Below are 72,089 nucleotides of genomic sequence, written 5' to 3'. Positions count from 1 at the left end.
CACCCTTCGTTACCCTTCGGATAGTGTCTTGACCGCACGAACAAAACGCCGCTATTTGGGTATAACTATGGATTATTTGGAACCAAACCAACATTTGTTGTTGAAGTAGAAGTCCTGGGAGTGCATTCTGACAAAGAACAGCAAAGGTAATCCAATTTTTCTTATAGTAAATCTGAGTTTGGTGAGGGCCAAACTTGGTGGGTGTCAAAATAGCTAGCCTGTGATGGCCGGGCTATCTACTCAGAATATTGCAAAATGTGCTTTCACCGAAAAGCTATTTTAAAATCGGACACCGCGATTGCATAAAGGAGTTCTGTATCTAATGCTTTTTGTGAACGTTTATCGTGAGTAATTTAGTAAATTCACCGGAAGTGTTCGTTGGGAATGCTAGTTCTGAATGTCACATGCTAATGTAAAAAGCTGTTTTTTGATATAGATATGAACTTGATTGAACAAAACATGCATGTATTCTATAACATAATGTCCTAGGAGTGTCATCTGATGAAGATCATCAAAGGTTAGTGCTGCATTTAGCTGTGGTTTTGGTTTTTGTGACATTATATGCTAGCTTGAAAAATGGGTGTCTGATTATTTCTGGCTGGGTACTCTCCTGACATAATCTAATGTTTTGCTTTCGTTGTAAAGCCTTTTTGAAATCGGACAGTGTGGTTAGATAAAGGAGAGTCTTGTCTTTTAAAATGGTGTAAAATAGTCATATGTTTGAAAAATGGAAGTTTTCGGATTTTCGAGGAGTTTGTATTTCGCGCCACGCCCTATCATTGGATATTGGAGCGGTGTTCCGCTAGCGGAACATCTAGATGTAAGAGGTTAATCTAACCACACTGTCCGATTTCAAAAAGGCTTTACAGCAAAAGCAAAACATTAGATTGTCAGGAGAGTACCCTGCCAAAAATAATCACACAGCCATTTTCAAAGCAAGCATATATGTCACAAAAACCAAAACCACAGCTAAATGCAGCACTAACCTTTGATCTTCATCAGATGACACTTCTAGGACATTATGTTATACAATACATGCATGTTTTGTTCAATCAAGTTCACATATCAAAAACCAGCTTTTTACATTAGCATGTGACGTTCAGAACTAGCATTCCCACCGAACACTTCCGGTGAATTTACTAAATTACTCACGATAAACGTTCACAAAAAACATAATTATTTTAAGAATTATAGATACAGAATTCCTTTATGCAATCGTGGTGTCAGATTTTAAAATAGCTTTTCGGCGAAAGCACATTTTGCAATATTCTGAGTAGATAGCCCGGCCATCACGGCTAGCTAATTTGACACCCACCAAGTTTGGCCCTCACCAAACTCAGATTTACTATAAGAAAAATTGGACTACCTTTGCTGTTCTTCGTCAGAATGCACTCCCAGGACTTCTACTTCAACAACATGTTGTTTTGGTTCTAAATAATCCATAGTTATATTGAAATGGCTCCGTTTTGTTCGTGCGTTGAGGTCAGTATCCGAAGGGTGACGCGGGGGCGCATTTTGTGACAAAAAATGTCAAAATATTCCATTACCGTACTTCGAAGCATGTCAAACGCTGTTTAAAATCAATTTTTATGCGATTTTTCTCGTAAAATAGCGATAATATTCCAACCGGGCGACGTTGTATTCGTTCAAAGAGAGAAAGAAAAAAATGGAGTCCTCTCGTGCACGCGCGCTCCAGTGTCAGTGTTCCCTGCCAGACCACTCACAAAACTCCTGCTATTTTTTTCACCCAGAGACTGCAGAGCTCTCATTCCACTTTCTGGCGCCTTCTGAGAGCCAATGAAAGCCTTAAATGTCACGTTACAGCAGAGATGCTGTATTTTTGATAGAGATGCCCTAAAGGACAACAAATTGTCAGACAGGGCACTTCCTGCATGGAATCTTCTCAGGTTTTGGCCTGCCATATGAGTTCTGTTATACTCACAGAAACCATTCAAACAGTTTTAGAAACTTTAGTGTTTTCTATCCAAATCTACTAATTATATGCATATTCTCGTTTCTGGGCAAGAGTAGTAACCAGATTAAATCGGGTACGTTTTTTTTATCCGGCCGTGCAAATACTAGCCCCAACCGGTTAATGTGAGTCTGGAAGGAGAGTTTACAGTCTAGCCAGACACCTAGGTATTTGTAGTTGGCCACATATTCTAGGTCAGAACCATCCAGAGTAGTGATGCTAGTCGGGCGGGTGCGGGCAGCGATCGGTTGAAGAGCATGCATTTCGTTTTCCTAGCATTTAATAGCAGTTGGAGGCCACGGAAGGAGCGTTGTATGGCATTGAAGTTTGTTTGTTACCACAGTGTCCAAAGAAGGGCCAGAGGTATACAGAATGGTGTCGTCTGCGTAGAGGTGGATCAAAGAATCACCAGCAGCAAGAGCGACATCGTTGATATATATACAGAGGAAAGAGTCGGCCTGAGAATTGAACCCTGTGTTATCCCCATAGACTGCCAGAGGTCCGGACAACAGGCCCTCCGATTTGACACACTGAACTCTATCAGAGAAGTAGTTGGTAAACCAGGCGAGGCAGTCATTTGAGAAACCAAGGCTGTTGAGTGTGGTGATTGACAGAGTCGAAAGCCTTGGCCAGGTCGATGAAGATGGCTGCACAGTACTGTCTCTTATCGATGGCAGTTATGATATTGTTTAGGACCTTGAGCGTGGCTGAGGTGTACCTGTGACCAGCTCGGAAACCAGATTGCATAGTGGAGAAGGTACGGTGGGATTCGAAATGGTCGGTGATCTGTTTGTTCGCTTGGCTTTCGAAGACTTTAGAAAGGCAGGGCAGGATGGATATAGGTCTGTAACAGTTTGGGTCTAGGGTCTCTCCCCCTTTTTGAAGAGTGGGATGACTGGCCGCTTTCGAAATTTTTTGGAATTTGAATGGCACACAATCCATTTCTCAAGGCTTAAAAATCCTTCTTTAACCTATCTCCCCTTCATCTACACTGATTTTGAAGTGACATGAATAAGGGATCTTAGCTTTCACCTGCTCAGTCTAGGTCATGGAAAGAGCAAGTGTTCCGTCTACTCTGAGTATATAGCATGAGCTCAAACCAGTCCCACTGTAGCAGAGCTCAAAACGCTGGTAGGCCGTAACGATACGTGACGACAAAATAGATTCTGAACTCATTTCACTGTATAAGAACACACCTAAATCTGTAAATGAATCAATCCAAATGCCTAGTTGAATAAGAAGAAATAAATACAATCCTCCAAGATACAGTGCCAAATACAAAACCTCCGGGTATTACTTAACATTACTAACCTAGAACAGAACTCCTAATAGTTTGTCAGTTAGGCCTAGTTGTCAGGTGTAGGCAAATTAGGAACTGTAACACTAAAACACGAGTCACCATTTTTACCCACCTCTCATCACATCTGAATAGGGTTAGTGTCTTTTTTTCCCCCTCCCCAGGGCTTTATCTAGGTCACCACACCCACCACTCGCCCTGGCCTAGTGTGTTCTGCATGTTTACTCCACAGTTGTAGCTGCACTAGGGTCAGTTCTTATCACTGTAGGGGAGTGGTGGTGGTGCCAGTGTTATTGTACCAGTTGTGGAAATAAAGAAAACCGTACAATAGAATCATAAATGCATACTCTAGATCCATATGAATTGTTATAGGATGATCTCTAAGGTGTCAGTCAGTTTCCTCCATGAACATCTCCTTTGCTGCCTCACCAACTCACCATGCCTGCCCTGTCCAGTCTTGGCTGGCTGGACGGTCCAGGTCCTCAACCTGGTGCACTCTCTCAAACACAGAACGCTGAGCGGGATTACTGAGGACAGTTGGTTGAAGAAGCTTGGTGTGTGTGTGTTTTCCTGTCCCCCCTGTCAGTCCAAACCTCCCTGGACACCTCCCCCTCCCCTGCTAAAGCCCACTGTGACTCTCTCATTGCAGGCTGACAAACGGGCACACCACAATGCACTGGAGCGCAAGCGTAGGGATCACATCAAAGACAGCTTTCACAGCCTGCGAGATTCCGTGCCCGCCTTGCAAGGGGAAAAGGTTGGTAGAGAGGTAAACCTGACTCTCTTAGGGAGAGGGGATCCTTTTGGGGAGGGGAGTGTTTTGCTGTGGGCATCCAGAGCCATGTGTTTCAAATTTTTAATTTTTTTTGAATTTAGAATACTGTTCTAAATTCTAGACAGTTACATATCATTGTTTAAATATTCTGCACTCAGTGTTAATGGGGTTCTAACATGGCTGCTATAGAATGTTGTAGTGTTAATGGGGTTCTAACATGGCTGCTATAGAATGTTGTAGTGTCATGTTAATGGGGTTCTAACATGGCTGCTATAGAATGTTGTAGTGTCATGTTAATGAGGTTCTAACATGGCTGTTATAGAATGTTGTAGTGTCATTTTAACAGGGTTCTAACATGGCTGTTATAGAATGTTGTAGTGTCATTTTAATGGGGTTCTAACATGGCTGCTATAGAATGTTGTAGTGTCATTTTAATGGGGTTCTAACATGACTGTTACAGAATGTTGTAGTGTCATGTAAATGCATCATAATTCTCATTCTGGACATTCTATTCCTCATGTAATGCATTGTCTTACATCAGGTGGCGTCACTCCTACGCGACGCTCGTCCCTCAACAGGGACCAGTGCAGGCGGAATCGTCGCGCTATCTGACGTAAGACTGCCATGTAATGTTGATGGGGTGCTTACATGGCTGCTATAGAATGTTGTAGTGTCATGTTAATGCTTCATAATGCAGAAGCCTTACACTCTAAATACATGGCTCTGGGTGTGTTCTGTTATTGACATTCTGAGTTGGGAGGGGGATAGGGGTATTCTTCAATGCGATATGCATAAACCAAGTGAATGTAATTGCATTGCAATGTGTTGACATGACATGTATGTTTATGATGTAATGTTGCTGTAATTCATATTTCAAAGGTAATGCCACGGATAATGTAGCTACTTCAATGTATTCAATACATGGGTAGTTATGACATGGAAGAGAGAGTGGGAGGAGGGAGGGAAAACGAGAGGGAGGGAATGGAGAGTGGAGGAGAAGAGTGTGCAATCCAGACATGATGTGTTCTAACCAGAAACACTGGGACACAGGCTAGTGTCAGGAAGTTGTGTGCAAACTTTTTGCTTTTTTCCTGTTTTGACATCTCTGACATTGAGGGCTGTTTTTCTTTTCAAACCAACTAGACCCTCCCCCCTCCCAACGCTGGTGTATCATAACACTATGGTTGCTTGGTAACCAACATTGCTTTCGGACAGGAAGGAGAATAGAAGTGATGGAACTGTTCGCTATTGCAGATGGCTGTTAGTCAATGTAAAAGGTAGACTCAGCCAAATAACATTGTCGTGATCGTACAAAATTGGGTCGCTTCCTGTTTACAGATGCAAGTAGTGCCTCAAGGAAGGGCGCATATTTTGAGTGCCAATCCTTTCAGCCTGGACTTATTTTTTTCTTTTTTCAGTGTGTGTGTGTGTGTGTGTGTGTGTGTGTGTGTGTGTGTGTTGATGCAGAGACTGAAGAAAAAGCAAGACATTTCACTGGCACCTTTTTTTTGGTTCATATATTAAACAATTAATCACATTTTTATTTGTCTCGTTGTTATTCGTACCGAGTTGATGTAATTGAGGTAGAAACACTATATATACATGTGGACACACCTTCAAATTACTGTATTCGGCTGTTTCAGTTCGTCAAATTTCTGCCCTGCTAGAGCTGCCCAGGTCAACTAAGTGCTGTTATTGTGAAGTGGAAACTTCTAGGAGCAGCCACGAAGTGGTAGGCCACCCAAGCTCAGAGTAGGACTGGCATAGTGAGTCGAAAAATAGTCTCTGTTGCAACACTCACTACCGAGTTCCAAACTGCCTCTGGAACACAAACTGTTCGGAAATGGCCGAGCAGCCGCATACAAGCCTAAGATCACCATGCGCAATGCCAAGTGTCGGCTGGAATGGTGTAATACTTGCTGCAATTGGACTCTGGAGCAGTGGAACTGGAGTGATGAATCACACTTCACCATCTGGCAGTCCGTCGGGCGACTCTGGTTTTGGCGGATGCCAGGAGAGCGCTACCTACCCCAATGCATAGTGCCAACTGTAAAGTTTGGTGGAGGAGGAATAATGGTCCGGGGCTGTTTTTCATGGTTCGGGCTAGGCCCCTTAGTTCCAGTGAAGGGAAATGTTAACGCTACAGCATACAATGACATTTTAGACAATTCTGTGCTTCCAAGTTTGGTGAAGGCCATTTTATGTTTCAGCATGACAGTGCCCCCGTGCAGAAAGCGAGATCCATACAGAAATGGTTTGTCGAGATCGTTGTGGAAGAACTTGACTGGCCTGCACAGAACCCCGACCTCGCCTCCATCGAACACCTTTGGGATGAATTGGAACGCCGACTGTGAGCCAGGCCTAATCGCCCAACATCAGTGTAGGACCTCACTAATGCTCTTGTGGCTGAATGGAAGCAAGTCCCCTCAGCAATGTTCCAACATCTAATGGAAAGCTTTCCCAGAAGAGTGGAGGCTGTTAAAGCAGCAAAGGGAGGGACCAACTCCATATAATAGCCCATGATTTTGTAATGAGACAAGCAGGTGTCCACATACTTTTGGTCATGTAGTCTGTCGATATAAGTAGGGTGTAAGTGACTAGGCAACAGGATAAACCGTAACAGCGGTGTATATGATAGGTTCTTACTGATGTGCACACTGAGGAACTTGAAGCTCCCGACCTGCTCCACTACAGCCCTGTTGATGTGGATGGGGGCGTGCTCAGCTCTGTTTTCTGTAGTTCACGATCAGTTCCTTTGTCTTGCTGACGTTGAAGAGGTTGTTGTCCTGGCACCACGCTGCCGGGTCTCTGACCTCCTGCCTGTAGGCTTTCGTCGTCGGTGATCAGGCCTACCACTGTTGTCGTCTGCAAACTTAATGATGGCGTTTGAGTCGTGCATGGCCACTTAGTTGTGAGTGAACCGGGTGTACAGGAGGGGTTTAAGCACGCACCCCTGAGTTGCGCGTCAGCCTGGTGGTTGTGCTGTTGCCTAACCTCTCCACCTGGAGGCGGCCCATCAGGAAGTCCAGAATCAAGTTGCAGAGGGATGTTTTTAATCCCAGGGTCCTTAGCTTAGGGATGAGCTTGGATGGCACTATGGTGTTGAACGCTGAGCTGTTGTCAATGAACAGCATTCTCACATAGGTATTCATTTTGTCCAGGTGGATGAGGATAATATGGACTGAAATAGAGATTGTGGATCTGTTGGGGCGGTATTCAAGTTGGAGTGGGTCCAGGGTGTCTGGGATGATGGTGTTGATGTGAGCCTTTCAAAGAATTTCATGGTTACTGATGTGAGTGCTATGGGGTGATAGTAATTTAGACAGGTTGCCTTTGCGTTCTTGGGGACAGGGACTATGGTGGTCTGCTTGAAACATGTAGGTATTACAGACTGGGTCAGGTAGAGGTTAAAAATGTCCGTGAAGACACCAGCTGGTAAGCGCATGTCTGCGCTGCGACCATGCGTCCTGGAAATCCACCCGGCTGCCTTGTGAATGTTAATCTGTTTAAAGGTCTTACTCACATCGGCTACGGTGAGCGTGATCACACAGTTGTCCGGAACAACTGGTGCTCTCATGCATGGTTCAGTGTTGCTAGCCTCGAAGCGAGCATAGAAGGTATTTAGCTCTTCTGGTAGGCTTGCGTCACTGGACAGCTCGCAGCTGGGTTTCCCTTTGTAATCCAGGATAGTTTGCAAGTCCTGTCACATCCGACGAGCGTCGGAGCCGGTGGAGTAGGATTTAGTCTTAGTCCTGTATTGATGCTTTGCCTGTTTGATGATTTGTCGGAGGGCATAGTGGGATTTCTTAGAAGCATCCGGATTAGTGTCCCGCTCCTTGAAAGCGACAGCTTTAGCGCAGTGTGGATAGGATAGTCTTGAACGGAGCTCATCCAGTTTATTTTCCAGTTATTGCACCTCGCCAATAGAACGGAGGGTAGAAGTAATTTATCCAATCTGACGTAGTCTCGTCAGGGATACAGTGCGCCGTAACTCTAGTGAGTGTCGGGGATTTGTGCCTGGTCAGTGATTAATCAGTATTTCTTTCACCTCCAACTCATTGAAGTAGAAGTCCTGGTCTAAATCGAGGTTAGTGATGGCTGCTCTGATGTCCAGAAGCTCTTTCCAGTCACAAACGATGGTGGAAAAGAATGTACAAAAAAAGTTATGATCAGTTAAAAGAAATACACAAAATGGCACAATTGGTCAGGAGCTGTAAAATGGACTCTATTCCCTCCAGCGCCATTCTGCCTTAGTTCATATAGTCAATGATCTGAGCAGACCAGACCCAGCTACTATCTGGTTCATATAGAGTCAATGACCTGAGCAGGCCAGACCCAGCTACTATCACATCGGTGCCTTTGTGCTAGAGGGGTCAGTGTAGGGAGTTATTACGGTAGTTGTGCTAGAGGGGTCAGTGTAGGGAGTTATTACGGTAGCTGTGCTAGAGGGGTCAGTGTAGAGTTTGTTACGGTAGCTCTGTTAGCAAATGTGATTTTAATAAGGACACTGACATCTTTCCTTGTGTCACATTTAAGTTTTCCATTTGTTGCCAACAGCAATCTATCAAACAGGCATCCCGAGCTCAGATCCTAGACAAAGCCACGGACTACATCCAGTACATGAGAAGGAAGAACCACACACACCAGCAGGACATCGACGACCTGAAGAGGCAGAACGCTCTGCTGGAGCAGCAAGGTGAGTATGATGGAGAATCTACCGTACCTACGGACCATCTGTCTGTAGTATGATGGAGAATCTACCGTACCTACGGACCATCTGTCTGTAGTATGATGGAGAATCTACCGTACCTACGGACCATCTGTCTGTAGTATGATGGAGAATCTACCGTACCTACGGACCATCTGTCTGTAGTATGATGGAGAATCTACCGTACCTACGGACCATCTGTCTCTAGCGTGTGCCTCTTCATCTTCTCAACCATTTTCTTTATTCCCCCTCTCTCTCCCTTGCTCCCTCTCCTCCATCCTCTTTCCTTTTTCTTCCCTTGGTCTATTTCTTTCCTTTCTCTGTCCTCTCCTTCTCCCCATTCTCTTTTCCCTGTAGTGCGTGCCCTGGAGAAGGTGAAGGGTTCGACGCAGCTTCAGGCCAGCTACAGTTCATCAGACAGCAGCCTGTACACCAACCCTAAAGGCAGTGCTGTGTCTGCCTTCGACGGCGGCTCTGACTCCAGCTCCGAGTCCGAGCCAGAGGAACCCCCCGCCCCCAGGAAGAAGCTCCGCGTGGACGCCAGCTAGGACGCTGGACTAGCCCACAGTGCCACGCCTGGTGTGGAGGGGTACTGAAAGCATGGGTACTGGTCCAGTAGTCAGTACTGCTCCTGTAATTCCCACTACATTGGCCTCCCTCCTTTCTTTCTCTGGATGTGCTCTCACTGGATAGTGAAGACTCCAATCCTTCCCTCATGATCTGTCTATCCTGAAGTCCCTTCATCACGCCATCCGCTGGAGAGGGAGGGAAGACAGCTGAGAGGAAGAACACTGATTTAGAACATAACGTGCAAGAAAAAAAATACATTTTCCCTTTCTCGCTCTCTCCCCTTTCCTCTCTTTGACTTCTCAGCATCAGTATCTCTCTCAGCAACGTCAACTATCCAAAACCCAAAATTAGGAATTTTCGCCACGTAGAGGACTCAATGATTTTTGTACCCTCTACTACGTACTCTCTCCTCCCAGTGGAAAACTAAGGAGAGAAGAGGCGTACTCCTCCGCACGCGAATATACTTTTTTCTTTTTTTTGTCTTGATAAGAACCGGTTTTAGAATTTACACGCGTCAAGAAGTCGTCTATCTGTCGGAGAAGCTTACCTTTTTTAAAAAAAAAAAAATTTCCACAGAAAAGAATGTGAAGACACTTTGAAGCTAAATATTGATGTATAAGTGAAACAAAAACCCACCTCAGGCCCACAGAATTAGTTTTCCATTTTGACACATGTTGGTTAAATTGAAACATATAATCCCCTTTGTAGAAAATCATTGATGTTTTGGAAGAAAGGACTAAATTCATTCCATCTTTTAGCTTGAACTAGTGAATGAGTTTAGGTGGCTGAGTCAGTAATCTCCATGTTTTAAATAAATAAAAACGTTATTGATTGTATGTTCTCAAATGTTATGCATTTTGTATTCTCACAAATTTGTCACTTGTAGTTGTCCTTCAAGGTATGAAATAGATAATGAATGTCAAAATGTAGTTCCCATTTTTTTTTTTCAGTATGAGGAGAAAATGACGTCCCTGTCAACATGTTGTGAATTACACCTTATTACCAAGTTAAAAAAAATAAAAGAGGAGAAAAAAAGCCTTTTGCGTGTCTAGGAAATGTGTGTATGTATCTTTTCAATTATCTCCCCCCCACCCATTTTAGGGTATGATTAGTGTCAACTAAATAATCTTTGTCTGATTCCATTCCATGGAAATTACAAGTATGTTGTACATACTGCCAACAATTGTCTTGCAAGTTGAGGCCTACCTTTACTATGAGACTATAAATAAAACTATTTTATCCTTTAAAAAGTGTGATTCTGTATTTTGTTGCAGGTTTTTCCTGTTAAGTGGACAACGTATCCAAACATTTATAATCTGAAGAGAAATTATACATTTTATGGATTAGATTTTGTCACCGGTGTAGACTAACAGTGAAATGCTTGCGGGCCCTTCCCAACAACGCAGAGGGGAAAGTAAAGATAACTTGGCATCGGTACTGAGTTGATGTGCAGGGGTAACAGGTAATTGAGGTAGATATGTACATATACGTAGGAATGAAGTGACTTGGCAACAGGATAGATCAACGCGTACGCTGTGGTTACTGAGGAGTCAAAATAATTAGTGCAAAAAGGGTCAATGCAGATTAGTCCAAGTAGCTATTTGGTTAACTCTTCAGCAGTCATGGGTAGAAGCTGTTCAGGGTCCTGTTGGTTCCAGACTTGGTGGATGACATGCAGTTCAGTATTTGAACATAGTTTAAACCCTCTATAACATCAACCTATCCTACAGGGTTATGAGATGAATGACAGAACTGCGTGTTCCTGTGTTTGCCGAGTGCTGATAGTCCATCCATCCACCTAGATGACTTCATGTTTTTCTGGTTTGTAAGGGCAGCAGGTATCCAGGGCTGCGTTCAGTATGACAAAACGGTGTGCAACGAATTCAATGGAAACGGAACTGTTAAACTCTTGTCGGCCCAGAGGGCGATTTCCTTATGGTGTGTGTGCTGCCCGGGTTTTGCGATTTCAAATGGCCACACCCACCAAATAGGAGCAAATGTACCTCAAAGCTTGTTGAAGAACAGTGTGCACCATTTTGGAGAAAAGTGCCACGAAACGTAGCAAACAAAGCTAACTGAACACACCTCAGGTACGTGTCTGGTGTCATAACTCCTGTCATGTCATACAACTGGTTTGCCCTCGCAGGTATACATAGGGTGTGACACCCTATACCCTACATAACACTCCTTTTGACTATGGGCCATAGGACTCTGGTCAAAAGTAGTGCACATGATGCCATTTGGGACACACTCAGTACATACCTGTATTTCATGTTTTGATCGAGGGCAGTTCTGTTCTGTGAGCTGTTTGATGGCCAACAGGGTTGAAGAATTCATTCTGTTCTGTGAGCTGTTTGATGGCCAACAGGGTTGAAGAATTCAAAGAACTGCTTACCCTTCTGACTTCTCAGAAATGAAATGGGTGGAGCCAGAGCCATACATTTACAGTGTTCTAATTCCAGACATTCAGTTACATATCATTGTTAAAATATTCCACATGTAGTGTTAATGAGTTCTAACATGGCTGCTATAGAATGTTGCAGTGTCATGTTAATGGGGTTCTAACATGGCTGCTATAGAATGTTGTAGTGTCATGTTAATGGGGTTCTAACATGGCTGCTATAGAATGTTGTAGTGTCATGTTAATGCATCATAATGCAGAACTCTCAATGTTCCAACTATTTGAATACATAGCTCTGGCTGGAGCTAGTAACAATAACTTCAGATTGACTTGGCTTAAACCGCTTTACAGAGAGGAGCTTAGGTCAGTCATCCACAAAGTTCTGCACTGGTGGTATGAACATTTATTTGGTTAATTCACCTTGGTCAGACGACCACAAGAGTCACAGTATATATTCATTTCTGTATAAAGTAAATAACTCACAACCATCCAAGATTCCAACAATTTATACTCAGGCCTTTATTTGGGCAGCCCTAATTTTCTCCTCTTCTCCCACTCCCTTCTTTGTCAGTCAGGGACCAGCAATCAACCAGTTTGCTGGATGGATACTTGTAGCACACTGCTCCACATATACAGTCCCTTCAGAACATTCACACCCCTTTAAATTTTCCACATTTTGTGTTAGACAGAGTTTAAAATGAATTACATTTAGATTGTGTCAGTGATACCCATTACGTCAAAGTGGAATTTTGTTTGCAGAACATTTTCTAAATTATTATTATTATTTTTAAATGCTGAAATGTCTTGAGTCAATAACTATTCACCCCCTTTGTTATGACTAACTTAAGTTCAAGAGTAAAAGTGTTAAACAAGTCACATGGACTCACTGTGTTCAATAATAGTGGTTAACATGATTTTTGAATGACTACCCCATCTCTGTACCCCACACATACAGGTAAGGCCCTTCAATCAAGTAGTGAATTTCAAGCACAGATTCAACCACAAAGACCAGGGAGGTTTTTCAATGCCTCACAAAGAAGGGCACCTATTGGTAGATGGGTAAAAATTAAAAGCTAAATATCCCTTGGAGCATGGTGAAGTTATTTATTACACTTTGTATGGTATATCAATACACCCAGTCACTACAAAGATACAGGCGTTCTTCCTAACTCAGTTGCCGGAAAGGAAGGAAACTGCTCTGGGATTTCACCATGAGGCCAATGGTGAGGATGGCTCAACATTGTACTTACTCCACAATACTAACCTCATTGAAAAGGAAGCCTCCATGCATCCTGTTTGCAACAAGGTACTAAAGTAATACTGCAAAAAATTTGGCTAATAAATTAATGTTTTGTCCTGAATACAAAGCATTATGTTTGGGGCAAATCCAATACCACGTTCCATATTTTCAAGAATAGTAGTGGCTGCATTATGTTATGGGTATGCTTGTCATTGTTAAGGACTGGAGAGTTTTTCAGGATAAAAAAAATAAAACAGAATGGAGCTAAGCACAGGCAAAATCCTAGAGGAAAACCTGGTTCAGTCTGCTTTCTACCAGACTGGGAGATGAATTCCCCTTTCAGCAGAACAATAACCTAAAACACAAGGCTAAATATACACTGATGTTGCTTACCAAGACGACGTTGAATATTTGAGTGGTCTAGTTACGGTTTTTACTTATATCTAATTGAAATTCTATGACAAGACTTGAAAATGGCATTCTAGCAATGATTAACAACCATTACGTTTTTAAAGCATAATGTGTGAGGGGGATATTTATAAAAAAAAAAAAAAAATTTTAAGGTAGAATTCTGTGTAGATCGTTGACCAAAAATGATAATTTAATCCATTTTAATCCCACTTTGTAACAACAAAAATTTGGAAAAAGTGGTGTGAATACATTCTGAAGGCACTATAAGTTGCTCCTAACCACAGATCTAGGAACAGATTTACCCTGAATCCTAAGGGGGATGACAAAAATATCTGATCCTGTATCAGGGGTTATGTGCCACTACTACCTTATCCCAGAGTTAATCATTGCAGTCGTACTGCAAAAGAATCACCGATATAGACAAACCTTGCATCCCAAATAACTATTCATGTGATCAAGATAAGCGATTCTGAGCCTCGCCTTCATGCTCAAATTGACCCCCTCATATACTCTCATATGCATGCCTACACTGTGAGCACTAGGAGTGGTCAGTGGTAGTGTTGCAGACCGAGGACCCCTCTTTCTGTGCAGGCACAGGCAGCTGGTGGAAGTGTTGGATGGCCTGGGCTACCTTCTCTGGACAGATGTTGTAGACGGGGTGGATGGGGGCCTGGAGAGAAGAAAACACTACTTTTTAAAGCCATGCTCTGTAAGATGTGAATTCTATCCAAAAGTGGGCCACCAGCTAAAATGTAAACAATGGAGCTTTCACAAGATAGGGCTCCTAAGGATGTGTATGGGAACAGGAAACAGTCCACTTCTGGGATAGACTGTATGATGTTCATGCTAATTTAACAAGAAAGTGTTAAATTATCATGCTCCCCTTTCTGATTTATCTGGATTAAACATTCTCGAAAAACTCCTAGAGGCTCACCAGTCTGTTCTCCTCCCGGCCGACGATCAGCTCGTGGTGCAGATCCATGTTGCCAAAGTGCTGCGCTACAGACAGACCACTCAGACAGTAACAGGTGTGGTAGAAGTCTCTGGATCTTGAGGAGGAAAGAAAGAGGAATGTGTGAAAGGAGGTTTTCACAGGTTTTGTTTCTGCAATCAATTGGTGTCAAAAAAAAAGTGTCTCTCTGTATGTAATACATACAGGTAACTGCCAAAATAAAAGGAAACACCAACACCAAGAGTCTTAATAGGACACCACGAGCCTCCAGAACAGCTTCAATGCACCTTGGCATAGATTCTACCCCTTATGCTTCTTTGAGACATCTCTTTCAGAGTAACAGATTTCTTCTAGCCATGGTAGGGATGTGCATGGTTATTTTAATATTTGAACGGGCATACATTTTGGCAAGCATACATTTTTTTTTAAACCAGATTTTTAACACTGAAAAGGCTTTTTCAAAATGAATGACATTTAAAATACTACATTTAATAAAAAACTTTTCAATGTAGTTATGACGTGCACAGATCGGCCCATAAAAACACAGGTTTAGCTTGTTGTTTATCTTGGCCAATCAAAGCGGCAAAGAAGCTCAATATGTAGCAAGTGGAGTGAGAGTTCACTAATTCAATGCAAGATGGAATAAATAAGCTACAAGGAGCAATCAACAGGTAGGCTGTTTTATCTGAATGGGGTTGGGGAGCAACCGCAGCATGTGGCCTCAATTAACCTAGCTAGTTAGCTCTGAATTAAACTACCTCTGAATTAACCTAGCTAGTTATAGCTGGTTAGCGTAGCTATCTCTGAATTAACCTAGCTAGTTAGCCTAGCCATCTCTGAATTAACCTAGCTAGTTATAGCTAGTTAGTTTAGCCATCTCTGAATTAACCAAGCTAGTTATAGCTGGTTAGCTTAGCTAGCTAGCTTCTCTAGGCTACTCCAGTCAAGACAGGCACTGTTATATGGGATGATAAATAACATTCAGATTCTGAAGATTTTAATTTCCTCAGAGAGGCAATTCATCTTGCAGCAGTCATAAAACATATCACATCTAAAAATAAATAGCAAAGGATATTTACAAGCAAATTGGCAGGGTATGTGCAGTAGCTATGTGCAATTAGTCAACATATTGTTAAGTTGCAGAATTGCATTAGGAATAAAAGGAGTACTTGGCCCTATTTTTTTTTTAACCTTATGGAGTCTGTACCTGCGGCAAGAGGGAAGGAGCTGGAATTCAGGGTGGAGTGAATGGGAAGAGTCAACCGCTATTGTTTTCACCTTATGGAGGGCTCTGCCCAGGTAGAGAGATGACAGTTCTTGCCTCGATTTTTCTACAAATCCTGACTATCTTGTTTAACCTTTTTTCAGTGCAACCTTGATATTCCCAAAGCAGCAGGTCAAGCAGTAAGACAGAATGAGCTCAACAAATAATTTATAAAAAGGACAACCATGATGGCTAGATCAACATTTAAAAAAAAGTGCAGTTTCCTTAGGAAATACAGTCTGTTGGCCTTTCTTAAAAATAGTGTCAGTACACTGATCCCAGGACAGGTTGTTGTCAATGACTAGCCCAATGTGTTTGTACTCCACTATTTCAAATGGGCTCACCTTTTATCAGTGGTGGTGTGTGCATGGTAGTGCTCCTTCCAAAGTCAATCACCGTGTCCTTTGTTTTCCATGTATTTAAAGTTTAGATGGAATGACAGTCAAATCACATAGAGCTGGTCCACGCTCTGTCTCATCCCCTTCGAGAAGACTAACCAAAGCAGTATATTTGATCAGGCAGCGCCCTGGGAACCGACTCCGGCAGCTGTCTGTTTACAGTACGTATAGTACTGGTGAAAGAACACTGCCCTGTGGGGTGCCCACCTCAGAGTGTGTGTTGCCAACTCGTACCTGCTGAGACCTATCAGCTAGGAAGTTGGTGATCCGTGTTATAAGCACAGCATCAAGTCTCCTCTCAGTCTATCCACGAGGACCAAAGGATTGATTGTGTTAAATGCCGAGGAGAAATCTGTGATCATGACACACACATGGGTTTTAAATGGCCTCCAAATACACGTACACCAGATGTGAGTAAGAGAGGATGGCATCATCTGTCCCCCTCTCTGACCAGTATGTAAAATGGAGGGGGGGTCAAGAAGGTGTCTGGTGGTGTTGTTGATCTTTTCAAGAGATTAAAGAGAGACATGTCTGTAATCATTTGATGCAGATGGATGAAAGGTTTTTGGGACAGGTACAACAATAGATTGTTTCCATAGAGATGGAATTGACAGACAGACAGAGAAGACACCGCTCAGCTGAGTGGAACAGTGTTTCAAGACACGACCACTTATGTTATCAGACCACGGACTCTTTCGTGTACCAAAAACACTCGTACGACTGACTACCTCATTGACGACGAGCGCGTTCTCGGTTGCCATGACATCCTCCTCCAGACAGGCGGGGGGGGGGGGGGGAGCGGGGTGAAGAACTCATTTAGTTCATTGGCTGTAGAGAGGCACACCCTCTTGTTGTCCAGGCAGGGATCGATACGTTGCCTCGCTTTGAAGGGGGCATTTGCCATATTCTTAACGCCCATCCAAGGCAGACCAAACGTGTCTCCCAGTGACATCTGTTGCAGCTTATCCTTGTTCACCTCTCTCTGTAGCTATTTTCTTTAGAGTGGATTATCGGAGGCAAACACTTTGTTTCTTCATGTTAAGCACCACTTTCAATCATTTGGTCACCCATGGTTTGTTGTTATGAAATATCTTTCATGTTTTTTTTTGGGGGGGGGGGGATCATGTAAGATATTTCCTAACAACAGACCATGGGTGACTGCTACAAGCGAACGTTAGCTAGTCTTGGCTGTGGTCGGTGTTGCCTTGGCGTCTCTCCCAATGTCAGCTCGTTACACCCACCGCCCCATATAACCTCCGCAGCAACAGATCAATAGAGGGCCAGCATCTATAACTCGCGCAGCAGTGCTCAGGTTAAAAACACACAGAAAAATAAATCAATAACAAATACATACATTTCCACTATATCTGACAAAAATGTATGATAATAATTTCACTATTCAAATAGTATTTCAAACCCCCATCCCTAAGTCATGGTAGCTAAAACAATGGGAACGGGGAATTTCTATACATGACGGGACGTTGATTTCTTAATTAACAGACCTGTGTTTATTGAAAGCAGGTGTCTCCACAGAGTATACAAAACATTAAGAACACCTGCTCTTTCCATGACAGACTGACCAGGTGAATCCAGGTGAAAGCTATGATCCCTTATTGATGTCACTTGTTAAATCCACTTCAAAATCAGTGTAAAAGACAGGTTAAAGAAGGATTTTTAAGCCTTGAGACAACCGAGACATGAACTGTGTATGTGTCCCATTCAGAGGGTAAATGAGCAAGACAAAATATTTAAGTGCCTTTGAACGGGGTATGGTTGTAGGTGCCAGATGCACCGGTTTGTGTCAAGAACTGCAACGCTGCTGGGTTTTTCATGCTCAACTATTTCCCGTGTGTATCAAGAATGGTCCACCACCCAAAGGACATCCAGTCAACTGTGGGAAGCATTGGAGTCAACATGGGCCAGCATCCCAGTGGAACGCCTTCAACACCTCCAACATATTGAGGTGGTTCTTAGACCAAATGGGGGATAACTCAATTTTAGGAAGGTGTTCACTCAGTGTACTTTGTATTACTTATTTACTCAAGTGTTTCCTTTATTTTGGCAGGTACTTGTATGTAGTGTGTGTGTGTGTGTGTGTGTATATATATATACACAGTGTATTCAGCCAACTTGGCATTTTACCTATTTTGTTGCCTTACAACTTGGAATTAACATGGATTTTTGGGGGGTTTGCATTAGAGGTCGACCGATTAAATCGGCATGGCCGATTAACTAGGGCCGATTTCAAGTTTTCATAACAATCGGTAATCAGCATTTTTGGACGCCGATTACATTGCATTCCACGAGGAGGCTGCATAGCAGGCTGACCACCTGTTACGCAAGTGCAGCAAGGAGCCTAGGTAAGTTGCTAGCTAGCATTAAATGTATCTTATAAAAAACAATCTTAACATAATCACTAGTTAACTACACATGGTTGATGATATTACTAGTTTATCTAGCTTGTCCTGCTTTGCATATAGTCAATGCGGTGCCTGTTAATTTATCATCGAATAACAGCCTACTTCTCCAAACGGGTGATGATTTAACAAGCACATTTGCAAATAAAGCACTGTCGTTGCACCAATGTACCTAACCATAAACATCAATGCCTTTCTTTAAAATCAATACACAAGTATATATTTTTAAACCTGCATATTTAGTTAATATTGCCTGCTAACATTAATTTACTTTAACTTGGGAAATTGTGTCATTTCTCTTGTGTTCTGTGCAACAGAGTCGGGGTACATGCAGCAGTTTGGGCCGCCTGGCTCGTTGCGAACTGTGTGAAGACCATTTCTTCCTAACAAAGACCATAATTAATTTGCCAGAATTGTACATAATTATGACATAACATTGAAGGTTGTGCAATGTAACAGCAATATTTAGACTTAGGGTTGCCACCCGTTCGATAAAATACGGAACGGTTCCGTATTTCACTGAAAGAATAAACGTTTTGTTTTTCGAAATGATAGGTCATTAATATGGTCAAATCCGGAAACTAAGGCTCGCATTTCTGTGTGTTATTATATTATAATTAAGTCTATGATTTGATATTTGATAGAGCAGTCTGACTGAGTGGTGGTAGGCAGCAACAGGCTCGTAAGCATTCAATCAAACAGCACTTTCCTGCGTTTGCCAGCAGCTCTTCACAATGCTTGAAGCACAGCGCTGTTTATGACTTCAAGCTTATCAACTCCCGAGAATAGGCTGGCAATACTATAGTGCCTATAAGAACATCCAATAGTCAAAGGTATATGAAATACAAATGGTATAGAGAGAAATAGTCAACGCGTCATAATTCCTATAATAACTACAACCAAAAACGTCTTAACTGGGAATATTTAAGACTCATATTAAAAGGAACCACCAGCTTTCATATGTTCTCATGTTCTGAGCAAAGAAATTAAACGTTATCTTTTTGAAATGTCACATTACACTTTTACTTTCTTCTCCAACACTGTGTTTCTACATTATTTAAACCAAATTGAACATGTTTCATTATTGATTTGAGACTAAATTGATTTTATTAATGTATAATATTAAGTTAAAATAAGTGTTCATTCAGTATTGTTGTAATTGTCATATACATATATAAATAATGACAATTACAACAATACTGAATGAACACTTTTATAAAAAATAATTTAAATTAAAAAGCAGATTTTTTGGTCCTCCAATAATCCGTATCGGCGTTGAAAAATCATAAAATCAGTCGACCTCTAATTTGTATATCATTTGATTTACACAACATGCCTCCCACTTTGAAGATGCAAAATACAACAAAAACCTAATCTTGAGTGTGCATAACTATTCACCCCCCCAAAGTCAATACTTTTTTAGAGCCACCCTTTGCAGCAATTACAGCTGCAAGTATCTTGGGGCATCTAGCCACTGGGATGCCCATTCCTCAAGGCAAAACTGCTCCAGCTCCTTCAAGTTGGATGGGTTCCGCTGGTGTACAGCAATCTTTAAGTCATACCACAGATTCTCAATTGGATTGAGGTCTGGGCTTTGACTAAGCCATTCCAAGACATTTAAATGTTTCCCCTTAAACCACTCGAGTACTGCTTTAGCAGTATGCTTAGGTTCATTGTCCTGCTGGAAGGTGAACCTCTGTTCCAGTCTCAAATCTCTGGAAGACTGAAACAGGTTTCCCTCAAGAATTTCCCTGTATTTAGCGCCATCCATCATTCCTTCAATTCTGACCAGTTTCCCAGTCCCTGCTGATGAAAAACATCCCAACAGCATGATGCTGCCACCACCATGCGTCACTGTGGGGATGGTGTTCTCGGGGTGATGAGAGGTGTTGGGTTTGCGCCAAACATAGCGCTTTCCTTGATGGATAAAAAGCTCAATTTTAGTCTCAACTGACCAGAGTACCTTCTTCCATATGTTTGGGGATGCCTTTTGGCGAACGCCAAACGTGTTTGCTTATTTTTTCTTTAATCAATGGCTCTTCCATAAAGCCCAGCTCTGTGGAGTGTACGGCTTAAAGTGATCCTATGGACAGATACTCCCATCTCCGCTGTGGAGCTTTGCAGCTCCTTCAGGGTTATCTTTGGTCTCTTTGTTGCCTCTGATTAATGCCCTCCTTGCCTGGTCTGTGAGTTTTGATGGGCGGCCCTCTCTTGGCAGGTTTGTTGTGGTGCCATATTCTTTCCATTTTTTAATAATGGATTTAATGGTGCTCCGTGGGATGTTAAAAGTTTCTGATATCTTTTTATAACCCAACCCTGATCTGTACTTCTCCACAACTTTTTTGAAGAGCTCCTTGGTCTTCATGGTGCTGCTTGCTTGGTGATGCCCCTTGCTTAGTGGTGTTGCAGACTCTGGGGCCTTTCAGAACAGGTGTATATATACACTGAGATCATGTGACAGATCATGTGACACTTAGATTGCACACAAGTGGACTTTAACTAATTATGTGACTTCTGAAGGTAATTGGTTGCACCAGATCTTATTTAGGGGCTTCATAGCAAAGGGGTGAATACATATGCACGCACCACTTTTCCGTAAAAAAATTTTGTAGAATTTTTTAAAAACAAGTTATATTTTCCACTTCACCAATTTGGACTATTCTGTGTATGTCCATTACATGAAATCCAAATAAAAATCCAGTTAAATTACAGGTTGTAATGCAACAAAGTAGGAAAAACACCAAGGGGGATGAATACTTTTGCAAGGCACTGTATGTATATGTAGTGTGTACACAGTGTGTGTGTGTGTGTGTGTGTGTGTAGGGTACATACTTGCCAGGCTTGTCCAGCAGCCCGCCAGCAGGGTTCTGACAGCAGAGGAGGATGTACTCCTGCAACGCCTGCTGCTCAAACATCCACTTCTGCAGGCTCAATGTAGAGTCCCCTTTTGGTCAACAAAAAAATTGGCAAAAATTCCAAAACCAATTATATGAGATGAAGGTAGCCAGAGGCTAGTACTTTTCAGACTGGGGTATTAGAAAATGTGCCAAATTAGGCCAGTTGGTCAGCCTGCCTGCCTCTCTGTCTGTCTGTTGGTCCGCCCGCCTCGGTCTGTCTGTCTGTCGGTCCGCCTGCCTGCTTCTCTGTCTGTCGGTCCACCTGCCTGCTTCTCTGTCTGTCGGTCCGCCTGCCTGCTTCTCTGCCCGCCGGTCCACCCGCCTCGGTCTGTCTGTCTGTCGGTCCACCTGCCTGCTTCTCTGTCTGTCGGTCCACCTGCCTGCTTCTCTGTCTGTCGGTCCGCCTGCCTGCTTCTCTGCCCGCCGGTCCACCCGCCTCGGTCTGTCTGTCGGTTGGTCCGCCGGCCTGTCTGCCTACCTCTCTGTCTGTCCGCCGGCCTGCCTTCCTGTCTGTCGGTCCGTCTGCTGCTGTCTGTTGGTCCGCCTGCCCACCGGTCCACCCGCCTCGGTCTGTCTGTGTGTCTGTCGGTTGGTCCACCTGCCTGCCTCTGAACTTATTTAAGCCTGCCATAACAAAACGTTGTTGAATACTAATTAATACTAATTTCGAATTAAACTGGTAAACATTAAAAAAAAAAAACATTCTACTTTGACATTGCTACGAGATGTCGTCAAGCCAATAGATGGTGTTGTTATGTGTATCTTAGTGTGATACTCTATAGTACTAGTGAACCAAGTTAGGCATTACTATGCACTGAATGGAGCTGTACATATGCTACACTGATAGTGAAGTAAAGACCTTCTAAATCAACATTATTCAGTACAAGACCAAGGTAATCAGCATACAAAACATGTCAGAAGTCTAAACCAAAAAGAAATTATCCTTGACGAATCAAAATATCAAAAACGACACACGGAGAAATGCACAGGAGGAAGCGACGTGCCAACTTGCTAACCAGCTACAAAATAAATAATACAAATAAGTAAAAGCTCACAACAATGGTTTACCTGGTAATTCCCATATCAGAGCCTACACTGTGTGCACAATTATTAGGCAAGTCAGTATTTTGACCATATCATCATTATGCATATTTCCCAACTCCAAGCTGTATAAACTGGAATGCTTATTGGATTTAAGCATATCAGGTGATGTGTATTTGTGTAATGAGGGAGGGTGTGGCCTAAGGAGATCAACACCCTATATCAAGGTGTGTATAATTATTAGGTAGCTTCTTTTCCTCAGGCAAAATGGGCCAAAAAAGAGATTTAACTGACTCTGAAAAGTCAGTTTAACTGAAAAGTCAAAAATTTTAAAAAGTATTTCAGAGGAATGCAGCACTCTTGAAATTGCTAAGATATTGGTGAGTGATCACAGAACCATCAAACGTTTTGTTGCAAATAGTCAACAGGGTCGCAAGAACCGTGTTGAGAAAAAAAGACGCAAATTAACTGCCAAAGATTTGAGAAGAATCAAACGTGAAGCTACCAGAAACCCATTATCCTCCAGTGCTGTCATATTCCAGAACTGCAACCTACCTGGAGCGCCCAGAAGTACAAGGTGTTCAGTGCTCAGAGACATGGCCAAGGTAAGGAAGGCTGAAACCCGACCACCACTGAACAAGACACATAAGTTGAAACGTCAAGACTGGGCCAAGAAATATCTGAAGACAGATTTTTCAAAGGTTTTATGGACTGATGAGATGAGTGACTCTTGACGGACCAGATGGATGGGCCCGTGGCTGGGTCAGTAACGGACACGGAGCTCCACTTCGACTCAGACGCCAGCAAGGTGGAGGTGGGGTACTGGATGGTATTATTAAAGATGAGGTAGTTGGACCTTTTCGGGTTGAAGATGGACTCAAACTCAACTCCCAAACCTACTGCCAGTTTTTAGAAGACACTTTCTTCAAGCAGTGGTACAGGAAAAAGTCTGCATCTTTCAAGAAGACCATGATTTTTTTTATGCAGGACAATGCGCCATCGCATGTATCGAAGTACTCCACTGCGTGGCTAGCCAGTAAAGGCCTTAAAGATGAAAGAATAATGACATGGCCCCCTTCCTCACCTGACCTAAACTCTACTGAGAACTTGTGGTCCCTTCTGAAACGGAGGATTTACGGTGAAGGAAAACAGTACACCTCTCTGACCAGTGTCTGGGAGGCTGTGGTTGCTGCTGCACAAAACGTTGATGGTCAACAGATCAAGAAACTGACAGACTCCATGGATGGAAGGCTTATGACTGTTATTGAAAAGACGGGTGGCTATATTTGTCACAGATTTTTTGTTGTTGTTGAAATGTCAGTAATGTTTATTTATACATTTTGAGTTGTTTGTTTATTATTCTCACTTTAACAGATGAAAATAAACAAGTGAGATGGGGAACTTTTCGTTTTTTCATTTAGTTGCCCAATAATTGTGCACACTAATAGTTGCCCAATAATTGTGCACATAGATATTCTCCAAAGAAAGCCAAAACCTCACTTTTACTTTCTTAAATATTCAGGTTTGAGGTTTATTAACATTTTGGATTGACCGAGAGCGCTGTAGTTGTTCAATAATAAAATGAATCCTCAAACATACAACTTGCCTAATAATTGTGCACACAGTGTCTGGTCAGCGCAGACGGTGGTGAAGCACTACAGGGACTAAAAGGAGTGAATGTGAACGGATGACATTCTATCCTATGGATGTGGTGACACACGAAGAGGTTGATGGCAGATCATGACCGAAACCTCACAGCTCTCCTGCAGAGAGCAAGAGATGTCAACCTGAAGCTGAATAAAAAAATAAACTCTTGTTAAAGCTACCTAGTGTGACATTACACGGGTCATGTTGTTACCTGACCCAGAGAAAATAACAGCTGCTCAGTACACCGCTTGACGTCAAGTCACTACCCTGGCTGTTAGGGTTTGGGAACCATCTTCCAAAATTCATTCCCCGCCCATCTGATGTGTGGGAGCTGCTCGGAAGACTGATTGACAAGGAACGGACATGGCTACCACAGTCTCAACTGCTGAGTCATGCTATCAAAACAGTCACAACACCCAGTGCTCAAATACTACCACCTGAATGATGAAGTCACACCGCAGTGTGATGCCAGTGATACAGGTTTGGGACGTAGCCCTTTCACAGAAAAGACAACCTGTTGAACTTGCCTCCAGAACATTGACTCAGACAGAACAAAGATATGAACAGATTGAGAAAGAATGTCTCGCCATTGTTTTTGAATGTAACAAGTTTGACCAGTGTCTGCATGGCAGAGAGTTCATCACAATACAAAGCGACCACAAACCACTCGAGACTATCTTTAAAAAAAAAGAAATCCCTACTCACAACATCCAAGCGACTACAGAGAATGTTGCTAAGGCTACAAAAGATACCCACGCGCAACACAACCACGGCAAAGAACTACATGTAGCTGACCTGTCCAGAACAGCTCAAACCTCTGGAACAGACAAAATGCTAACACCAGCCACAGTCTACGCTGTGGGTCGAGCCACGACTGACCAGGAACAGGTGGATCACAACAGTGATGTCAACATTCTCCACTAAAACCAATGGAGTAAAAGTACACTGTTCCCAGGACCCACCGTTTCAGGCTTTGCATGCAAAAAATAAAAAATCAACAAAATGGCTGGCCTGGAAGCAAACTGGTTGTGAGTAACACTGAAAGATCTCTGGACGTACAAAGAGGATCTCGCCACAGAAAATGGACTGATATTCAAAAGGAAACATGGTCTTCATGCCTGACATGTTAACCACTGACTTTCTACCCCAAATCCACTCTGGCCACTCAGGCATAGAGGCCCGAGGATGACTGGGGACCACTGGAACGAACCCGGCACCCCAGCGGGTGGTGAACAACAGGCTGCTGTTATGGAAGCAGCCCCGCTGCCTGAAAATCTGGCTCTGAGACACCAGAACCAGAGATAATCAGGTTGCCTGTGAGAAACTCCAGGAACTTGTTTAATCTAAATAAGGTCAACTCCTATATTTTTTTGTAAAAAATATGAAAAACAAAATGAAGAAGACGGAAGCAGATTAGAGTAGTTTGCTTATGGACTTTTAACGGTGATTCTTATTGAAGGTGCTGGCACAAGAACACAGTTACAGGTTTTTATTACCATTGTAATGTTTTTACTGGTTTTAATCCCAGTTCTCCTGTTTATAAGTCGAGGAGTTCTCTTCATTAGCTGTGTAAAGGAAGATGTTACCAGATGTCGTCAAGCCAACAGATGGTGTTGTTGTTATGTGTATCTTAGTGTGATACTCTATAGTACTAGTGAGCCAAGTTAGGCATTACTATGCACTGAATGGAGCTGTACGCAAAAATCGAATCTAATTGGATTTGTCACATGCGCCGAATACAACAGGTGTAGACCATACCGTGAAATGCTGAATACAAGCCCTTAACCAACAATGCAGTTCAAGAGTTAAGAAAATAATTTACTAAATTAGGTTAAAAAATAAAATAGAGCAACAATAAAATAAAAACGAGGCTGTTGGATGACTGGTCTAGTTGTTGAGCGGCTTCGCTGCAAGTATAATGTATGTTTTGGATATTCAATAAATACAATAACGAGGCCATGTACAGGGGGTACCGGTACGGAGTCAATGTGCAGGGGGTACCGGTACAGAGTCAATGTGCAGGGGGTACATGCAACACAATGAAGACCTTATCAACATTACCTTGCTCTTGTATTGAATAAATCGGCCTACAAAACAAATATTATGGGGTCTTGTGTGTGTGTGCGTGTGTGTGTGTGTGTGTGTGTGTGTGTGTGTGTGTGTGTGTGTAGGCCAGTGACCCAAAATCGCAATTTAATCCATTTTACATTTTAAATTCAGACTGTAACAAATCAAAATGTAAAAATTTTTTAAAAAAATAAAAAAAAAGTCTAGGTGGTTTGAATTCTTTCTGAAGTCACTGTACCCGTCTTTGTGACAATACATATAGGGCCGGGCGATGAATAGAATTCATTCAATTAATTAAAATGTACATTTTTGCACGATATTCCAAATGCCTGTATAGCAAGAATCAAGGTTTTGTTATTTTTCGTTTTTATGTCCGCTTGTTCTCCGGTTGTATTTTTGGACTCGTCTCTTTCGCTCCTCTGTGCACCTTCCCATTCACACCAGAGATCTGTATACAGTATAATGACGAGATGCACGTCTCCGCCCTGATGGGAGTCGTTGTCCTAAAGACAGGAAGACAGGCGACAGGCTCAGGTCCATAATAAACCCATAGAAACGCATTGGCCTTATTTTGGACAGATTTTAGCGAGTGTGAAACTTCTCATTTTGCCTCTCCCACCATGGTTTGCACACGCCAAGCCCCCGCCCCTCACGCCAACAAAGTTGAGAGATCACATCTTCCTCTCTAACAAGCGGTTTCAACTCGTTATTTGGATTTGAGATTTGGTCCAACAGAATCTGGACACCAAAACACATTGAGACATTATTTTACTGTAATGGAGGAGAAGTTACCTTTTCTTCATGATACCTTTTATAGGTCTCAACTCCACACATTGTGCACAGACCAGACACTACTAAAATAAGAGGATCAATGAACATTGATTGTGGAAAATGAAGGCTCAGTTTGTCACGGGCAGCTTTGGGGTTACCACATACCACTAGCAGCATTTTAACCAAAGACTGTTATACTAGCTGTCTAGTCTGTGTTTTATATATGTACAATAAGAATAAAACACAAATAAGGAATTGGCAAATCGTTCTCATTCTGAGAAACAAAGTAGGCCGACATCTGAACGAAGTGGACAGGCTAACATGTTGTTGACATCTCAACGAAGTGGACAGGCTAACATGTTGTTGACATAAACGAAGTGGACAGGCTAACATGTTGTTGACATATCAACGAAGTGGACAGGCTAACATGTTGTTGACATCTGAACGAAGTGGACAGGCTAACATGTTGTTGACATCTGAACGAAGTGGACAGGCTAACATGTTGTTGACATCTGAACGAAGTGGACAGGCTAACATGTTGACATCAACGAAGTGGACAGGCTAACATGTTGTTGACATCTGAACGAAGTGGACAGGCTAACATGTTGTTGACATCTGAACGAAGTGGACAGGCTAACATGATGTTGACATCAACGAAGTGGACAGGCTAACATGTTGTTGACATCTGAACGAAGTGGACAGGCTAACATGATGTTGACATCAACGAAGTGGACAGGCTAACATGTTGTTGACATCTCAACGAAGTGGACAGGCTAACATGTTGTTGACATCTCAACGAAGTGGACAGGCTAACATGTTGTTGACATCTCAACGAAGTGGACAGGCTAACATGTTGTTGACATCTCAACGAAGTGGACAGGCTAACATGTTGTTGACATCTCAACGAAGTGGACAGGCTAACATGTTGTTGACATCTCAACGAAGTGGACAGGCTAACATGTTGTTGACATCTCAACGAAGTGGACAGGCTAACATGTTGTTGACATCTCAACGAAGTGGACAGGCTAACATGTTGTTGACATCTCAACGAAGTGGACAGGCTAACATGTTGTTGACATCTGAACGAAGTGGACAGGCTAACATGTTGTTGACATCTCAACGAAGTGGACAGGCTAACATGTTGTTGACATCTCAACGAAGTGGACAGGCTAACATGTTGTTGACATCTGAACGAAGTGGACAGGCTAACATGTTGTTGACATCTGAACGAAGTGGACAGGCTAACATGTTGTTGAAACAGTCGGAGACGGACAGCAGGACGCGTTCATAACTCAACAGTTCAACCTTGTTAGCTAGCAAATAGATTCAAAGTGAAATATAAAAGATGAGCAGGCTAATCACTAGCATGTGGGCTTGAGAGATTGTTGATGAGACCTGTGTTCATTTTCTACAGCCTAATGCCTACTACAAGAAGTCGGTCATTATTGGTGAACGTGCGTTATGCATGGTTCTAGTTACATTTTGGAACAAAAAAGTGCACTTTCATAGACTTGAAATCCAGATCAATGATTATTGCACCAAAAAAAACACACTTATATATATATATATTGAATCGCCCATAAGTTATAAAAACACGTAGATATGATTTTTAGGTCATATCACCCAGACTTCACTACATTTACGTTTTAGTCATTTAGCCGGACACTCTTATCCAGAGCGACTTACTCTAGTGAGTTCATACTGTAACTAGCTAAACTCTCAAATGTGGTTACTATACCTACCTCCTTTGAAGAGGGCTCTGTGTAGCAGTGGCAGCAGCCCAGCCTGCCAGAAGGAGTAGCAGCCGTCCACCAGTTTGTTACAGCGACCCTGGAACCCTCCCTCAAACCTCATCTGTCTGCTGGCCACCCACCGCTACGGAAGGAGAGAGAGGAGGAGGAGAAGGAGGAGAGAGTGTACAGCAGGAGAAGGAGTGAGAAGAGAGTGTAAGGGCGGCGTTATTATCACTAAAGAGCCTTATCACAATGAGAGTAGCTGACGCCATTTTACCTACAGTGCCAGCAAGGCAGCCATTTTCTATCCAAACCAGCCATAGTGTAAATGCCGTGCAGCGTACACAGTGAGAGCGGTTGGAGTTTCATCCAGGCTTTCTGCTCTTTGAAACTAGCCAGATGATGAAATCCCATGAGGTTCCTATCAGAGAGGGTCTAATATGAATTGATATTTGCAAACTGAGAAATGTGGACGCGGTTGCTATAGCAACGGCTAATTGGGAATCTTTCCAAAGCACGAGGACCGGACTGAATCATTATGGAATTGGTTTAAGTACCAGCTGGAGTCCTCAGTTGTCTCTCGGTTTCTGAAGCTGCGGAAGATGGAGCTTGACGGGTTTCACTCTCCAACTGCAATTACAGTTTTTGTTAAAAAAAAATGTGAAAACAAAAACATTGTTCTTATAGAACAAATTCCCTCCCAGGTTGTCAGTTCTCTTCTGTTTAGAGTCTAGTAAAAGGACCTGTTCTGAGAGCTGTGCTTCGAGGTGCCGACTGGTGGAGCGAGCGGTGTCGACTGGTGGAGCGAGCGGTGCCGACCGTTGGAGCGAGCGGTGCCGACTGGTGGAGCGAGCGGTGCCGACTGGTGGAGCGAGCGGTGCCGACTGGTGGAGCGAGCGGTGCTTGGGGGTTCCTACTGTTCTGGTAGTTTTGGGGGATTGATCTACACGTCAGCCCATGGTGTCTCTTTACAGACCTGACGGAGTCCAAAATGGCACCCTCTTCCCTATATAGTGTACTACTTTTGACCGACCGGCCTCTGCGCATCCTCTATATACACGATCACTTCAGTCAAATGCTGATGAAGAAAATGGGTTCTCAGGGGAAGTAGTGACATGGGATACTTCTGCAGAGAGGACACAGTGACATTGGACGTGTGAGTGGAGTACTGGATAGAACTGAAAGCAGTGCTGTAGCTAAATGGTTGACTTAGTTCAGAAAAGAGGAGTGGTGGAGACTTGAGGTCTGGATAGAACTGGAAGCAGTGCTTGGCTCAAAGCATCCCCGTTCCAAATGATGAATAACTATCTTTATAAAGCGTTATAGTCCATAACACAAATCGGAACCAAAGGAAACAAGACGTGTAACTGTGATGGTGACTCACCAGCAGAGACTTGAGATCCAGCATGTGCTCCTTCCCCAGGATGACCATGGCAGCCATCCCACAGAAGGTGTACCCTCCATGGGCCTCCAGCCCCGGGACGCCCCCTAGACCCCCCTCCCAGTTCTGACAGCTGGAGGAAGACAGGAAGGAGACAACATGGTAGCTGACAGTGAGTAGACATGAGGACAGGAAGGAGACATGGTAGCTGATAGTGAGTAGACATGAGGACAGGAAGGAAACATGGTAGCTGATAGTGAGTAGACATGAGGACAGGAAGGAGACATGGTAGCTGATAGTGAGTAGACATGAGGAGGACAGGAAGGAGACATGAGGAGGACAGGAAGGAGACATGAGGAGGACAGGAAGGAGACATGAGGAGGACAGGAAGGAGACATCATGGTAGCCGACAGTGAGTAGACATGAGGAGGACAGGAAGGAGACATGAGGAGGACAGGAAGGAGACATGAGGAAGACAGGAAGGAGACATCATGGTAGCCGACAGTGAGTAGACATGAGGAGGACAGGAAGGAGACATGAGGAAGACAGGAAGGAGACATGAGGAGGACAGGAAGGAGACATGAGGACAGGAAGGAGACATGAGGAAGACAGGAAGGAGACAACATGGTAGGCCTTCACTGTCTTTCTATAGAACTGTTTAAACACATGATCACTAAGAAGTTATTTTTATAAAGTATAGGGGACCAAACCCTTGTAATTATTACAGTCCATTTAACTCACAGTACGACTGTACTAGTCTTATGATATAACTGTAATGTTTATTATAAAAAGGAACACCAGCCAGTTAGATAGACAGACATAAGTGGTCTGGCTGAGCTCTATACTACAGTACCTGACAATCCATGTGGGAGTGTCCTGGAAGAGTGTGGGTGTCATGATGTTGGTGAGAGACGCCACTGATGCAGCACAGTACGTACTCCTACAACACACAGAGAGAGGTAGGGCTTAATACACAGTACGTACTCCTACAACACACAGAGAGAGGTAGGGCTTAATACACAGTACGTACTCCTACAACACACAGAGAGAGGTAGGGCTTAATACACAGTACGTACTCCTACAACACACAGAGAGAGGTAGGGCTTAATACACAGTACGTACTCCTACAACACACAGAGAGAGGTAGGGCTTAATACACAGTACGTACTCCTACAACACACAGAGAGACGTAGGGCTTAATACACAGTACGTACTCCTACAACACACAGAGAGAGGTAGGGCTTAATACACAGTACGTACTCCTACAACACACAGAGAGAGGTAGGGCTTAATACACAGTACGTACTCCTACAACACACAGAGAGAGGTAGGGCTTAATACACAGTACGTACTCCTACAACACACAGAGAGAGGTAGGGCTTAATACACAGTACGTACTCCTACAACACAGAGAGAGAGCTTAATACACAGTACGTACTCCTACAACACACAGAGAGAGCTTAATACACAGTACGTACTCCTACAACACACAGAGAGAGGTAGGGCTTAATACACAGTACGTACTCCTACAACACACAGAGGGCTTAATACACAGTACGTACTCCTACAACACACAGCGGGCTTAATACACAGTACGTACTCCTACAACACACAGAGGGCTTAATACACAGTACGTACTCCTACAACACAGAGAGAGAGCTTAATACACAGTGCGTACTCCAACAACACAGAGAGAGGTAGGGCTTAATACACAGTACGTACTCCTACAACACACAGAGGTAGCGAGAGCCCGAGAGCGAGAGAGCGAGCGCGCGAGAGAGAGAGAAAGTAAGCATTTCATTGTATTCGACGCATGTGACTAATAAAATTTGATTTGAAAGAGAGAGCGAGAGAAAGAACGAGAGAGAGAAACATTGTTATTACATATCAGTGATGGTCTGCTCCACTAACAGTGAAACCATGGCGATGGAAGGCTGCTCAACTTCGTCTCTCACCTGACGTCCACCTCTCCTCCTATGTGCATCACAAAGGACCCATCTGGCTGCTTCACCGAGAACAGGAAGGAGAGCAGCTTCTCCCTGAGAGGGAAGAGGAAGAGTAGGGAAGAGGGAGTAAGGAGGGAAGATGAGTTACTATAAAACATTTCACCTGCTGCTACGGCAACACCTGTGTCACGCTCAGTCGTCACAATTTTCGTTTGGCAGACACTAGATACAAATTGTTTGAAGTAAACGGTCTGTAGTGACGCCTCTAGCACTGCGCCACTCGGGAGGCACCCGAGAATTGTTTGTTTTATGTGACTGTACCTGTCGATAACGTTGTAGTGACTGTACCTGTCGATAACGTTGTAGTGACTGTACCTGTCGATAACGTTGTAGTGACTGTACCTGTCGATAACGTTGTAGTGACTGTACCTGTCGATAACGTTGTAGTGACTGTACCTGTCGATAACGTTGTAGTGACTGTACCTGTCGATAACGTTGTAGTGACTGTACCTGTCGATAACATTGTAGTAACAGAGGTGACTGTACCTGTCGATAACGTTGTAGTGACTGTACCTGTCGATAACGTTGTAGTAACAGAGGTGACTGTACCTGTCGATAATGTTGTATGCTTCCTGGGTGCCGATGATACAGAGTGCGTTGACAGCAGCGTAGGTAGGAGCCAGGTGGGCAGCTTGACATGGACCTCCAGCAAAACCCCCAGTAGGACTCTGACACCGTGCCAGGAACTTACACACACTGGACGGGCAGAGAGGGCAATGTGAGTTACACACATAGTGCAAAGCAGATCACATCGCCAGGGGTAACACACAAAATGCTAAACTACCGTTTATATTGAAAACTGAATAGGCAAAACTGAGCCATCTCAAAGTTGCTTCCTTTCACCAATCTTGAGCCTGGTAGGGACCCAGACGGCGGACCCAGACGGCCCGGTAGGGACCCAGACGGCGGACCGAGACGGCCTAAAAACAATCTGATGTTTATGAGGTAGGCATATGTACTTCATGATAAGCCCATCATTGATGACCACGTACTAGGCCTATATGTAATGTATCCACCAGTTACTATTTCTCCCAGACACTTAACCATAAAGCACATCAATGACCACAACAGAGAGAAGATTGAAGCTACCCCCTCTAGCCACAGTAGCACACGTGGCAAAGGGGGGGGGGGGGGATCCAATCCACACTTTCCTGCCAGTCTGCCCTCTCTACCCTCCCCAACTCAGGCTGCAGCTCAGCTGACTGCACAGCCTCGTGATGACACAGAGCAGTGGGTTGGCTTGGTATTACAGTACTGGGAGAGAGACGGGCACCAGAGGGTTGGCTTGGTATTACAGTACTGAGACGGGCACCAGAGGGTTGGCTTGGTATTACAGTACTGGGAGAGAGACGGCACCAGAGGGTTGGCTTGGTATTACAGTACTGAGACGGGCACCAGAGGGTTGGCTTGGTATTACAGTACTGAGACGGGCACCAGAGGGTTGGCTTGGTATTACAGTACTGAGACGGGCACCAGTGGGTTGGTGAGAATAGAATAAAACGCATTCTAAGGGCTGTAGGTTGAGAGGGTGTTTGGTCAGCATCAGGGTACAGAGCAGGCTGCACGCACCCACAGTAGGTAGACAGTGATGACCAGTAGGTTGGTATTATGGTTGGGCAGCAGCTCTAACCAGCCATCATTTGTCCACTTGCATTTCGTTAGGGTAGCGTGGGTACGTGCGTCATGTTAGTGTAGCGTAGTGGGTGTGCGACCTTGTTCCTGGAGGCGCCGCAGGTACTGCAGGATTTTGTTACAATTAGGCACCACACCTGACCAACTGAGCTAATTGATCAGTTCAGTGATTGTCTAAATTCAACAGAAAACTCATACTAACCTCACTAACCTTATTATTTGTGACAAATTGAGTATATAGTATGCTTATTGGTCATAGTATGGATATAGTTTGTATGCCAAAAGTTCCCAGATGTCGTACTATATTGACCAAAATAGTATACAAGCAATGGACACTATTTCCATTCTTTTGGGGCCCATAATGGAATTCTTCAGGAAATGGCCGTGGTTTCACATCGTTTTCAGATTTGAAGAAAAACGGGGGAAAATATGAAGCTGAAGTACAACGAGATACAAATCCATCGCTTTAACTAATTATGACAAATGTTAAGAACATTTTATAGATGTAATAAAGTAATGACTTTTCAAATAAGTTACGTTGGCTGACAGTTTGTTAGCTACGCTAGCATTATGAACCGCATATCATTACAGCAGTTGCTTGTATGTTAGCTATCTCCCTGACGTTAGTTGGCTACTAATACATGAACTTAGTTAGCATATAGGTAATAATATACTGCTAACTAGCCAACGTTTATTGACATGATTATTCCCGTCATTCTTAGCTAAGTGGTATATAGTCGTTGTGTCTTCTCAATGGACATTGTTAATGAAGTCGTAAGATGTCTAGCTAGTCATTTGTTATGCTAACAAGCTAGCAAGACGTTGCATAGCAACAGCATCTACTTCCGGGTAGACAGGTGAAGGACCTAGGACACTGAAAGGATACCGTTCATTTACAGTATACTAAAACAAACGAATAGTATATACTCATTATGTACGTCGTATACAGTATGTTAGTATGGGTATTCCAACACATCTCTGGTCTTCCAGGACGGTTGAATCAAAAACATGAAGTGACTCCAGGATCAGGGTTGCCTACCTCTAGTGTAGCGGTACAGTTGCTGTACTTACTCTGAGGCGATGGCGGTGGGCACAGGTTCCTCCAGCAGCTCCAGACTGTGTAGAATCCAGTAGCACAGCCAAGGCCTGCTGGCATCCAGACACTAGTAAGGATAGGGAATACAGGCAGCCATTTTAGAGTAGTGGGACTAAACTAGGCGTCAGCTGCACAGGCCAGTGAGGATTAATGGAGGGGTTAGCTTCTATCGTCACTCTGTGCTTTGTGGGAAATACTAATCACGCAGTACATAGGCCTACCTCATAAGCATCGGAGAGATGACGCAATCCTTTCTTCAGGTACTGGTAGTGCTGGTCCCTCAATAGAGTGGGCCTGAGGAGACAACACACTGAATATCAATAGCCTAGTAACGCTAGCCTAGTGAGCCTGAGGAGACAACACACTGAAGATCAATAGCCCAGTAATGCTAGCCCAGTAACGCTAGCCCAGTGGGCCTGAGGAGAAACACAAGAGTGTAAATCTATACGTGTGCATGTTGTAACGCTTGTCGATACAATAGTGAAGATGCATAAAGACCAGATAGAGTGGAGAAAACAATAGAGGAGAAATAATCTATACATGTAGCCTACCCACAACATGGTTTAGCCAGAGTACCAGTGTGTTTGTGCCATCATGCCAACTCTCTGTCACTCATTGCCATGACAATGAGCAATGGAGTAGGCTAGAGTATAAACAGATCTGGGACCAGGCTACATTACGGTTGCTAACGCTAGCTTAACATAGTTAGGATACATAAACCGAGGTAGCACACATTCTAATATAGGACACAGCATAACAGCCTACACACAGAGCAAGCTAAATAAGTTGAGGTACCTAAAACAACAAACACACATTATGAATACAGTTTGCATTTTTAAAACTACAATACGTCTTGAGTGATTTCTCAACCGACTTCCAAAATAAAATGAAGCTCTTTCCTCTCTCCCAATTACTAACGCTCAGCTCAGCACTGTTGATCTGCAGGTGCCAACAGTGACAATCTCACATCCATTCCCCTGCTTTAGACTGTGGTGTGTGTGTGTTTGTGAGAAAGAGTGTGTGTGACATCACACTCCTGACACTCATCCTCCTCTCCCAGTGGAGGGGGGGAAGAGAAGGGGAAGAGAGACGAAGAGAGGATAAGAGAGAGGGGATAAGAGAGAGTACCATTCAGTACTGAGGATTAGTCATAGATCAGCTGGCATTTCATTATCACAGGGTCACTGTACAATTATAAAATCACGACACGACAGTAATCTCACACACACACTACTGAAGTACTCAAGCATTACAGTTGTTTCATAGCAGGGCAATTCCACAGTAATGGACATTGACTTCAAAGTTTAAACCATACAACTCCATGCACAAAGACTACTTTTAACAATTTACAAAAACACATTTTAATGGAAGAACTGCGCAGATAAAGTTTGGTATCGGAATTACAGTAAAATCATCTCTCAGGTTTTTATGCAACCAGGTTTTTCTAAAACTTAAATATCTGCTCCAAATTAAGATTTCAAGATGTCTGCAGAATGAAATGGGGTGTCAGCTAATAACATAAACCCTTGATATTAAAAAATAATCTATTTGGGATTTCTAACTACTGTAAGTGAAGTGGATTTACACCTGGTAACAGAATTACAGTAACTGAATTATAAAGATCAAAAATAAATACAACAATTTGAAAAGATTTAAACTTAGTTGCAGTTCCTATATGAAAATCAGTCAATTGAAATTAATGAATTAGGCACTAATCTATGGATTTCACATGACTGGGAATACAGATATGCATCTGCAGGTCACAGAGACCTTCAAAAACAAAAAAACAGTAGAGGCGTGGATCAGAAAACCAGTCAGTATCTGGTGTGACCACCATCAACACAGAGTTGATCAGGCTGTTGATTGTGGCCTGTGGAATGTTGTCCAACTCCTCTTCAATGGCTGTGCGAAGTTGCTGGATATTGGTGGGTACTGGAACACGCTGTCGTACACGTCGATCCAGACCATCCCAAACATACTCAACGGGTGACATGTCTGATGAGTATATAGGCCATGGAAGAACTGGGATATTTTCAGCTTCCAGGAATTGTGTAGAGATCCTTGCAACATGGGGCCGTGCTTTATGCTGAAACATGAGGTGATGGAGGTAGATGAATGGCACGACAATGGGCCTCAGGATCTCGTCACGGTATCTCAAGTCGCCATCGATAAAATGCAATTGTGTTCGTTGTCCATAGTTTATACCTGCCCATACCATAACCCCACCGCCACCATGGGGTACTCTGTTCACAATGTTAACGTCAGCAAACTGCTCACCCATACGACGCCATACACGTGGTCTGCGGTTTTGAGGCCAGTTGGACATACTGCCAAATTCTCTAAAACAACGTTGAGACGGCTTATGGTAGAGAAATGAACATTAAATTATCTGGCAATAGCTCTGGTTCACATTCCTGCAGTCAGCATGCCAAGTGCTTTGTTTTTACACTGCTGCTACTCGCTGTTTATTATCCATGCATAGTCACTTTACAAATTACCTTGACTAACCTGTACACCCCCGCACATTGACTCTGTACATAGCCTGGTTATTGTTATGTCATTTTCTTGTGTTACTTGTTGATTATAATTTTTTTAACTTTAGTTTATTTAGTAAATATTTTAACTATTTCTTGAACTGCATTGTTGGTTAAGGGCTTGTAAGTAAGCATTTCACAGTAAGATCTACAACTGTTGTAGTCGGCACGTGACAAATATATTTTTATTTATTTGACATCTGTGGCATTGTGTTGCATGACAAAACGGCACATTTTTGAGTGGCCTTTTGTTGTCCCCAGCACAAGGTGCACCTGTGTAATGATCATGCTGTTTAATCACCTTATTGATATGCCACAAGTGTCAGGTAGATGGATTATCTTCGCAAAAGAGGAATGCTCAACATTTGTGCAATTTTTTGGGGAGAAATAAGCTTTGTTTGTGTATGGGAAATGTCTGGGCTCTTATTTAATCAAATATAGGATCAAGACTTTACGTGTTGTGTTGATATTTTTTGTTCAGTATACATCATGGGTCCCTGACCAGTACTAGACAGAAATGAATAATTATGGATATGAATGTTAATCTCTTCATGGTATCCATGGTCATGTACACAGAAACATGCAATATCATCATTTGCATATATGGGTATTATTCATCACACTAGCTAATATTCCATTCAATTAGCGACAGATTTTCATGTGAATATTAAAAAAATCTCCATAAAAACAAGATGCGCATTTTCCCCATCAGAGAGGTTTCCATCAAATGTACTTGTTGCAGATAAAAAGGCTGTGTGATGGTATAGTGTACATAAAAATAACTTGGTTATATTTCCATGTACTGAATAAAAAAAAAAAAGATACAAGTTAAATGGGTTTCCATCGCATTTAACTTCACTGATGGTTTTGTCACAAGAAATGTTGCGTTACATAGCGAATGTCTTGGCACTTGCGCTCTATCCAACAGCTCTCAGATACAGTGTGGGTAAAGCCTACATGATGACATTATTATGGACAGGAAAGTGAGAATTTGTATTTGTCAAAACAACAGCCAAGCATCGATCGTCATGTCACCAGAATAAGACCCTCGACATTTATTGGAAAGGAGCATCAAGCTCATCACCGTGCACTTTTTTTGGTAAGTGTTTGACCAGAAATCAAAGCCATTACTTATGCCTAATTTTTACGCTGGAAAAATGGTTGAAATATATATTTTATATGCCTTCATTTCCCAAAAATATAGACTCTCAGCTTTCATTTCACATGCTCCTATGAACTTCTCATGTTGGTGCTCATGGGTCCTTTTACATGGAAATGACCAGCAGCCTTTGAAAGAGAGCATGTTGGCCTTTCAACCTTGAATGCAAGATTGGACTTGGATGGATAATAACTTCGCAGGCAAATCAGAATTAGGCCTTGATTAGAAGTCATCAATTCAATTCAGCTTTGTTTCTCTGCCCTCATCGACTACACCAAAGAGTTGCTAAACCCAGAGGCACAACTACGTGACACTTCCGGGAACGCATGCGAAAGAGGGGGGGGGGGGGGTCCCCACACCCTGATCATTTTTATGTAGAAGGACTGAGAAGCTCAGTTCTAATTACTTTTTAAAAAGGACATTCTACTCAAATGAATAAATGCTGACACCATCTAAAAATATAACTTCCACTTTCAAAAATTAGCCAAACATATTGGTAAATTATTTGTCACAATTAATTTTGCATATTGGCCCATGCATATATCTTATTGCATGGTCCATACATCCAGGTATGCTATTAGCAGTAAGCAGTATCACCTGTTGCCCAACTGATGCAGCATAGTGGCTATAAATAAATAGGCTGAAGCATAGGCCTATCTGCATTTACGCTATTGCACTAATTATTTAGTTGGATCTCAAATGTGACCTTTTAAAAGGTGCAATATGTAACATTTTGAGCAACCCAACCAAATTCACATAGAAATGTGAGTTATAGATCTGTCACTCATTGAAAGCAAGTCTAAGAGCTTGAAATAATATGCCTTAACCTGTATTCAAAAGTAACTGGGAAATATTTATTTATTCTTTGGTTTCACTGTTTCTGTTGTTAATATTTACTGTTTTTGCTGTATTGTTTTGAAAAAGACTAATAAAAGTATAAAAAAGAAAGCAAAAGAAAGCAAGTCTAAGAAGCAAGTCTATGTGTGTTATTTCTATGGTTACTGTTCTGATATATATATATATATTTTTTTTTTTTACACATTTATTTAATTAGTCAAGTCAGGTAAGAACAAATTCTTATTTATAATGACAGTCTACCCTGGCCAAACCAGGACGACGCTGGGCCAATTGTGCGCCGCCCCATCCGACTGCCAATCACGGCCGGATGTAATGCAGCCTGGATTTGAACCAGGTACTGCAGTGACGCCTCTTGCACTGAGATGCAGTGTCTTAGACCACTGCACCACTCGGGAGCCCAGCTCCCAGCGGTTTAGATGGTACAATGATTCTCTACAATATACTTACTTGTTGTCACAAACTGAAATTAGGCAAATTATTACGAATTTTAGCAATCAGGAAATGATGACGCAATTTCTGCATAGTGAAACTTTTAACTAGTTAGCATCCTATTGATGAATTGTATGTCCCCAAAAAAACATGCATAACCACTGTGAATATAATGTAGGTTACCTGTTAGGGTAACAAACCCCTGTGCCTGTACTTCTCACAGAAATAACTCATGTCACAATCCCCCCCCCCCCCCAACAACACCTTCCTGGTTGCCACAACTCTTGTTTAACTAAACACGTCATCTGTCTCATCACTATTTTTTAAGTCACTCCCTCAAAATTTGAGGTAGGGTGGCATTTTACCCCAAGTTGCCCTACAAAGACCGCTGAACAGATAATCAAATAGCCACCCGGACTATTTAGGTTGACCCGTTTATTATCTATCCTCATTGCCTAGTCACTTTACCCCTACCTACATGTACATATTACCTCAACTATCTCGTACACCTGCACATTGACTCGGTACCGGTAATCCTTGTACATAGCCTTGTTATTTTATTGTGTTAATATTTCCTTATTATAAAAAAAAATATAGCCAATTTTTTTTACTTTTTCACTCTGCATTGTTGGGAAAAAGCTCGTAAATTTGCATTTTACAGTGAAGTCTACACCTGTTGTAATTCGATGCATTTCACAACTAAGATTTGATTTGACCCGTGTAACATTTAGCCCCACTCGCCCCTATACGGTCACAGCTAATTGAATTGCTGAGCGGTAACGTGCTTAGCTATTCCGCTGCTAAAAACTCCAGGTTTGAAATGGTGCAGTTCGCATATATTTATGAGTTGATAAAAATAAATAAAGTAGGAATGGAAAGCTGGGAACCCCCTCCTTTTAACAAAGACCATTAAAACTGTTATTGCAAGAATTGTTCTGCATTGACTGCTTGTCAGAATGCATGTTTCTCTCCCTATGGCACTTGTAACTTGAATGGGCCTCGAGAGCTCTCTCACATAGAACACACCACAACAAGCAAACTAGATAAATAGATCAAATATTCTACTATGGGGCTGTCAGATTGGTCAATTCATAACTTATTTTGTTAGAAGGGGAAGAGTAACATGTGGACTGCTGTAGCATCTTCAAAGTGAACAGAAATACGTTTCACGTTCCATATTTTTTTTTAATGACTGCAGCGGAAACACTGATATATTACATGTTCCTGTGTCGTAGGTTAGAGTCTCGCTGGAGCCACCCATAGGAAAACGCACTACTGTAAGTCGCTTTGGATAAAAGCGTCTACTAAATATATGTTGACATACTCACTCGGTCATGGTGGTGAAAACAGCGGTGGTGCTTTGAATGGAGAGAAAAGGACAGAAAACAAGTACAAGGACGCAATGAAACCCCACAGATACTCAACCCTCCGTGGAAACGGTTTGACATGTGATCTAGGGTATGTTTAGCTATGGTCCAGGGCGTCCGGCCGTCCGTCAGTCAGTCAGTCAGTCAGTCAGTGAAAGCGCAGCCGAACCACACCTTCTCCAGAGCTTGGGTTTATTGAGCAGATCAGACTTCCTGTGTAAATTAAGACATCACAGAGCAGGCTCAAGATATGGCTTGGAAAACGTACATCAATCCAGGAATGAAAAATGCTTTGTACTCCGAGTTGTCCCATTTTCCCAACTGTTACACCAAGAAGAATGAACGAGTGCTAGTCTTTTTAGTAGTCATTCATTCTTCTCGGTGTAACAGTTGGGATAATGGGACAATTCGGAGTACAAAGCATTTCTCATTCCTGGATTGACGCATGTTTTCCCGAGAATAATCTCATGCCGGCTCCACTGTGTCTTAATCTACACAGGAAGTCTGTCCGACCCTAGTTCAGCTGTAAGCAAGCAGGTCAGATCTACTGGCTAGAGTTTCTTCAGAAGGGTGAAACTTTAAGAACCTTGTTGATATCTTGTTCAGAAGGGTGAAATGTTAACAACCCTGTAGACAATTGTCTTACTCCCAGTATTTCGTTATATTCCCAAAATGTTAACACAAAAAGAGGACTACAACTCAGTCTTCTAATATGTGGTCACATTTCAGGTAAAGGACATAGCCTAGTAGGATTCAGAGCAATGACAGATTCTCACATACAAAACAAAGACTGTGATCATGCTGAAAAGCAGAGAATAAATGTGAACATTTACTTACTGCGGTAAGCTGTGTATCTGCTTGTAAACACTGATTACTTCTTGAATACTGCGTTCGACTTTTCTCTGGATAAAATAAGATGTTTGAGTGAGACATATAAATCAAAATGAGAGCTTTAATCAGGCATGAGAATGAAACTGACTGCATGCACACTAGTTTATTTTTTAAACATTATGGACGGCAGCTAAACAATATAATTGGCTGTCATTTCTTTACCATACAGAACATTGGCATTATCCAGAATGACAACATTGGCGCAGTTTCTCTCACTTCCCCTAGAGGGTGCACAGTTTGGTTCTAAGCAAGCACTGACAGGACCTGACTTAAAGGGGCTATCAGTCTTTACTACATCCATTTTTTTGACTTATAAATTAATATGTACCCATTGATTCTTGAGGAATATAACTTCACAATGCCTCATGAGTTTAGTTCAACTGTCATACATCATCAGAACCCACAATATAAGCTTGTTTTACTCTAATGTTTGTAAACAAAGAAAATATAAAAATACCATTGTCTCAAAACATGGTTAAAACGATCATTTATTTTGATATCATGGATGGTCAATCCTTGCATCCATAGCTCTGTGTATCCATTTGAGAGTGAATACATTTCTCCAGCCCAATCCCTCAGCTTTTTAACGAACCAGGGATGGCAAGGGGCTCTGTTACTGTTTTGTACTACTGCTTGCAGCTTTAACTCATCATCAAGCCCTTGATTAGTTGAATCCCACGTGTCAGTGCTGGACTAGAACCAAAAAAAATTGCATATTTTGATAAACACTCCTTAGAATTGATACGAATGTATATTTTGACATAATGAAAAGGTATTCATAGCATTTAAGAAGATGTCTGCATTGCCAATCCTCCCCTTGTATCGACTAATCCTGTTCTATTAACAATCTTAACTAGTTAGCTAGCTAGCCATGGAGCTAATTACATTACAACTGCGGCTAATGCTAGCTAGCTTTATTAGCCGTATGTACGAGATACCCATGGTATACATCGTACAACGAAATGATTACTTGCATGTTCATTCTCGACAATCCAACAATAAGAAATAGTAAAAAAACTAAAAATTCGAACATAAAGTAAATGGCAGAAGAATACAATAAACAGTTTAGCTTGGCATGTCTCAACATAGTAACAACATGCGAGTGATTTAAAAGCACGTACATTTTTTTTTTTTTTTTAAACACTTGTTTATGATTACGCAAATCATCACTTCTTGCCTCTAGTGTAGGTAGACAGCAATGTTTGTTAGCCATGGCAGCTAACAGGGCTAATCCGGCCGTCAACTGGCTTAATTTACCTGTTCTACCGAAGTCACCGTCTCCACTCCGTCATCCGTGTACTTCTCCGCGGCGTGACATTCGCCGAAGCACCGTAACGGCGCGGATACACTTTCCATTATTGTTTTATGTGAGTTTGTTGAAAAGTGTACCGTTATTTCCCCCTATCTGGCTACTTTTCTCTGATTTTCAACAGATGTAGCAGAGTCAGTGAGCACGGCCAGTTTGACAGTTACTTCCTGTAAAATAGGCGGGGTTTCCTAAGGAATACAGCAAGTCGGATGGAACAATTGAAATCCTCGTTTGCTGTCATAATAGTGCATTGTAGTGAATCCTAAAATGCATGCATCATTTTTTTTTTAAACTCAATCCAAACCTGACTTAAATTGAAATATAATAAAACTGTCACTTGATTACTAGTTGACACATCATAAAACAACATGTATTATCCGCAACTATAGGCTGGCACTAAGACCGAACTCAATGAGCTGTTTTCCGCCATAAGCAAACAGGAAAACGCTCACCCAGAGCTGGCGCTCCTAGTGGCCGGGGACTTTAATGCAGGGAAACTTAAATCGTTCTTACCAAATTTAGCATGAGCATGTTAAATGTGCAACTGGAGGGAAAAGAACTCTGGACCACCTTTACTCCACACACAGAGACGTAGACAAAGCTCTCCATTTGGCAAATCTGAACATAATTCTACCCTCCTGATTCCTGCTTACAAGCAAAAATTAAAGCAGGAAGCACCAGTGACTCGATCAATAAAAAGTGGTCAGATGAAGCAGATGCAAAACTGCAGGACTGTTTTGCTAGCACAGACTGGAATATGTTCCGGGCATTGAGGAGTACACCACATCAGTCATTGGTTTCATCAATAATTGCATTGATGACGTCATCCCCACAGTGATCGTACGTACATACCCCGACCAGAAGCCATGGATTACAAGCAACATCCGTACTGAGGTTAAGACTAGAGCTGCCGCTGTCAAGGAGCGGGACTCTAACCCAGAAGCTTATAAGAAATCCTGCAATGCCCTCCGACGAACCATCAAACAGGCACAGCATCAATACAGGACTAAGATTGAATCGTACTACACCGGCTCTGACGCTCATCGGATGTGGCAGGGCTTGCAAACCATTACAGACTACAAAGGGAAGCACAGCCAAGAGCTGCCCAGTGACACGAGCCTACCAGATGAGCTAAACTACTTCTATGCTCACTTCGAAGCAAATAACACTGAAACATGTATGAGAGCACCAGCTGTTCCGGAAGACTGCGTGATCACGATCTCCGCAGCCGATGTGCGTAAGACCTTTAAACAGGTCAACATTCACAAGGCCGCAGGGCCAGACGGATTACCAGGACGTGTACTGCGAGCATGCGCTGACCAACTGGCACGATTCATTACTGACATTTTCAGCCTCTCCCTGTCCAAGTCTGTAATACCAACATGTTTTAAGCAGACCACCACAGTCACCGTTCCCAAAAACACTAAGGTAACCTGCCTAAATGACTACCGACTCATGTCTGTAGCCATGAAGTGCTTTGAAATGCTGGTCATGGCTGACATCAACACCATTATCCCAGAAACCCTAGACCCACTCCAATTTGCATACCGCCCTAACAGATCCACAGATGATGCAATCTCTATTGCACTCCACCCTTTCCCACCTGGACACCTATGTGAGAATGCTATTCATTGACTACAGCTCAGCGTTCAACCCCATAGTGCCCTCAAAGCTCATCAATAAGCTAAGGATCTTGGGACTAAACACCTCCCTCTGCATCTGGATCCTGGATTTCCTGACGGGCCGCCAATAGGTGGTAAGGGTAGGTAACAACACATCTGCCACGCTGATCCTCAACACAGGGGCCCCTCAAGGGTGCGTGCTCAGTCCCCTCCTATGCTCCCTGTTCACTCATGACTGCACAGCCAGGCACAACTCCAACACCATCATTAAGTTTGCCGATATTTGCCACATAACGGAGGGCATTGCGGGATTGCCTGATCACCGACAACGACGAGACAGCCTATAGGGAGGAGGTCAGAGACCTAGCCGTGTGGTGCCAGGACAACAACCTCTCCCTCAACGTGATCAAGATAAAGGAGATGCATGCACATATTACCTCAATTACCTTGACTAACCGGTACCACCGCACATTGACTTTACCGGTACCCCCCTGTATATAGTCCGCTATTGTTATTTTACTGCTGCTCTTTAATTACTTGTTACTTTTATTTCTTCTTATTATTCATATTTTATACACACACATACACACACAAAGTGGCACTCGACTAACCGGTTGCACGGTTGAGGTAATATGTGCATGTAGGTAGAGTTATTAAAGTGACTATGCATCGATGCTAACAACAGCAAGTAGCAGCGGTGTAAAAGGGGGGGCAATGTAAATAGTCTGGGTAGCCATTTGATTAGATGTTCAGGAGTCTTATGGCTTGGGGGTAGAAGCTGTTTAGAAGCCTATTGGGAGAATGGGAGCGTGCTCGGTCCTCTTTATATATATATATTTATTTTTTAACTGCATTGTTGGTTAGGGGCTCATCAGTAAGCATTTCACTGTAAGGTCTACCTACACCTGTTGTATTCAGCCCATGTGACTAATAAAATTTGATTTGATTTGAATAGGATTAAAGGAATAGGGAGGCCTGGCTATAGCCTATATTTTATTTAGCTCACTTTATGTAGGCTACTTTGCACAATTACCCTACATGATGTAGTTTACTGGCAAGAAAATATAGGCCTAATGAGTTTCTTCACTACGGTCTTGTTACTTGCGCACTTTATCCCCACCCATCTTGTTTGCTTTATCTCCACCCATCTCGTGTATGGCATCAATTCCGATTCAAAAGTCGAACGGCACGAGATGGCACGCGCGAGCATGATGAAACATCATTGCACAATAAACACTTGAGTCAAGAGAGGAACTGTGGTTGAGCGAGCAGAGGACAGGTGCCACCAGCGCAGGCCAGCGTGGTGAACCAAAATTAACTTGAGAGCTTGCGAAGCTCGAATTTCCGCATGCAGTAAATTAATTTGAGAGCAGAGATTTTGTTGTTCGCCTGAAGAAATACAATACTTACTATATGTCAAGACTCAGAAATTACTGCACTCAAATTTCGTCCCACACGGATGTCTTTTCTCCCTATCACACCAGTTTTCTCTCCAAAATCAATTACTATAATTTTATATTGCAAATTTGAGGAAAACGCTACCGGAGTTCTATCAACACATTTACTGTAGGACTCGCGCTGCTAAAACACTCGACCACTGCTACTCCAACATCCGGGATGCCTAGGAGGCCCTCCGCCGCCCTCCCTTCGGCAAAACTCCATTTTGCTCATCCTTTCCTATAGGCAGAAACTCAAACAGGAAATACCCGTGCTAAGGCCTATTCAATGCTGGTTTGACCAATCGGAATCTATGCTTCAAGATTGTTTTGATCACGCGGACAAGATGTCCATCATTGTTCCTATACCCAAGAAAGCAAAGGTAACTGAACTAAATTACTATCGCCCCATAGCACTCACTTCTGTCATCATAAAGTGATTTGAGAGGCTAGTTAAGGATCATATCACCTCTACCTTTCCTGACACCCTACACCCACTTCAATTTTCGTACTGCCCCAATAGATCCACAGACGATGCAATCGCCATTGCACTGCACACTGCCATACCCCATCTGGACAAGAGGAATACCTATGTAAGAATGTTGTTCATTGACTATAGCTCAGCCTTCAGCACCATAGTACCCTCCAGCTCATCATTAAGCTCGGGCCCTGGGTCTGAACCCCGCCCTGTGCAACTGGGTCCTGGACTTTCTGACGGGCCGCCCCCAGGTGGTGAAGGTAGGAAACAACACATCCACTTTGCTGATCCTCAACACAGGGGCCCCACAAAGGTGCGTGCTCAGCCCCCTCCTGTACTCCCTGTTCACCCATGACTGCGTGGCCACGCACGCCTCCAACTCAATCATCAAGTTTGCAGACGACACAACAGTTGTAGGCCTGATTACCAACGACGATGAGACAGCCTACAGGGAGGAGGTGAGGGCCTTGGCGGAGAGGTGCCAGGCACATAACTTCTCCCTCAACGTCAACAAAACGAAGGAGATGATTGTGTATTTCAGGAAACAGCAGTTCCCTGATGTTGTACTAAATTCGCCAAAATATGAAGTATACACGCAGAGGACACTATTTCCGTACTTTAGGGCCCATAATGCAGTTCTTCAAGAAATGTGCGTGGCTTCACATCGTTTTCAGATTTGAAGAAAATGGGGGAAAATATGAAGCTGAAGTACAACGAGAGCGGATACAAATTCATTGCTTTAACTAATTATGACCAATGTTAAGAAAATGTTGAGCAATGTAATAAAGTAATGCCTTTTCAAATAATTTCACTTACACTGGCTATCAATTTGTTAGCTATGCTGTCCTTACGAACCATATAGCATATTAGAGCAGTATGTACCGGTATGTTGTTAGCTAGCTATCTAACGTTAGTTGGCTACTTATATATCAAACTTGCCAGTATATTAACTATAGGCTATCTAACTAACTACCCAATGTTAATTGACTTGATTATTCCCATCATTCTTAGCTTAGCTAAATGGTATAGTTGTTGTGCGTTCTCAATGGACATTCGGGTGCTTTCGTAAATTCGCTCTGGCTATCTACTCCGATTTCAGAGCACTCTCACCTGAGTACCAGAGTGCAGAATAATTCATTTACTAGCGCTCAACACCCGTTGAATATCGGCAAAAATAATACGTTATTAAATTGTTGCACACTTATAGACACCAACGCTCTAGATAACATGAAAACTGCCTAAACAGCTCTGCTAGGGCAAGTAAAACGGTGAGAGTGGTCTCATTTGTGTCTGGAAGTAGTTAGCATGTTAGCCAATGTTAGCTTGGGTGCTTGACTGCCATTGTAAGGTCAAAACACTCAAATCAACCCTACTCCGAGCGTCCAGTGTGCACGAAACGCTCTGAATTTACAAAAGGACAATCTGACAATGCTCTGAATTTACAAAAGGACAATCTGACAATGCTCTGAATTTACAAAAGGACAATCTGACAATGCACTGAATTTACAAGTGCACTCTGGCACTCCACACCCGAATTCTTTAAAATGCCGAACTAATCATTTTTTATGCTAACTAGCTAGCAAGAGGTTGCATAGCAACAACATCAACTTCCGGTAGACAAGTGAAGCGCTAGTAAGCTCAACGGAAAGGATACTGTTCGTTGACAGTATACTAAAATGAACTAATAATATGTAGTATATACTCATTAAGTTTGTAGTATACATTATGTTAGTATGAGTAGTCGAACACTGCTTCAGTGTTTGCTCACTTCAACTTTTCATATTGCTCGGGCGCGCCGTCTAGTGCCCGTTAGACGTTTGAAACGGATTTGACCCCATACTCGTTGCGTTGACGGTCATATCGAGAGAAAACAGGATGCTGCCGAGCGCATCCCCGTTACCGCGCCCGTCTGAAAGGAGGACAGGGCTGGTTGGAAGGAATCTGGTCCGTTCTCATATAGCTACTCTTTGTTAACAAAAGAGACCGCTTCTGGTTTGATTAGAAAGAAAAGAGAGGTTCGAGCTTGCTCCCCCGTTTCTCGAAAGAAAATCAAAAGACTACTTTATATTTTGGGCAGATATGGGTTGGGTTGTAGGTGGGTTGGGTTTGGGGCAGATATGGGTTGGGTTGTAGGTGGGTTGGGTTTGGTAATTCGTTGCTGAGTTAGCTGGCTTGCTGTTCTTATTTCTAAGACGCTATGGCTAAGCAGTATGATGTGCTCTTCCGACTCCTGCTTCTCGGTGATTCCGGGGTTGGAAAAACATGTTTCTTATGCAGATTCACGGACAACGAATTTCACCCGTCTCACATCTCCACAATCGGTAAGACCGTTTCTTTGATCCATTTCACATCGGTTACACATTATTTGAGGAAATCAGAATACACCTAATCAGATCTGATTATCTCTAGGCTAAATAGTCTAATCGAATATGCTACTGGTGCTATATCAATAGCCTATTGAAATTATATTATTATGTACGGCCTACACTTCCTTTGTGCAGAATGTTGTTAGCAATTTGATATTATAAATTTACAAATAGCCTATTGTATTAAAATGATGTGGCACTCTCTATTTCAAGGCACTGTATATTTGCATTGTTATTCAGCGCTAAACTCTGATTTAAAATAACAAATAGCTTAATTAATCGAAAACAAAAGGACAGGTGCAGGACAAATTAAAAGAACCACTTGTGGGGGGATCCACTTGGCAAAAGACACAACTGTTCATACGATGTCCAGTAGCGTAATTAAAAGAACCACAGTTGCAACCTGGATCCTGCGATAAAGTATCTATAGTTGCTATCTGAAACTATAAACACAATATTCCATTTTGAAAATAACAAAATGCATGAATACATGTTATTAACGTCAAAATGTTAGCAATTGTCATAAAGATTTGGGACACATTTGTCACAAAATCTTTCTGGGAATAGTGCTTCCTCTACTGGAAAAATTGCAACATGAACAAAAGTGGAATGAAACTTTTTTTGTGGTTATAATCCTGTATATACCCTTTTATGTTGCTGCCATAGCATTTATATTACAGTAGCTCGACTTAATATTACCACACATACAAGTCTTTACAGCAGAAAATTGTGTAATTTCCCCTCTTCCACCTTGTATAGAGAAAACATTAAAGCAGTAGCCTATGGACCCAACCAACCAGGCTCGGCCCCTAGAGTTAATATGGGCTGTCATACTGAATTTCACTAGTTAGAATTCAGTACATCAACAGCACTTAATCTACTGCCTTCCTATTGAGGCCAGTGAAATTAGCTATCAGGACAGCTTTCTTCCCCCCTTTATTGCATTTTTTATTTAACAAGTCAAGTCAGTTAAGAACAAATTCTTATTTACAATGACGGCCTACCCCGGATGACACTGGGCCAATTGTGCGCTGCCCTATGGGACTCCCAATCACAGCCGGATGTGATGCAGCCTGGATTCGAACCAGGTACTGCAGTGACGCCTCTTGCATTGAGATGCAGAGTCTTAAACCACTGCACCACTCGGGAGCCCGAAACCAATCTCTCTCTCAGGACAGCTTTCTTCCCACCTTTACCAATCTCTCTCAGGGCAGCCTTCTTCCCCCTTTACCATTCTCAAGCATCGATCGTCATGTCACCAGAATAAGACCCTCAACATTTATTGGAAAGGAGCATCAAGCTCATCACTGTGCACTTTCACCACCCTGTGAAGTTCATCATCATTTATTTAATCTGTAGCCTAATAAACTGCGTGCTTTCTCGAGTCGTAGTGGAAGGACCACACACCATATCATCGCAATACTCGAAGTTTACTTCCATATGATGGTTATTATATCACTATTTCCGCATAAAGGCGTTTCCACTGCCGTTTCTCACTTAATTAATTTTACAGACACAAAAAGATCCCACCATGTCAAACAAACAAATTATCTGTCGGCATTTATAAAATTGTACCGAAACTTCCTGGTTCCGTCACAGCTGCCGTGATTTATTTATTATAAGGTATGACTTTACTCCATAAAAACTATGGATGGAAACGTGGTTAGTGACTGCCCATTGAACTCCACCTCCCATCGCAGAGAAATCACTGAATGTGTCCCAAATGGCACCCTATTCCGAATGTAGTGCACTACTTTTGACAATATGTTAAATAGGGTGCCACCTGGGAGGCATCTACACATCTCCCTCTGCAGAGGAAGGCATTATTAGAGGAAGTCATTGGTTGGATTAAGGGTGCATCTATAGCCTGGCATCCCTGGTCTCTCACCTCAACGCATTGATTGGGAAGAGGAGACTTTAACTAGTAGTGGGTGTGAAATACTGTACTGGCATGTGCGTCTACTAGACAAGGACATCTGACTGCAAAACAGGGACACAATAGGGATTAGTGGAATTCAATGTGTTTGCCCTTGCCAGCTTTTCATGTGTTGATAAATCGTCCTTGAATTTGAGTACATCATACAGTATCAACCATTCTAGAATAGAATTGAGGAAATATTTGGGGAAAGTTCCAATTTCTAGAATAATGATGATTGAGAAGTTACAGACGCCAAATATCATACCACCAAGACATGCTAACCTTTCACCATTACAATAACAGGGGAGGTTAGCATTTTATATCATACCCCCAAGACATGCTAACCTCTCACCATTACAATAACAGGGGAGGTTAGCATTTTATATCATACCACCAAGACATGCTAATCTCTCACCATTACAATAACAGGGGAGGTTAGCATTTTATATCATACCACCCAAGACATGCTAACCTCTCACCATTACCAATAACAGGGGAGGTTAGCATTTTATATCATACCACCCAAGACACGCTAACCTCTCACCATTACCAATAACAGGGGAGGTTAGCATTTTATATCATACCACCAAGACATGCTAACCTTTCACCATTATAATGGCAGGGGGTATGATATTTGTGAGTCCACATTAATGTAGAATTGTTTATAAACATTCTATTCTTATTTACATTAAAAGTGACTCCAAAATGACACAGTACATTATTTACTATTAATTTCTATTGGGCACAAAATAATCTGAAACGCAACCAAAACAAACAGCAAATGTGTATAGTCACAAACTTGACGAAGTCATTGCGTGCTATGAATATGGGACCAAATACAAAACTTTTGACTTCTTTCAATACACATATAAGTGAATTGGTCCCAATACTTTTGGTACCATAAAATGGGGAGAAAAAGTGCTGTAATTTCTAAATCCTCAAATTAAAGCTGACAGTCTGCACTTTGACCTCATAAGGAAATCAGTCAATTTAAATAAATAGATTAGGCCCTAATCTATAGATTTCACATGACTGGCAATACAGATATGCATCTGTTGGTCACAGATACCTTTAAAAAAAAAAGGTAGGGGTGTGGAGTAACCAGTCAATATCTGTTGTGACCACCATTTGCCTCATGCAGAGCAACACAACTCCTTCACATTAAGTTGATCAGGCTGTTGATTGTGGCCTGCAATTTCTGAGGTAATTCTAATGAACTTATCCTCTGTAGCAGAGGTAACTCTGGGTCTTCCTTTCCTGTGGCGGTCCTCATGAGAGACAGTTTCATCATAGCGCTTGATGTTTTTTGCGACTGCACTTTTCCGTATTGATTGACCTTCATGTCTTAAACTAATGATGGACTGTCATTTCTCTTTGATTATTTGAGCTGTTCTTGCCATAATATTGACTTTGTCTTTTACCAAATAGGGCTATCTTCTGTATACCACCCCTACCTTGTCACAACACAACTGATTGGCTTAAACACATTAAGAAGGAAAGAAATTCCTCAAATTAAATTTTAAGAAGGCACACGTGTTAATTGAAATGCATTACAGATGACTACCTCTTGAAGCTACCAGGGCAGCTACCGGGGCAGCAGGTAGCCTAGTGGTCAGAGCATTGGGCCAGTAACCAGCAGGTAGCCTAGTGGTTAGAGCGTTGGGTCAGTAACCAGCAGGTAGCCTAGTGGTTAGAGCGTTGGGTCAGTAACCAGCAAGTAGCCTAGTGGTTAGAGCGTTGGGCCAGTAACCAGCAGGTAGCCTAGTGGTTAGAGCGTTGGGCCAGTAACCAGCAGGTAGCCTAGTGGTTAGAGCGTTGGGCCAGTAACCAGCAGGTAGCCTAGTGGTTAGAGCGTTGGGCCAGTAACCAGCAGGTAGCCTAGTGGTTAGAGCGTTGGGCCAGTAACCAGCAGGTAGCCTAGTGGTTAGAGCGTTGGGCCAGTAACCAGCAGGTAGCCTAGTGGTTAGAGCGTTGGGCCAGTAACCAGCAGGTAGCCTAGTGGTTAGAGCGTTGGGCCAGTAACCAGCAGGTAGCCTAGTGGTTAGAGCGTTGGGTCAGTAACCAGCAGGTAGCCTAGTGGTTAGAGCGTTGGGCCAGTAACCAGCAGGTAGCCTAGTGGTTAGAGCGTTGGGCCAGTAACCAGCAGGTAGCCTAGTGGTTAGAGCGTTGGGTCAGTAACCAGCAGGTAGCCTAGTGGTTAGAGCGTTGGGTCAGTAACCGAACGGTTGTTGCATCGAATCCCCGAGCTGACAAGGTAAAAATCTGTCATTCTGTCCCTGAAAAGCTAGAGCTGCTCTGGTCAACTGTAAGTGCTGTTACTGTGAAGTGGAAATGTCAAGGAGCAACAACAGCTCAGCTGCGAAGGGTAGGCCACACAAGCTCACAGAACGGGACCGCCAAGTGCTGAAGCGCATGGCGCATAAAAATTGTCTGTCCTCGATTGCAACACCCACTACAGAGTTCCAAACTGCCTCTGGAAGCAACATCAGCACAATAACTGTTCGTCAGGAGCTTCATGAAATGGGTTTCCATTGCCGAGCAGCCACACACAAGTTTAAAATCACCATGTGCAATGCCAAGCGTTGGCTGGAGTGGTGTAAAACTCGCCGCCATTGGACTCTGGAGCAATGGAAACACGTTCTCTGGATGGCTTCACCATCTGGCAGTCCGACGGACTAATCTGGGTTTGGCGGATGCCAGGAGAACGCTACCTGCCCCAATGCATAGTGCTAACTGTAAAGTTTGGTGGATGAGGAATAGCTGTTTAGAGAATCAAATCAAATGTATTTATATAGCCCTTCTTACATCAGCTGATATCTCAAAGTGCTGTACAGATACCCAGCCTAAAACCCCAACCAGCAAGCAATGCAGGTGTAGAAGCACGATGGCTAGGAAAAACTCCCTAGAAAGGCCAAAACCTAGGAAGAAACCTAGAGAGGAACCAGGCTATGAGGGGTGGCCAGTCCTCTTCTGGCTGTGCCGGGTGGAGATTATAACAGAACATGGCCAAGATGTTCATAGGTGACCAGCAGGGTCTAATAATAATAATAATAACAGTAGTTGTCGAGGGTGCAACAAGTCAGCACCTCAAGAGTAAATGTCAGTTGGCTTTTCATAGCCGATCATTGAGAGTATCTCTACCGCTCCTGCTGTCTCTAGAGAGTTGAAAACAGCAGGTCTGGGACAGGTAGCACGTCCGGTGAACAGGTCAGGGTTCCATAGCCGCAGGCAGAACAGTTGAAACTGGAGCAGCAGCACGGCCAGGTGGACTGGGGACAGCAAGGAGTCATCATGTCAGGTAGTCCTGAGGCATGGTCCTAGGGCTCAGGTCCTCTGAGAGAGAGAAAGAAAGAAAGAAAGAATTAGAGAGAGCATACTTAAATTCACACAGGACACTGGATAAGACAGGAGAAATACTCCAGATGTAACAGACTGACCCTAACCCCCCGACACATAAACTACTACAGCATAAATACAGGAGGGGTCAGGAGACACTGTGGCCCCATCCGACGATACCCCCGGACAGGGCCAAACAGGAAGGATATAACCCCACCCACTTTGCCAAAGCACAGCCCCCACACCACTAGAGGGATATCTTCAACCACCAACTTACCATCCTGAGACAACGCCGAGTATAGCCCACAAAGATCTCCGCCACGGCACAACCCAAGGGGGGCGCCAACCCAGACAGGAAGACCACGTCAGTGACTCAACCCACTGAAGTGACGCACCCCTCCTAGGGACGGCATGGAAGAACACCAATAAGCCAGTGAGTCAGCCCTTGTAATAGGGTTAGAGGCAGAGAATCCCAGTGGAGAGAGGGGAACTGGCCAGGCAGAGACAGCAAGGGCGGTTTGTTGCTCAAGAGCCTTTCCGTTCACCTTCACACTACTGGGCCAGACTACACTCAATCATAGGACCCATTGAAGAGATGAGTCTTCAATAAAGACTTAAAGGTTGAGACCGAGTCTGCATCTCTCACATGGGTAGGCAGACCATTCCATAAAAATGGAGCTCTATAGGAGAAAGTCCTGCCTCCAGCTGTTTGCTTAGAAATTCTAGGGACAATTAGGAGGCCTGCGTCTTGTGACTGTAGCGTACGTGTAGGTATGTACGGCAGGACCAAATAGGAAAGATAGGTAGGAGCAAGCCCATGTAATGCTTTGTAGGTTAGCAGTAAAACCTTGAAATCAGCCCTTGCCTTAACAGGAAACCAGTGTAGGGAGGCTAGCACTGGAGTAATATGATCACATTTTTTGGTTCTAGTCAGGATTCTAGCAGCCGTATTTAGCACTAACTGAAGTTTGTTTAGTGCTTTATCTGGGTAGCCGGAAAGTAGAGCATTGCAGTAGTCCAACCTAGAAGTAACAAAAGCATGGATTCATTTTTCTGCATCATTTGTGGACAGAAAGTTTCTGATTTTTGCAATGTTACGTAGATGGAAAAAAGCTGCCCTTGAAACAGCCTTGATATGTTCTTCAAAAGAGAGATCAGGGTCCAGAGTAACGCCGAGGTCCTTCACAGTTTTATTTGAGACGACTGTACAACCATCCAGATTAATTGTCAGATTCAACAGAAGATCTCTTTGTTTCTTGGGACCTAGAACAAGTATCTCTGTTTTGTCCGAGTTTAAAAGAGGAGGAGGTACTGCTCTGTTTCAGATGTCATGAGCAGCAGTAGGAGGAGCTTCATTTAACCTTGAGTGTTCATACAGGGACCTTTTGAAATGTTTGCATCCTTTTTTTAATGTACATTTGATTGGTGTATTCAAATAAAGTATTTAAAAAGTGTGCGTGTGCATATATATTTTGTTTACTCAAACCACCTTTGGACCAGATTGGACCCTCTCTCTGGCCGTCTGTTTGACAGCCCTACTCTAGTAGTGATGCTTTTCGACATCAAGCTGTCTTCAACAAGCTGTCTTCAGCAAGCTGTCTTCAACAAGCTGTCTTCAACAAGCTGTCTTCAACAAGCTGTCTTCATCAAGCTGTCTTCATCAAGCTGTCTTCAACAAGCTGTCTTCAACAAGCTGTCTTCAACAAGCTGTCTTCAACAAGCTGTCTTCATCAAGCTGTCTTCATCATGGTATTATCTCAGAGACACACAGTCAGGGCTCTATAGATGGGAGTCTACAGTAATAATAATGCCTGCAGTCAGTTAGGGAGATGTCTAAGACACACACACACACACACACACACACACACACACACACACACACACACACACACACACACACACACACACGTAAAGGTTAGAGACAGTGATTAATAGGTCAATGCTTGACTTATTGATGGGTCAGTAACATTCTTCCCTGGGTTTCCACAGCCTGACAGAAACAGTATGTCTCCATCCACAACAGATAGATTGGCTGGGAGGGATAGTGGAAGGTCTGTGGGAGGTCTGTGAGGGATAGTGGGAGGTCTATGGGAGGTCTGTGAGGGATAGTGGGAGGTCTGTGAGGGATAGTGGGAGGTCTGTGAGGGATAGTGGGAGGTCTATGGGAGGTCTGTGAGGGATAGTGGGAGGTCTGTGAGGGATAGTGGGAGGTCTATGGGAGGTCTGTGAGGGATAGTGGGAGGTCTGTGAGGTATAGTGGGAGGTCTGTGGGAGGTCTGTGTGCGTGTGTCTACCCCTGGCTCAATAAGCTGCTCTCCTTACAGCCCTGAACCACAGCTACTATGTCCCTGGCCCATCACCCACCATCAGCCCCCTCACTGTAAGGGTTAAGTGCTGCTCATTATGGGATAGCTACAGTAGGGAGATGCCCTGGACACAGTAGTGGGCACAGATACTTATCCATTCATAGAAATGGGCACAGATACTTATCCATTCATAGAAAAACAGTTAGTTGGCTAATAGCTACATTTTTACATTTAGCAGACGCTCTTATCCAGAGCAACTTACAGTAGTGAATATATACATTTCATACAATTCATGCATTTTATTTTTAATTTTTTATACTGGCCCCCCATGGGAATCGAACACACAACCCTGGTGTTGCACACACCATGCTGGCATTGCAAACACCATGCTGTACCAACTGAGCCACAGGGAAGGCAGTCAGTTAGCTACGCTAAGTAGCAACACTTTTGTCAGTGTGTTGAATTAAACTGTTGCAAAACAATGAACTTAGGTGTACATATACTTTGATACAACTATAGGCTACTGGGTAAATATAGGCTGCTGTTAACACTTAATAGGTCTGATGGTTCTAAGGCACTGTGTCGCAGCGTCACTCCAGCCCCGGGTTCGATCCAGGGCTGGGAGAGCCATGAGGCGGCGCACAATTGACCCTGCGTAGTCCGGGTTAGGGGAGGGTTTGCCGGACGGAATTTCCTTGTCCAATTGCGATCAAGCAACTCCTTATGGCGGGCCGGGCGCCTGCAAGCTGACTTCGGTCGCCAGTTGGACGGTGTTTCCTCCGAGACATTGGTGCGGCTGGCTTCCGGGTTAAGCGAGCAGTGTGTCAAGAAGCAGAGCGGCTTGGCTGGGTCGTGTTTCGGAGGACGCGTGACTCTCGACCTTCGCCTCTCCCGAGTCCATTGGGGAGTGCAGCGATTTAGGAGAAAAAAAGGGGTAAATAGAAAAGAAAGAAAGACAACGATGGTCACCGGCTTGCCCGGCTCTTTGACGGTTTCATCTTTTAGACTTCTTGGACTACAAGTCAACCTTTAGGCTAGCCTGGGTACCAATCTGTTTGTACCATCATGCCACTCCTTGCCAAGTTTGGCATGGCAAGGAGTTGACATGTTATTACAAACATATCTGAGACCAAGCTACAGTACCTTAAGGCCATTCTCACATAAGTCTACTCTGTGAGTGTATATGATTGTTTTTATACTGCATGTTTGAGAATTACATTGCTTTGAGGTATTCCTTCATTTCCTTGAGGTCTGTAATTTGCTAAAATAGCTGGGCAAATTCCATTTTATTTGGAACGGCAAGCAAGACTAAATTAAACAGACCTATTAATATAATGAATGTGAATTTCTGAGGGCAGAAATGATTAAATATTAAATCATTAGACCTCTCACTAAAGGCTTCAGTCATACAAAAGTTATACTTAAATCCGAACTGGTTCTCTTTCAGATTAGTAAGAATGTCTCACCCCATGTTCAAGAATGCTCTTTTTCCCTTTATTCAGATTACAACCTGTCACTTTCCATTATTTGAAAATCAAAGAATCTAAAAAATATTGCTATTTTTAAAACAAGCCTTAGAAATTTGGTTGCAATTTCAGTTGAATCCACCAGAAAAGACAGAACAAATAATACAACCAATATTATGGTTAAACTCAAATATACTAATTGATTAAAAAAAATGCTATTAAAAAAATATATTAAAAAATCTTTGTAAATTATATCATAAATTGGACTGGTGGAGTTATGTCACACATGCAGCTAAAATAAATATATGGAAATGTCTGATCTATCCAAAATTACATCCAACTATTGCAGCATTACTGTGAAAAACGAAAGATGCAAGTGGAAGGGGGAAATGTAAGGAACTTCGATGTACCGATTCCATGGCACATGGTTTATGAACTGATACGCAAAACAACTCTGGAATCAAAACTTATATATTTACCCCAAAATATATGGGGGATTGGAAATAATGCAGACCCAGCCCCAGGAAGCCACAATCTATCTGCGATATTAAAGCTGATCTACACCCTAAAATAATCAAAAATAAAAAGATAGCTGGGCCAAGACTTCCCATTCATTTAGATGACTTCGCAGAAGCTGCATTTACTTTGAAGCTGAACTTCACTGACTCCCAAATCACTGAACGCATGGATGACTCCAGGACAGAAGCGAAAGGCATCGAAAAGAGGGATAGAGAAAGATCGGGAGAACGAGAAACATAGCGAGAGGGTAGGAGAGAGGGAGAGATCCAAGGGGTGGATCGATAAGAATAGAAAGAGGGAGGAGAAGAGAGAGAGATGCTTGGAGAGAAGCATCGTAGAAAGGGAGAGGGAGATGCTTCCAGCCCCAGGCAAAGCAGGCCAGTGACTGATGATGTTGGTGGCCTTTCACTGTGCCACTGTCTGCATACTCCCTCCTTCCTTAAGCTTACCGTATGCTTCCCAGTCGAAACAGTTTGCGCATATATTATGACAACATTTTGTTACGTTTTTGTTCGTTTTGGTGTTCGGCAGTGTTCGGGCAAGCATTATTTTATTTTTTTGAGTCTAGTCGAAGTTCGGTAGCCGAAATTTCATTTTTCAACCGAAGGTCTTTTAAGGGAGTATGTGAGGCACATATGTTAGTTTCGCCTAGACGAGATCTGCTAGGAGCCAACCAAACCTAGTGTGTCTACGCCTTTACTCTCTAGTAGTCACACAGTCCTAGTCAGACAGCAGGCCGCTTCACTGTTTTCAAAGGCCTCTCAGTCGCTCCGTCTCTCACTGAAGTGGAGTGAACTCCAGCCTTGGCCCAGGACTGTGAGAGCATGTCTATAGTGTTTTAGATAAGATGAGTGTCTGAGACTGTATCAAGCGGCAGTTTGAATGGCAGTTTGAAAAGTAGGCCTCTGAGAGTGCCTCTCGTCGTCGATAGTATTTTAGATGAGAAATGCGTGCCGAGATAAGGCTTGTTTCAAATGAACACACAGAAGTATAAAAGCAGTATGTCATCAGTATCTATCAGAGGGCCCAGTCAGAGGACCCACTCAACACACAAGGTAAATACTGTAGTATATCAGCCACAGGGTCTACAGATGGGTTAAAGGGCATGTCACTGGTTAAGTCTGAGGGTCTGACAGTGTGTCTACAGGCTCTACGGATGGGGTGAAGTGCCACAAGGCCCTTATCAGGAGAATACACTGCAGTTGAAAAGCAGTATTTCTGTAATCTACGCTGCTCATTCTCATGGGAGGACCTGCTCAGACTCAGTAGAGGAATATAACTGAAGAAAGACGCGGATGACGCGCGTCTCTCTCTCGGTGTTTAAGTCTGAGAATCTGAGGGACTGAGTATTGATTTGCTACAGTTTACCCTACAGTGGAATAGAGTGGAGCCCAACATACTGAGTAATGGTTTGAGTCTTTTTAGAGGGGGTTGGATTTATCGATTTAGAGCTGGTTATTGGTTTAACTGGGATTGTTGTGTTGTTTAAATGCCATGTATGTTTACCTCCATAGTATTCATCTAGTAGTCTGTTTAGAAACTACAAAAACAGGTATAGTACTGTATAGTATAATATACAATATACCCAACAGTCTGTTTACCTCCATAGTATTTTATGTTTTTCATTTATTTAACCTTTATTTAACTAGGCAAGTCAGTTAAAAACAAATTCTTATTTACAATGACGGCCTACAAAATGGCTCTTATATACAGTAACTCAGTGCTCTGATTGGCCTGACACATCAGTCTCGCTGGGCCTCTCCATGCTGCTGTCTGGCCTGACACATCAGTCTCGCTGGGCCTCTCCATGCTGCTGTCTGGCCTGACACATCAGTCTCGCTGGGCCTCTCCATGCTGCTGTCTGGCCTGACACATCAGTCTCGCTGGGCCTCTCCATGCTGCTGTCTGGCCTGACACATCAGTCTCGCTGGGCCTCTCCATGCTGCTGTCTGGTCTGACACATCAGTCTCGCTGGGCCTCTCCATGCTGCTGTCTGGTCTGACACGTCAGTCTCGCTGGGCCTCTCCATGCCGCTGTCTGGCCATAGATGATTGGAGCATAACCCACCTCTCTCTCGATCTCTCTGTTTTTCGCTGTCTCTCTCTCGCTTATTAGCTATCCCTCCCTCCTTCCCTCCTTCTCTCTCTCCCTCCCTCCCTCCCTCCCTCTCTCTCTCTCTCTCTCTCTACCTCTCTCTCTACCTCTCTCTCTCTCTACCTCTCTCTCTCCCCACCTCTCTCTCTCCTCTCTCTCTACCCTCTCTCTCTACCTCTCTCCTCTCTCTCTACCCTCTCTCTCTCTCTACCTCTCTACCTCTCTACCTCTCTCCTCTCTACCTCTCTCTCTCTACCTCCCTCCTTCTTTCTCTGGTGGTTCACAAGAGTGCCCATCTACACAGGTTAACAAACCTCTTGCTATGCTCCCCAGTCCTCTCCCTCTTCTCCCTTCTCCCCTCCAGTTTCTTTCCACCCCTGTGATCGATCCAGGTCTGAACTCGGTTCAGCTCACTGATCCATCACTATTAGCTCTATTTCTTTAAAGGAGCATTCAGTCGTAACTTAGAAAGGCCTGATAGATATGGGATGAAATGGCTCTCAGTATCTTTGCTGTTATAAAGCTGTACGAAACTGAGATAAAAGGTACCTTGAGGAGAATAAACAGCAGGACTGTCTTCGCCTCGCTAGCCTCGTCTCGCCTCACCTTACCTCTCCACACATTAAACAGGATGAATTAATCAAGAGGTTTCCATATTCTCTTTTGCAGGAGTCGATTTTAAAATGAAGACACTGGAGATAGATGGCATCAAAGTAAGGATACAGATATGGTAAGTAGTGAATGCATGCAGCCAGAGCATTCTACTAAAGTAGGTCAAACATGGGAATCACCCCTTTGAATATAGAGGATGTTCTAGTCCAAAGTCAGGGATGTTCAGTCTTACCCCATACTCTTCTGTCAGGGATGTTCAGTCTTACCCCATACTCTTCTGTCAGGGATGTTTAGTCTTACCCCATGCTATTCTGTCAGGGATGTTCAGTCTTACCCCATGCTATTCTGTCAGTGAAGTTCAGTCTTACCCCATACTCTTCTGTCAGGGATGTTCAGTCTTACCCCATACTATTCTGTCAGGGATGTTCAGTCTTACCCCATACTCTTCTGTCAGGGATGTTCAGTCTTACCCCACACTATTCTGTCAGGGATGTTCAGTCTTACCCCATACTCTTCTGTCAGGGATGTTCAGTCTTACCCCATACTATTCTGTCAGTGATGTTCAGTCTTACCCCATGCTATTCTGTCAGTGATGTTCAGTCTTACCCCATACTATTCTGTCAGGGATGTTCAGTCTTACCCCATACTATTCTGTCAGGGATGTTCAGTCTTACCCCATACTCTTCTGTCAGGGATGTTCAGTCTTACCCCATACTATTCTGTCAGTGATGTTCAGTCTTACCCCATGCTATTCTGTCAGGGATGTTCAGTCTTACCCCATACTATTCTGTCAGTGATGTTCAGTCTTACCCCATGCTATTCTGTCAGGGATGTTCAGTCTTACCCCATGCTATTCTGTCAGTGATGTTCAGTCTTACCCCACACTATTCTGTCAGGGATGTTCAGTCTTACCCCACACTATTCTGTCAGGGATGTTCAGTCTTACCCCATACTATTTGTCAGGGATATTCAGTCTTACCCCATACTATTCGTCAGGGATATTCAGTCTTACCCCACACTATTCTGTCAGGGATGTTCAGTCTTACCCCACACTATTCGTCAGGGATGTTCAGTCTTACCCCATACTATTCGTCAGGGATGTTCAGTCTTACCCCATGCTATTCTGTCAGGGATGGTCAGTCTTACCCCATACTATTCTGTCAGGGATGTTCAGTCTTACCCCATACTCTTCTGTCAGGGATGTTCAGTCTTACCCCATACTCTTCTGTCAGGGATGTTCAGTCTTACCCCATACTCTTCTGTCAGGGATGTTCAGTCTTACCCCATACTCTTCTGTCAGGGATGTTTAGTCTTACCCCACGCTATTCTGTCAGGGATGTTCAGTCTTACCCCACACTATTCTGTCAGGGATGTTCAGTCTTACCCCATACTATTTGTCAGGGATATTCAGTCTTACCCCATACTATTCGTCAGGGATGTTCAGTCTTACCCCACACTATTCTGTCAGGGATGTTAAGTCTTACCCCATACTATTCGTCAGGGATGTTCAGTCTTACCCCATACTATTCTGTCAGGGATGTTCAGTCTTACCCCATACTATTCTGTCAGGGATGTTTAGTCTTACCCCATACTATTCTGTCAGGGATGTTTAGTCTTACCCCATATTATTCTGTCATGGATGGTCAGTCTTACCCCATGCTATTCTGTCAGTTATTTTCAGTCTTATACTATTCTGTCAGGGATGGTCAGTCTTACCCAATACTATTCTGTCAGTTATTTTCAGTCTTATACTATTCTGTCAGTTATTTTCAGTCTTACCCCATACTGTTGTTTACTCAGACTGGACACTAAACCAGTTCCCCCTGCCCTGCAAGGACTCTTATCTCAAGATAAAAAAAAAAAGTTTGAACTCACAAAGATCCACCTTGGATTGAAACGTTGCCTGATATCACTATTCGCTACCTGTTTTGTCATTTTCTGAGGGTGTTTGACATTTGATTTCTTCCAGGGACACAGCAGGACAGGAGAGATATCAGACCATCACTAAGCAGTACTACAGACGAGCACAGGTAAGGTAACGCTACTCTTCCTCAAGATATTGTAGGTAAGAGGTCAGATCATGTAAGATACTTTTACTGTAGCTCCACTCTTTGTTTAGTCTGAACCATCTGGTCATTAGCCTGGAGACGAGGGTGCTCTCCCTTCTAAACATTAATTACACTTGTAGCTAAAGCTGTAGTTGTACGTCAAATATGTGCTGTTGTTATGGTTGGTAGCAGTTTCTTGGTGCTAGTTTCCTCCTGTCCTCTTATCACCCATGGATTCTAAACGATGTGGTGTTGCTGTGACAACCATAACTGAATTAGCTGACATGATTTTATTTTCTCCCCTCATCTCCTACCCTCTCCTCTTCCCTCCCCTCATCTCCTACCCTCTCCTCCTCCCTCCCCTCATCTTCTACCCTCTCCTCTTCCCTCCCCTCATCTCCTACCCTCTCCTCCTCCCTCCCCTCACCTCCTCCCCTCTCCTCTTCCCTCCCCTCATCTCCTACCCTCTCCTCTTCCCTCCCCTCATCTCCTACCCTCTCCTCTTCCCTCCCCTCATCTCCTACCCTCTCCTCTTCCCTCCCCTCATCTCCTACCCTCTCCTCTTCCCTCCCCTCATCTCCTACCCTCTCCTCCTCCCTCCCCTCATCTCCTCCCCTCTCCTCCTCCCTCCCCTCATCTCCTACCCTCTCCTCCTCCCTCCCCTCATCTCCTACCCTCTCCTCCTCCCTCCCCTCATCTCCTACCCTCTCCTCCTCCCTCCCCTCATATCCTACCCTCTCCTCTTCCCTCCCTTCATCTCCTACCCTCTCCTCCTCCCTCCCTTCATCTCTTACCCTCTCCTCCTCCCTCCCCTCATCTCCTACCCTCTCCTCCTCCCTCCCCTCATCTCCTACCCTCTCCTCCTCCCTCCCCTCATCTCCTACCCTCTCCTCTTCCCTCCCTTCACTCCTACCCTCTTCTTTCCTCTACCCTCCCCTCATCTCCTACCCTCTCCTCTTCCCTCCCCTCATCTCCTACCCTCTCGTCTTCCCTCCCTTCATCTCCTACCCTCTCCTCTTCCCTCCCTTCATCTCCTACCCTCTTCTTTCCTCTTCCCTCCCCTCACCTCCTACCCTCTCCTCTTCCCTCCCCTCTCTTCAGGGAATCTTCCTGGTTTACGACATTACAAGTGAGCGATCCTTCCAGCACATCATGAAGTGGGCCAGCGATGTGGACGAGGTGAGATCAAGGGGAACAAGGGTTAGAGGTCAGGCCAACTTTTTTTTTTTTTTTTTATATAGCGGCACAGGGTGCTTTTGTCAAATCAGACTGAATGACTCTCCCTCCCCTCCCTCCCTCCCTCCCTCCCTCCCTCCCTCCCTCCCTCCCTCCCTCTCAGTATGCTCCTGATAACATCCAAAAGATCCTCATAGGGAACAAGTCAGACGAGGAGGAGAAGAGGCAGGTAGCTACAGAACAGGGCAACAAGCTGGCCAAGGATTATGGGATGGACTTCTTTGAGACAAGTGCCTTCACCAACCATAACATAACAGAGGTGAGTGGCTGACAGCTCCCGTAGAAACACTGTACAGCTGGCTGCCTGTCTGTCACAGGACCAAAGGCAAACACCACGGCCAGACTACCGGTATGTGAACTATTGATGACGATATAATGGAAAAACATTTCATCCTTATTCACTTCGTCTTATTCTGTATCTCCCAGAGTCCAAGTGATATATAGTCATAGGTTGTACCGGCGGCACAATAGTGGTGCCCTAAAGGGGTGATAACCACGAGTTTAAATACTGTTTAGTCTAAATTACACTATAGTGCCTGGAAATACGATGAAATTGCTAAAGTAGTCAAATATTTAGTAGGAAACAACTTGGCAGCATTATCATGTCGTCAAATTTACTTTAGACAGATGGAAATGTTGTCATTAGCTAGCAAAGTTGATCAAAAATAGCTAGCAATGCTAACATTAGCTATTTAAAATCCGGTGACCTCCCCTTATTAATCTTAGTTAGCTAGCTAACGTTATACCGCATCTAAAGTCAATCTGGCGACAACAAAATGATGACAAAAGTTTTTCCTACTAATTATTTGCTTCCTTTTTGAATGGCATCGTGTTTCCAAGCCACTGTAATGCACTTTTGATGGAATCTTCATCAGCGCTCATTGATGATGCATTGAGTAGAATGCTCAGTCGGACATCAGTCCAAAACAAACATTCAAAACAATATTGTGACGAAACATGCAACTCATGAATACAGTGACATACAGTATATAGTGATCAGTGGAATCTGCTGAGGGGAGAACGGCTCATAGTAATGGTCAGAACGGAGCAAATGGAAACCATGTGTTTGATGTATTTGATACCATTCCACTCCAGTCATTACCACGTGTCCGTTCTTCTCAATTAAGGTTCCACCAACCTCCTGTGAATGACATATACAGTGCTTTCGGAAAGTTTTCAGACCTCTTTTGACTTTTTCCACATTTTGTTACGATACAGCCTTATTCTAAAATTGAATAAATAACTTTTTTTCTACACCCAATACCCCATAATGACAAAGTGAAAACAGGTTTTCATACATTTTTGTAAATGTATTAAAACTTAAACATGAGTACCTTATTTGCATAAGTATTCAGACCCTTTGCTATGAGACTCAAAATTGAGCTCAGGTGCATCCTGTTTCCATTGATCATCCTTGAGATGTTTCTACAACTTGTTTGGAGTCCACCTGTGGTAAATTCAATTGATTGGACATGATTTGGAAATGCACACAACTGTCTATATAAGGTCCCACAGTTGACAGTGCATGTCAGAGCAAAAACCAAGCCATGAGGTCGAAGGAATTGTCCGTAGAGCTTCGAGACAGGATTGTGTCGAGGCACAGATCTAGGGAAGGGTACCAAAACCTTTCTGCAGCGTTGAAGGTCCCCAAGAACACAATGGCCTCCATTATTCTTAAATGGAAGAAATTTGGAACCACCAAGACTCTTCCAAGAGCTGGCCGCCCGGCCAAACTGAACAATGGGGGAGAAGGGGCTTGGTCAGGGAGGTAACCAGGAACCCGATGGTCACTCTGAAAGAGCTGCAGAGTTCCTATGTGGAGATGGGAGAAACTTCCAGAAGGACAACCATCTCTGCAGCACTCCACCAATCAGGCCTTTATGGTAGTTTCCAGACCAAAGCCATTCCTCAGTAAACGAAACATAACAGCCCGCTTCGAGTTTGCCAAAAGGCACCTAAAGGACTTTTAGACCATGAGAAACAATATTCTCTGGTCTGATGAAACCAAGATTGAACTCTTTGGCCTGAATGCCAAGTGTCACGTCTGGAGGAAATCTGGCACCATCCCTAACGTGAAGCATGGTGGTGGTGGCAGCATCATGCTGTGGGGATGTTTTTCAGCGGGAGAGACTGGGAGACTAGTCAGGATCGAGGGAAAGATGTACAGAGCAAAGTACAGATAGATCCTTCAGAGCGTTCAGGACCTCATACTGGGGCGAAGGTTCCCCTTCCAACAGGACATCGACCCTAAGCACACAGCCAAGACAACGCAGGAGTGGCTTCGGGACAAGTCTCTGAATGTCCTTGAGTGGCCCAGCCAGAGCCCGGACTTGAACCCGATCTGAAAATAGCTGTGCAGCGACGGTCCCCATCCAACCTGACAGAGCTTGAGAGGATCTGCAGAGAAGAATGAGAAAACCTCCCCAAATACAGGTGTGTCAAGCTTGCAGCGTCATACCCAAGAAGACTTGAGGCTGTAATCGCTTCCAAAGGTGCTTCAACAAAGTACTGAGTAAAGGGTCTGAATACTTATGTAAAAAATGATAATCTAAAAACCTGTTTTATCTTTGTCATTATGGGGTATTGTGATGTCATTATGGGATATTTTTTGTTTTGATATTTTATCAATTTTACAGTAAGTCAAGGGGTCTGAATACTTTCTGAATGCACTGTATACAGTGATTATATTCAGTGACATATACGGTGATATATACGGTAATATATATATATATATTACTGTATATATCTATTACTGTATATATCACCGTATGTCACTGTATATAATCACTGTATACAGTGCATTCATAAAGTATTCAGAAAGTGTATATATATATTTGCACTAACAGTTAAATTAATGATCGGCGTTGCAAAACACTTTCCTGTCCTTCACCCAGTCCTTCACGCGATTGGCTGAGCAGGTCCTATCGGCCAATAAGAAGGACCTGGACCTCCTGAGGGCGTCGGTCACAGACGAGCTCAACCTCGCCGCCCTGGAGGAGGAGGAGGGCATCACAGACGTGGCCGCCGCCTCACAGAAGGGCTGCTGGTGTTAAGGGCCTGGTCAAAAAGTTGTACACTATGTAGAGAATAGGGTGAGAAAAGTAGGGAACTATATAGGGAATAGGGTGCCACTTCTCCTTATGTAAGGACTGGGTCTGGCTGCGTCTTGGATCACACCCTATTCCTTTTGCGAGCTCTGGTTGAAAGTGGTGCACTTTGTAGGGAATAGAGTGACACAAGTGGTGCACTATGTAGGGAATAGGGTGGGGGGGTGACACTTTTCGTAGCTGATTGCCTTTCTACCATTGTAGGTGGTGTACTGGTGTTTGATAGGTTTTTACCAATGATGTATGTAAACCCTGGATTGCTAATGCTATGTATTGGTATTGCTTTGAAGTCACCGGTCGGCCATGTTGGCACTCCTCAGAAATGCAGTCCTCTAGGAATTAATGGAATTCTACAGTATTTCATTGAAATGCTTCAAGGACAAAATTACATGTATTTAAGTATTTTTTTGTTATTGTGGGGACAGTAATATCAGTACTTTCTAAAAATGTTTTTTTTTTCTATATATTTTTTGGTATATTTAGCTAACAATATAATTCAAAAGTTTGCTTTAAGTTGTCTGTAATAATAGAATAAACGTGGCAAAAACAAATTTAGACATTTATAAATGCATTTATATATCTCCCTAAGTATTTTTTTTACACTTGTGGGGGAGTACCAAGATGGAGGCGCAGTGGCTTCAAAACAGCGCCCCCTATAAGGCATCTAGTGTATATATAAAGCTGTGTTTTTTTTCATGGTATTTTTCATTGTAGTTCATAGATTTCGGCACCAGAGGATGCTACTGATACATGCTACGTTGCTATATGAAGCAGATACACTGCAGAGCTGTTGATGAAGGGGTCACGACACATTACACTGTTCTACTGTAGTGAGTCTCAAATCACACCTTATTCCCTTTATAGTACACTGCTTGGCTCTGCTCAGACCTACTGCACTATAGGGGATAGGGTGTTGTTTGTTGTGCAGACAATGTTCCGTTTAGCTTTGCAATTGTGTTTCTCAAGACAATTTTCCATGATAATGTACATTAGTTTAATGTTAGTTTAAACCTATGAGCATTACAGGCCTGTAAAAAGTGTTGACATTTAATTTTGATAGAATCACAAATGGAATATTTCAATCTATGATGACATATTTCGTTTGCTTCAGTTTTACGCCCTATTATCCACTAGATGGCTGCTGTTTCCAGAGTGGCCCATTGAATAGAAACTTAGAAACATATTATCCAGACTAGCAAAGGACCAGCAAGAGATTTGCATGTGTCCAACTTTCATCCTCTTCTTCTTCTGTCTTGCAACTTCAATGAAGTAAATTTTTTAACTGATCATTATACCCCTATAACCGTATTTTAGCTTTTGACCAGAGTGTCTATACGAACTGACCATAGGACTAACCTCTACTGTCTGCAACTACTGACTCAATGTTACTACTGCTACTGTCAAAACCTACAGTTTGTGTGTAAGTGATAATATGGTATGTTGTTTTGAATGAAATACAGGACTGTGATCTCTAGATACAGGTGAAATACAGGACTATGATCTCTAGATACAGGTGAAATACAGGACTATGATCTCTAGATACAGGTGAAATACAGGACTGTGATCTCTAGATACAGGTGAAATACAGGACTGTGATCTCTAGATACAGGTGAAATACAGGACTATGATCTCTAGATACAGGTGAAATACAGGACTATGATCTCTAGATACAGGTGAAATACAGGATTATGATCTCTAGATACAGGTGAAATACAGGACTATGATCTCTAAATACAGGTGAAATACAGGACTGTGATCTCTAGATACAGGTGAAATACAGGACTGTGATCTCTAGATACAGGTGAAATACAGGACTATGATCTCTAGATACAGGTGAAATACAGGACTATGATCTCTAGATACAGGTGAAATACAGGACTGTGATCTCTAGATACAGGTGAAATACAGGACTATGATCTCTAGATACAGGTGAAATACAGGACTATGATCTCTAGATACAGGTGAAATACAGGACTATGATCTCTAGATACAGGTGAAATACAGGACTATGATCTGAGATGATGAAATGTATATCTGTGCTGTTTGATAATGACTACTTGAATTGCATTTGGTGGAAATATATAACGAGCAACGTTGTAATACTTTCAAATGTTTATTGAATAAATACTGGCAGATGAATGACTCATCATGCTGTGTGGTAACTTGATAAAATAAAGAATGGGTGATATTGGCCACCCCTGTGTCATGGAGCAATAGGAATCAATAAAGCATGAATTGGATTGAATTCCAGGCAACAGTGCCTGCTGGTTTTCATGATTTTTTTTTTATTGGTGCCTGGTTCAGGGACTAATTTAGACCTGAGTGTAAATGGAAAGACCAATAGGACATCAGCTCCTGTGTCTCAGAAAGTAGTCTGGAATATAATGTATTATACTATTTTACCAGTAGGCGGAATAGTTGGATAACTCATGTTTTACCGCACATAATCTCTTTGCATCCATATCCCTGTAAAATAACTTGAAGAAACGGAAAGTTGAAATAACTGTATCAGTATGAATGCTGTGGCTGTTTTGTGTTTCAAGTATACAAGTAGTTCCAGGAGGATCTTCTCTTTCAACTCCAAATCTGTTTTCATTAATCCTGGCAATACTGAGGATCAATGACGAACACAAGCCAGCAACGATTGCTCAGTCCGAGGTGACAGCAAGGATGAATGGCACCCTATGGTGTCCCGTGTGGCTCAGTTGGTAGAGCATGGCGCTTACAATGTAAAGTGTTGTGGGTTTGTTTTCCCACGGCGGACAAATATGGGAAAATGTATGCACTCAACTAGTGCAAATCACTCTGGATTAGAGCATCTGCTAAATGACTAACACGTGAATCTGCATAATGACGATGTGTCAGAGGTAATGCTGTGACGTCTGACTGACTGAAACGGCAGCTCTGGATATAGCTCTGTGTCTGTGTGACACCCACCCTCTCTGGTTATGTCTCCATCGTCTCTCCAACGTGTGCACTAGGTCAATCCCCTCACTGATTTGAAAGGAAATAAATGGGTCTAAGAAATATGCAATGCTTTTAGATTTTTAGGAAGTAGTGTGAATGAGTACACACTTCAGAAAAAAGGTTCTCTCTCTCCCCCCCTCCTCCCTCCCCTAGTCCGCTAGTCTAATTCGTGGCGTGTCAGAGAAAGCAGTGATCAGAGCCCATCACACAGAGCCTCGAGCTGCCGCCTCTGGATGGGGGGGGGGGGGCTGCTATAGCAGTTCTGTGAGATAGAGAAGACCCTCCCCGACCTGAAATATGCCTCTCTCTTTCTCTCTGAAACACACACCACTCCCCCTTTCATACACAGACACACACAGTTGGTGCCATGAGGAGAGTAGCTACCATGTCTCAAGTAGGTCCAATTCTGCTTAGTGTGAAGACGGAGGGAAACATAGATGCTTGCGAGAGAGGGGATTCCCATCCTCTAGTGCAGGGGTATTCAACTCTGACCTTACCAGGTCTGTAGCCTGCTGGTTCTCTGTTCTACCCGATCATTAATTGCATCCACCTGATGTCCCAGGTCTAATTAGTCCCTGATTAGAGGGGAATCCTCCACCTGATGTCCCAGGTCTAAATCAGTCCCTGATTAGAGGGGAATCCTCCACCTGATGTCCCAGGTCTAAATCAGTCCCTGATTAGAGGGGAATCCTCCACCTGATGTCCCAGGTCTAAATCAGTCCCTGATTAGAGGGGAATCCTCCACCTGATGTCCCAGGTCTAAATCAGTCCCTGATTAGAGGGGAATCCTCCACCTGATGTCCCAGGTCTAAATCAGTCCCTGATTAGAGGGGAATCCTCCACCTAATGTCCCAGGTCTAAATCAGTCCCTGATTAGAGGGGAACTATGAAAACATGCAGTGGAGGTGGCTTGGATGTCCAGAGGCTCTAGTGGTTATTTATAGAGATTAGAGGAAAATACATGGGATTGGGGCTGTGTCCCAAATGGCACCCCATCATTCCCTGTTGGCCCCTGGTCAAAAGTAGTGCAAAATATAGGGAATATGGTGCCATTTGGGATACAGTCCGGATGTTATGAAAGAAACACTGTCTGCATCTTAACCTACAATATCTCACAGATGCTTCTAGAACTAATCCAACTGCCTTTCATCAGGCTCCATTCAATCGCATTAGAAACAGTAGGAGGGAGTGTGTGTGTGTGTGTGTGTGAGTGTGTGAGAGAGAGTGTGTTTGTGAAAGTGTGTGTGTGATAGTGTGTTTGTGAAAGTGTGTGTGTGTGTGGTGGAGGGCTACAGATTAATCACACTCCCCTCGTCCCTCTGTGCTATCATGGCATCCCAGGGCCGGGAGCTGGG

The 72,089-nt window shown here is 43.3% G+C and overlaps 3 protein-coding genes across 10 annotated transcripts in view; 2 read left to right on the top strand and 1 right to left on the bottom strand.

Moving 5' to 3' along the window:
- The window catches only part of LOC106571089 (protein max), a 23,376-nt gene extending 13,780 nt beyond the window's left edge, over positions 1-9,596 (top strand). For 2 of the 8 annotated variants that reach the window (XM_045695558.2, XM_045695557.2), the window contains 4 exons: positions 3,919-4,026; positions 4,586-4,657; positions 8,602-8,740; positions 9,110-9,596. In XM_045695558.2, the coding sequence (XP_045551514.1) occupies positions 3,919-4,026; positions 4,586-4,657; positions 8,602-8,740; positions 9,110-9,300 (510 nt within the window). In that variant the 3' untranslated portion in view covers positions 9,301-9,596. Of the gene's footprint in view, positions 1-3,918; positions 4,039-4,585; positions 4,658-8,601; positions 8,741-9,109 lie in introns of all 8 variants that reach the window. The other 6 variants (XM_014143757.3, XM_045695556.2, XM_045695562.2 and 3 more) reach the window with 3 other exon arrangements.
- A 2,622-nt stretch (positions 9,597-12,218) lies between these two features.
- Positions 12,219-43,495, bottom strand: LOC106571088 (protein farnesyltransferase subunit beta). Its single transcript, XM_045695555.2, has 12 exons — positions 43,172-43,495; positions 41,861-41,925; positions 34,898-34,970; positions 34,652-34,743; positions 32,498-32,644; positions 31,898-31,981; positions 30,796-30,882; positions 29,946-30,075; positions 28,571-28,703; positions 21,238-21,349; positions 14,309-14,423; positions 12,219-14,044 (listed from the first exon to the last, which is right to left on the bottom strand). Exons 1-12 carry the CDS (start codon positions 43,268-43,270, stop codon positions 13,913-13,915), a joined length of 1,269 nt encoding a protein of 422 aa, XP_045551511.1. The 5' UTR covers positions 43,271-43,495; the 3' UTR covers positions 12,219-13,912.
- Positions 43,496-48,386: 4,891 nt separating this feature from the next.
- LOC106571087 (ras-related protein Rab-15) lies at positions 48,387-70,027 on the top strand. The gene is made up of 6 exons (XM_045695554.2): positions 48,387-49,080; positions 61,434-61,494; positions 63,346-63,406; positions 64,526-64,603; positions 64,764-64,919; positions 67,555-70,027. Exons 1-6 carry the CDS (start codon positions 48,957-48,959, stop codon positions 67,711-67,713), a joined length of 639 nt encoding a protein of 212 aa, XP_045551510.2. The 5' UTR covers positions 48,387-48,956; the 3' UTR covers positions 67,714-70,027.
- Positions 70,028-72,089: the final 2,062 nt, after the last annotated feature.

This window comes from Salmo salar, chromosome 15 (assembly GCF_965601325.2).
Source record: "Salmo salar chromosome 15, fSalSal1, whole genome shotgun sequence".
NCBI lineage: Eukaryota > Metazoa > Chordata > Actinopteri > Salmoniformes > Salmonidae > Salmo > Salmo salar.
This window is presented reverse-complemented; position numbering and strand designations above follow the sequence as displayed.

What these genes read in the sequence shown, in the direction of transcription:
- LOC106571088 (XM_045695555.2), bottom strand. Translation starts at nt 43,270, where the DNA reads ATGGAAAGTGTATCCGCGCCGTTACGGTGCTTCGGCGAATGTCACGCC. An exon ending in CGGTGACTTCGGTAGAACAG is followed by an intron (nt 41,926 to 43,171) that starts GTAAATTAAGCC and finishes TATTTTATCCAG; the next exon opens with AGAAAAGTCGAACGCAGTAT. An exon ending in ATCTCTCCGATGCTTATGAG is followed by an intron (nt 34,744 to 34,897) that starts GTAGGCCTATGT and finishes TATCCTTACTAG; the next exon opens with TGTCTGGATGCCAGCAGGCC.
- LOC106571087 (XM_045695554.2), top strand. Translation starts at nt 48,957, where the DNA reads ATGGCTAAGCAGTATGATGTGCTCTTCCGACTCCTGCTTCTCGGTGAT. An exon ending in AGTACTACAGACGAGCACAG is followed by an intron (nt 63,407 to 64,525) that starts GTAAGGTAACGC and finishes CCCTCTCTTCAG; the next exon opens with GGAATCTTCCTGGTTTACGA. An exon ending in CCAACCATAACATAACAGAG is followed by an intron (nt 64,920 to 67,554) that starts GTGAGTGGCTGA and finishes TCCTTCACCCAG; the next exon opens with TCCTTCACGCGATTGGCTGA.